General features: G+C 45.4%; 1 protein-coding gene, 1 long non-coding RNA gene and 2 pseudogenes across 4 annotated transcripts; 1 reads left to right on the forward strand and 3 right to left on the reverse strand.

The window, feature by feature from the left end:
• Positions 1-3,136: 3,136 nt before the first annotated feature.
• LOC123067955 (F-box protein FBW2-like) lies at positions 3,137-4,190 on the reverse strand (annotated as a pseudogene).
• Positions 4,191-19,473: 15,283 nt separating this feature from the next.
• LOC123066694 (uncharacterized) lies at positions 19,474-21,694 on the reverse strand. 3 transcript variants are annotated; one of them, XM_044489733.1, is made up of 4 exons: positions 21,533-21,694; positions 21,209-21,434; positions 20,562-20,609; positions 19,474-19,776 (listed from the first exon to the last, which is right to left on the reverse strand). In XM_044489733.1, the coding sequence occupies exons 1-4, from the start codon at positions 21,589-21,591 to the stop codon at positions 19,735-19,737; spliced, it is 375 nt and encodes a 124-aa protein (XP_044345668.1). In that variant the 5' UTR covers positions 21,592-21,694; the 3' UTR covers positions 19,474-19,734. The 3 variants fall into 3 exon arrangements, with proteins under 3 accessions (XP_044345668.1, XP_044345666.1, XP_044345669.1); XM_044489731.1 differs by having other exon boundaries at positions 20,554-20,609; XM_044489734.1 differs by lacking the exon at positions 20,562-20,609 and having other exon boundaries at positions 19,484-19,776; positions 21,533-21,674.
• Positions 21,695-26,443: 4,749 nt separating this feature from the next.
• On the forward strand, positions 26,444-28,415 carry LOC123066695 (uncharacterized). Its single transcript, XR_006431408.1, has 4 exons — positions 26,444-26,755; positions 27,263-27,312; positions 27,443-27,533; positions 27,938-28,415. It is a non-coding gene; the product is annotated as an uncharacterized lncRNA (long non-coding RNA).
• A 39,591-nt stretch (positions 28,416-68,006) lies between these two features.
• Positions 68,007-70,184, reverse strand: LOC123066696 (F-box protein FBW2-like; annotated as a pseudogene).
• Between the last annotated feature and the right edge of the window lie 1,905 nt (positions 70,185-72,089).

The following is a 72,089-nucleotide window of genomic DNA, read 5'->3' on the forward strand; positions in this document are numbered from 1 at the left end:
CCAAAAAATATTATGATCTTGTCCATAAGCCCATTGTGGAAAATCCTACTCTGAATTGGATATGGAAAAGCTGTTGCACTATGTCCATTAAAATGTTTGCATGGTTGGTGATTATGGACAGAGTCAACACCAAGGACATGATTCAGAGAAGACATTGGAGGATTGAGGATGGCCCTAAATGTGTTCTTTGCATAGCTAGCTCCTTAGAGGACAGAAATCATCTATTCTTTCAATGTAACTTCAGTGCTAGAGTTTGGAACTACCTCCAAATTTACTTGTCTTCCAGTTCTGATATGGTGGACATTGCTGTTCAGGCCAGAGAGGAGTTTGCCAAACCTTTCTTTGCTGAAGTGCTCTTCTTAACATGGTGGAATATCTGGATGGTCAGAAATGACAAGATCTTCAGGAAGATAGAACCATCTTTTGGTAGATGGAAGGCTGGGTTCATTCATGATCTCTCTCTCATGGCACACAGGATAAAATCAAGGCACAAGGAGGAACTTCTTCACTGGATTGCTTTCCTGCCTCCTTGATGCTCTTTTTTACCTTTACTTTTCCTTGTTTTAGCCTAGCCTTTTATTCTTGTTCTGCTTCCACTGCTTGTGGATTTGTATTTATGACTTGACTTCTTCTTTTTATTAATAAAATACTGTGGGGCCAAGCCCTGCAGTTTCCATGGTAAAAAAACATTGTATATAGACAACATACATTAAAACGATCAGTGTCAATGCTAATTTCAGCCTTTTATTTTTGGAGTCACAAATAAACATTATTTGAAATGTTAATATGTTTATCTCAAGTGGGAACAATCTTGCTGTACCATTGAAGTTATTTAATAAGGGATGCTTCTTTTCTAATTTAGGGTAAGATTTGCTTCTAGCTTCATGTTCTCAGATAATACTGGCGCATAATGCATTCAGGCTGCATTTATCAGGCTGCACCTTGTTATTGTTCAATTATGAAATTTCTTGATCCTACAAATATAATTGATAACTACACAAACATGCATTGCGCTCTGTAATGACAAGCTAGCGCAGCCTAATACCTTAACTTTCTACTCCACCCAGTTTAAAGTAGTGCATCAACACTTAGGCCTCCAATGGCAGCGCCTCTCCACACTTGTGCTATTTTCTGCTACTTCATGCGCAGGTTATTATAGGTTCTTGAAGCAACTCAACCCTGTCTCCTATAAATTATAGAAAAGCATTACTCCAGTCACATGGTGATGCCTACTGAAGCCACCAACATGTAAACTCCAAAATGCTGACTTATTATTCTCAGTCAGGATGGTGGCCACCTAAGGATGTAGTTTTCGGTGCACCTACTCAGCTACGTAGAGAATGAAGATGCACACAACATTTTGGATATTGTATGAGAACTGATTAGGCATATTAAGAAATACTGAGATAATAATGTTATCTGAGTATCTGCTAATGATCAGAAGTATTAAGAAATACTGATATAATAATGTTTTTATGGCTCTATGTCGTAGGGTGCTACATCAAAGCGTTTTCTTTATTTGTAATACTTTTTAGTGCAATCAAAATATGTGTATGTATGCTAATTCTCACATATGTATGTAATATTAGTCATGACATGCATTTGCACGTGCACATTAACTAGTATAGATAAAGAAACATCTCTATTTCAAAATTCTGAATATTACAAACACCACCACACGCACAAAATCACAGACTTCCCTAATACCGGGATCACTATAAGGCGGAAAGAAAATTATGAAGTATATTTGCATGTGAGTTACAAATAAATGACAACAGGAAGAAAAAACTATAATATAATTTGCATGTACTTTACAAGCAACATACGTAAATAGCTAAATTACAGAATAGATTTTTTTTGTAAAGTCATGCAATTAGATTATACATCACTCTTCCACCAAGATAAGGTGGAATCACTTCCTTGCTCATAATGAACTGTTGTATATGAGCACCTGAAGTAGGCAAAATAACTAGCACAGTATCATAAAGCGAGGCTATGATGAGAGTTATTAAGAGGTTATTATAGGAAAAAGTTGTAAGCAGCAAGTTATGTCAAGTATAAAATAAGGAATTTGTTTGTGCAACATGCCAGAGATAAGATTAAAAGTATTGGTAAAACAGATAAGTGAAGGGAGGGAATGACAGAGAGATAATATTCGTGAAAGATAATTATATACAAATAATAATTTCACATAGCGATTAGTGTTGAGCGGCTTCAAACAGCTTGGAGAGCCTATAAGTCAACGCATTGTACCAGACAAACATAATATACTTACATGATAGAGATGCAAGGAATGAAGGAGGTGTGTGGGGGGGTAATTTTGTTGGAAATTTCTTATAATATATATAAATAATAATTTGGCAAAGCCAATTAGAGTAATATGAGCATGCTTGGAACCATTTGGAGGACAACTCATTGCATCAGCCGAAAATACCATCGATACATGGCCAATAAGAAGACTGTTGGACGAAGAGATCAACTAATCCCAAGTATTAGCTTTTGATGTTTAGTTTTAGACTGAGTGATGTACCTCAAAATTTGTTAATGGCAAGATAGACACTAAATGGCAAGGAAGAAAGAGGAAATTACTAAGATAAGCCCCAAAGTCCATGGGCTATAAAGTAAGCCGAGGATCATAATGATATCAGTCTTTTGTTGATGGTCTTTACCATCAACATAATCAAATACATGGAAACATAAGTCTACCAGAGAAAATTTATTATGTATCTTCGAAAAAAATCTGTATATATCACATCTAGCCGCGTAAATGCACGGGTCACAATGCTAGTTAACGTACATATACCATGATGTTCTTAACATCTTGTGTGCTAGGAACTTGTACTATCTTCTTGGTACCAACTTCTGTGCTATCTTGTTTTTGCCGTAGATGGATATTTCAAATGAAGAACAAGAAGAAGAGAAATTTGAACTGGCCATTGTAGCACCATATATAGGTTTTTACGCCCAGACAAGTTCACTCAACAGCCAGATAATATCTGCAAGGTAATGACCACACAATTTGACAATTAGAAGCACATAACATGGAAGAAGATGCTTCACCGTTGAAACATATAAAGAGGAGTAGGAGCAAGCAGGCACTTCATTTCTCTCAACAACTTATTAATGTAGACTTCCTTCATGGAGATTCTGGCCAGTCCAAACCAGCGAAGCCTTCGCCGAATACACCACCGTAGAATCTAACTTCTAGTCCTTCGAGAGCGTGATCGTCGTCCCATATGGCCTCGTTGTCACTCCCGATGGCGAAGTAGTCATCGTCTGTGAAATCTTCCCATGAATAGATGGAGTCATCATCCGAGCACTCATCCCAGAAGCTGTTCTCATCTGCGTTTTGAATTTCCGCCGAGAAAAACGGATTCCGGCCATCTCGGCCAGGGGCGAAAAATACCTTCTAGCGAAAAAAAAAGGAATTTGGTCAAATTTAAACCAAATTTGGGTCAGTTTTTGGTCAAATTTCAGCCAAATTTTTTGAAAATGGCAGAAATTCGGCCGTCTTGCTCTGGGGCAAAAAATTTCACAAACCCAATAGCAGTTCTCCATGCGGGGGCCGAGGATTTTTAGCCCAGGATACTTCTCTTGCAAAATCTTATCATCAACGTCCCAGCAGCCACGCTGATCTAAGAATTTGAGGCCTTTGCACTGCTTCGTCATTGTGGCACACCTTCCCTGCGACATCCATGGGGTGCATGACTCACGATGTCTACGAGGGATATGCAATTCTTACCAAATGCCTCCAGAGCATGAGCGCCAATCTTGGTGCAGCTGCTTACATCCAAGAATGTAACTTTGCTTAGTCTTTGTGCGACATCTTCCACTATGCAGTCGCTGATCTTGCTCCTTGGAATCTCCAAAGTCTTGAGAGATTGTGCACTTGCAAAAGAAAGCACGACAAGATAACTAAGGTTTAACAAAATATTGTTGATAGGGTCATCGGTAAACAAAGTACTATATATATGATGGATAACCCTTGTTCTAGTAGGGCCGTGAAAAAAACAAAATCAAAATGGACACGGCGTACGCAATTAAGTGCTATTAACCACACCTTTTTTTTAGCAAAGAAGGGTTTCCCCCTCTGATTTCCATTTAGGGAAACCAATAAGCGAGCTACAGGCAGTAGTTCTTGCGACATCTAAAAAACATGCCCAGCTACTACTACTAAACAATTACGACATGACTCGATCGCAACAACAATAAAACAGGCGCAAATCCCGGAGGGAAATTGTCACCCCTAGGTCGAAGCACAAGCAAATAACATCACCGGGAATAATCCCACTACAAAGTTCAGAAGCAAAGCAATAGGAGCACGCCTGTGAACTCAGTCTGTAACATGCATCCTCACAATAAGAAAATAAATGATAGCCAGGAAAGCACTGGAGCATTGTCGGTTGAGGAAATGGTTGGTGATCTCGTACCATGTTCGCAACATTTCTCACTATTAGGCCAAATTCTGTGGTGCGCCGCCAGGATTCAGGCCGAGTGAGCACCAGATCAGAGTAATTAATTCCTAAGCTGAAAAGCCTGAAACGTGATGCGATCATAATAATTCCTTAACATAAAAACGTGATGGTAAGCTTGAACGAAGAAACTACAGATGGAGTAAGCCATGATTTTTTTTCAGAAAGTTGTTGATGTTGATACAAGATTTACATATATATGATGCTACGGTGTGTGGGCTAGCTAGATTTGGTAAACAGATTTCATGGTATATGGCAGATATCGCTTACATTTTTTCTTTTGCGAAAAGATATGGCTTACATTACCGTAATCAAAGTACAGTTTATGTTCTATCGTTTCACCAAAAAAAGAGTTTATGTACTATGGCTTTAGTTATCTTGTAAACGACATTTGGGATATTTTCCCCCATATTTCAACTATTACTTCTGTAACTTCACCGTATCCCCTTTCGCACGTTTTTTTGCTTTGAAAACAATTAAGCCATTCACTCCTGCGGCTGCCAAATAATCCAACGGCCTCTGACTTGGCCCATCATCATTGAAATGTCATTTACGCTCTACATGTGTTGCACCCAATAGATGGTGCATATCCTCACCCATCCACCCACCGGGCAAACAGCAGTGAGAATAACTGCAAAGTGGTTATGCCCAGTTTGAGAAAATTAGGTTCGTACAAAGTCATGAATTAGCTCTTAGCCATGTTTTTATTAGAAACAACAAAGAAAAGTCAAGGCTGCGATCGAAAGGGACAAAAAGATAAGATATTTTCCACGCCTACTATAGTTCTCACACATTAAGCTAATACAAAATAAGTTTGATTGAGCTAAATGAGATTGAATTCTTCTCACATGAAAAATATTAGAAATTTTAATTTCTTACCGACGCCCTACGATCGCCCCCTTCCAATGGTTTTCTGAATTGAAAAGGTTGGGACCTTTCACTCAACTCACGGGCCACAATCCAAATGGACTGGAATTTGGTCCATCGTCTTCCAAACATCGCACCTACTCTAAATGTTGCCATCAATCGGCCGTGCCTTGCGCTCGAAAGATGCCATACCCACCCCCACCCAACTCTCGGTGCACCAATGCCATGAAGAATAAATGACAAAGTTGTGATCTCCATCCTAGACCTAATGTCCAATCATGGTGTGCTGCCATCCAAACCCTTGAACAAACAAGAGAAATGTAGTCTACAAGAAAAAACGAAGAACTCAATGGTGACACTGATGGAGACAAAAACACAAAATATTTACTACCTATGCTTCCTGAAAATTATGACAAAACAAATAAATATGTTTCAAAGATTGTAAAAGATTTTTGGACAAAAATTCCAATTTTCAATCATTACTTCTGTAAGTATATTTGTTTTCGATCATATCCCACTAGTCATGCCTGACTCTAGTACCGCCCTCCTTCCTGTTGTGTTCTGATTTTGAAAACGCTTGGAACCATCACGCCTCAACAATCCAACAGCCTAAAATTTGGCCCATCACCATTCACACATTATGCCTGCTATATGTGCCATTAAGCGGCCACGTCTTTTGCTGAAAAGAGGGCAAATAACTCCCTCCTGCCCACACAGGCATGCACGAAAAAGACTAAATTGAGGAAATAAGGCTACTATCCAATCTGAATCAGCTCTTAGGTGCATTCTGATGCAAATGTTTCGAATAACAATTAAAGAAGTATTTTCTATATTGGAAACAACGGAGCAAAAGTCACATCTGCCACGAAAGGAGGTAAAAATACAACATATTTCCATGGCTACGCTTCTCGCAAATTCACTAAAAAAACTATGGTCTGGAATTTGTAAAGGAATTTTGGGATCATTTTTTCTTCCAAAGTACAACCATTACCCCCTAAGCTTTTATCATTTGGGAAAGAAGAACGATGCCCATCCAAACCCTCCAATGAACAAATAAGATAAACCTTCTTTTGGAAGGCTTAACAGATACTATGCATCATCATTGAAACATCATGTCTGCTCTGGTAGCTTCCCTCGAGCGATAGCACCTTATACTTAAAAATGGCAAAAATTCTTTCCCCCACAAATCTGAGGGTAAATAACTAGAAAATTGTTATTTCAATATTGTACCAAATTAAGGACATTCGGTTCGTATCCTACCAAGAGTTAGCACTTAGGCGTATTATCATTTTGATCTTTGAACATGCAAGGAGAGAAAATGTTTTCTATAGGAAACAACGAGCAATGTCAAGGTTGTGATTGAAGGGGGTGAAAACAAAAGATAGTTTCAAGTTTTTTTGCTTCTGACATATTACGTAACCATAAAGTAAAAATGAATGAGTTAAATGGGATTTATTTTTTCTAACATGAGAAAAATTGGAAATTCTAAATTCTTCCTACTACTCTCTCCTAGGCACCACCTCCCTATTATGGACGTTTTCTCTCTACGACGTATGTATCCACAACCCAATCCCTAACCAATGGACAGGGACCAATCCTTCTCTGGAAAAGAAATTGACTTGCTAGTCATGCAATCCAAATCAGTTCCCACGCTTAGCAGCTTCTAGGATAGGTTGTACAAAAGAAAAACACTAGAGCATCTCCAAACAAAAGATTAAAGTGGCATTCATCTCATGAGAAATCCAAAAAAAATAAAAAATAAAATCCGTCACCTCTAGTCTGAAATGAGCACGTGTTATAATAGTACCTAAGTCAACAAAGCGCAGACCAAAAGTTCTCATACATATTTCCCTCGAGAATTGCCCTGCAAAAGCCATTGCAAAAGTTCAAACACATTAATTACAACCTATTACACCACTACTTGTCCACGGAGACAGAACTAGTTCTGTTTTATGTCACTTCTTTGGTGCACGAGATATGTTATACCACTGCTAGTAAATCAAGGCATCAACCACCTTAATAGAACTTGACCTAAAAATAGAGCCTTCGGATCCAAATGCCTGAATTCCCTTCTCCAAAACCAACACCGTGATGTCTTCGAAGATGGCATGTGTGCATTGATTAGGTACATCCTAACAATGTGCGGACGGAACGACCTTCTGAATGTCTGTCAGGACCCTGGGTCCCTAGTATAAACTAGCGGGTAGTGCGCGGTGGCACGCCCCGCCACATGGATCGATAAGCTATTTAGTTTTTTTTGTAATCTTTGATAAGTCCTTTGAAGACTTGATTCGTGACAAAGTAGATCATACAAGGAATGGGTACATTTAGTTGGTGCCTACATACATAATCTACAACACATAGTGATAGTGAGCACTGGATGCAGAGTTGTGAAGCTCTTGTTCTTTTCTTAGACCTCAGATGTTGATCCTCCAGTTGAGTCTGTCTCTGTGATGTAGTGCTAGAGAAATGAACCTGGTTCTTCTCTCATTCTTGGTGGTTTGTTTCCTGTGTAAACAATGTTAAAGTTGTTGCTGGATGCACGTTCTAGCTCTCGACGGATTGGCAAAATATTTTGAAATTAAAGACAATTTTGTTAAGGGTTGTTGTTTGCCTTGACAACAAGGCTTGCTTTTTACTGTTTCTGTATTTCTAATTCATCTTCCTTGGTCTTACTTCATTCTTGCGGCTGAGCAGCTCTTCTACAAGATGTGAGAGATGATCCCTGGTTGTTTATTAATTATTTATTAATGCAATTTGTACATAATACGAACGTGGATACAAAGAAACTGGGAAGATTAGCTCTACCGATTGAGTTATTCGTCTTTATAACGCGATATTTAGAGCTAAGGTGGAATTGCCTATTGGGTTGTGTTGACAGAGGGCAGAAGTTAGATCTTGCTGGTTTCTCTCGGTGATATAGTCAGAGGGCAGAGACAGCTACTTTGTCTCGGTGATGTAGTGACAGAGGGCAGAGTCTAGCTCTTCCCTACTGGTCTTCGGGGTATTATAATTTTTCATATATATACTTGTTGACAACGGGTCTCCGGGAGTACTATAATTTTGCACATACTGTTGGGGCTGAATCTCTCAACCCCTCTTCTTCCTCTCGGTGTTGCTTCTCACAACACACACATCAATGGAAACACAAGTATTTGGTGCCGAGCTGCCTCACACAGCCGCCGGCCTTTTTTCTCTCTATTCTCTTGTCAAAAAAAAAACATGCTTACAACTCTTAAGTAGTACACACGCACGCACATAACCTGGCCATAACCCTCGGCCACTAACAACACGACCATGCACTAACCCACGCCTAGCTCAACTAACTTCATGCATGCACTGTAACAAACCACTAGCTACTTGCCCGTTCTCCACAACTCACGCAGCTTCCGGCCAGATAACTTGTGCAGCCCGTTGCCTCATGCAGCACCGCTTCGCACGGCACATCGGCCTCTCGCCATATATGATTTTTCTTGGCTGAAACCACCAGCTCGTACGCGTCGCACGTACTTCTGCACACGCTATACTGACACCTATTTCATGCAGAACTAAAAATGTAAATGCAGATACAAAATATCAAGATTAAATCTAACATTCAACCCGAAAATCCGTAGGAGCTCTCGTCCTTGCCTGCTCACGGAATCGGTGGGCGTTCATCGGGGTTGGGAGAACGAGCGCGTGAGGTATTTTGGCACAGTGGTCTACGGATAATTTAATATTAGGAGCAGTGGGAGTGAGATGGCATTTGCATCTAGCGGGGCGACGGCCGTTAGAGGGTAGCGGCGACGTTATGCGCAGTAGTAAGGTGTACAGGAGGCACAGACGGAGGGATGACGTATCGGCGGCGGCTCATTAGCCCGCGCCCGCCGCTTAAGTACGGCACCAGCTACCCCGTCGGAGCAGATCCAAATTTAGAGAGGAAGGCAGAGTAGCGCGAGAGGAGATGGTGGACGCGAATCAAGGGGGTGACCAGGCGCCGCTGCCAATCGTGCCTTGCCCACATATGTAGCTTGTGAAGGAAATATGCCCTAGAGGCAATAATAAAGTTATTATTTATTTCCTTATAATCATGATAAATGTTTATTATTCATGCTAGAATTGTATTTTCCGGAAACATAATACATGTGTGAATACATAGACAAACAGAGTGTCACTAGTATGCCTCTACTTGACTAGCTCGTTAATCAAAGATGGTTATGTTTCCTAACCATGAACAATGAGTTGTTATTTGATTAACGAGGTCACATCATTAGTAGAATGATCTGATTGACATGACCCATTCCATTAGCTTAGCACCTGATCGTTTAGTATGTTGCTATTGCTTTCTTCATGACTTATACATGTTCCTATGACTATGAGATTATGCAACTCCCGTTTACCGGAGGAACACTTTGGGTACTACCAAACGTCACAACGTAAATGGGTGATTATAAAGGAGTACTACAGGTGTCTCCAATGGTCGATGTTGGGTTGGCGTATTTCGAGATTAGGATTTGTCACTCCGATTGTCGGAGAGGTATCTCTGGGCCCTCTCGGTAATACACATCACATAAGCCTTGCAAGCATTACAACTAATATGTTAGTTGTGAGATGATGTATTACGGAACGAGTAAAGAGACTTGCCGGTAACGAGATTGAACTAGGTATTGGATACCGACGATCGAATCTCGGGCAAGTAACATACCGATGACAAAGGGAACAACGTATGTTGTTATGCGGTCTGACCGATAAAGATCTTCGTAGAATATGTAGGAGCCAATATGGGCATCCAGGTCCCGCTATTGGTTATTGACCAGAGACATGTCTCGGTCATGTCTACATTGTTCTCGAACCCGTAGGGTCCGCACGCTTAAGGTTACGATGACAGTTATATTATGAGTTTATGCATTTTGATGTACCGAAGGTTGTTCGGAGTCCCGGATGTGATCACGGACATGACGAGGAGTCTCGAAATGGTCGAGACGTAAATATTGATATATTGGAAGCCTATGTTTGGACATCGGAAGTGTTCCGGGTGAAATCGGGATTTTACCGGGTTACCGGGAGGTTACCGGAACCCCCCGGGAGCCATATGGGCCTTCATGGGCCTTAGTGGAAAGGAGAAAGGGGCAGCCCAAGGTGGCTGCGCCTCTTCCCCCTCCCCTAGTCCTATTAGGACTAGGAGAAGGTGGCCGGCCCCCCTCTCTCCCTTCCCCTCCGAGGAATCCTAGTTGGACTAGGATTGGGGGGAGGAATCCTACTCCCAGAGGGAGTAGGACTCTCCTGCGCCTCCCTCTATGGCCGGCCAGCCTCCCCCCCTCTACTCCTTTATATACGGAGGCAGGGGCACCTCTAAACAAACAGGTTGACACAAGTTGATCCACGTGATCGATTCCTTAGCCGTGTGCGGTGCCCCCTGCCACCATATTCCTCGATAATACTGTAGCAGAGTTTAGGCGAAGCCCTGCTGCTGTAGTTCATCAAGATCGTCACCACGCCGTCGTGCTGACGGAACTCTTCCCCGACACTTTGCTGGATCGGAGTCCGGGGATCGTCATCAAGCTGAACGTGTGCTCGAACTCGGAGGTGCCGTAGTTTCGGTGCTTGATCGGTTGGATCGTGAAGACGTACGACTACTTCCTCTACGTCGTGTCATCGCTTCCGCAGTCGGTCTGCGTTGGGTACGTAGACAACACTCTCCTCTCGTTGCTATGCATCACATGATCCTGTGTGCGCGTAGGAAATTTTTTGAAATTACTACGAAACCCAAAAGTGGCATCCGAGCCTAGGTTAATGATGTTGATGTTATATGCACGAGTAGAACACAAGTAAGTTGTGGACGATACAAGTCATACTGCCTACCAGCATGTCATACTTTGGTTCGGCGGTATTGTTGGACGAGACGACCCGGACCAACCTTACGCGTACGCTTACGCGAGACCGGTTCCCTCGACGTGCTTTGCACAGAGATGGCTTGCGGGCGACTGCCTCTCCAACTTTAGTTGAACCAAGTATGGCTACGCCCGGTCCTTGCGAAGGTTAAAACGGAGTCTATTTGACAAACTATCGTTGTGGTTTTGATGCGTAGGTGAGATTGGTTCTTACTTAAGCCCGTAGCAGCCACGTAAAACATGCAACAACAAAGTAGAGGACGTCTAACTTGTTTTTGCAGGGCATGTTGTGATGTGATATGGTCAAGGCATGATGCTGAATTTTATTGTATGAGATGATCATGTTTTGTAACTGAGTTATCGGCAACTGGCAGGAGCCATATGGTTGTCGCTTTATTGTATGCAATGCAATCGCGATGTAATGCTTTACTTTATTACTAAACGGTAGTGATAGTCGTGGAAGCATAAGATTGGCGAGACGACAACGATGCTACGATGGAGATCAAGGTGTCGCGCCGGTGACGATGGTGATCATGACGGTGCTTCGGAGATGGAGATCACAAGCACAAGATGATGATGGCCATATCATATCACTTATATTGATTGCATGTGATGTTTATCTTTTTATGCATCTTATCTTGCTTTGATTGACGGTAGCATTATAAGATGATCTCTCACTAAATTATCAAGAAGTGTTCTCCCTGAGTATGCACCGTTGCAAAAGTTCTTCGTGCTGAGACACCACGTGATGATCGGGTGTGATAGGCTCTACGTTCAAATACAACGGGTGCAAAACAGTTGCGCACGCAGAATACTCAGGTTAAACTTGACGAGCCTAGCATATGCAGATATGGCCTCGGAACACGGAGACCGAAAGGTCGAGCGTGAATCATATAGTAGATATGATCAACATAACGATGTTCACCATTGAAAACTACTCCATCTCACGTGATGATCGGTTATGGTTTAGTTGATTTGGATCACGTGATCACTTAGAGGATTAGAGGGATGTCTATCTAAGTGGGAGTTCTTTAGTAATATGATTAATTGAACTTAAAATTTATCATGAACTTAGTCCCTGATAGTATCTTGCTTGTTTATGTTGATTGTAGATAGATGGCTCGTGCTGTTGTTCCGTTGAATTTTAATGCGTTCCTTGAGAAAGCAAAGTTGAAAGATGATGGTAGCAATTACACGGACTGGGTCCGTAACTTGAGGATTATCCTCATTGCTGCACAGAAGAATTACGTCCTGGAAGCACCGCTGGGTGCCAGGCCTGCTGCTAGAGCAACGCCAGATGTTATGAACGTCTGGCAGATGACTACTCTATAGTTCAGTGTGCCATGCTTTACGGCTTAGAATCGGGACTTCAACGACGTTTTGAACGTCATGGAGCATATGAGATGTTCCAGGAGTTGAAGTTAATATTTCAAGCAAATACCCGGATTGAGAGATATGAAGTCTCCAATAAGTTCTATAGCTGCAAGATGGAGGAGAACAGTTCTGTCAGTGAGCATATACTCAAAATGTCTGGGTATAATAATCACTTGATTCAATTGGGAGTTAATCTTCCGGATGATTGCGTCATTGACAGAATTCTCCAATCACTGCCACCAAGCTACAAGAGCTTCGTGATGAACTATAATATGCAAGGGATGAACAAGACTATTCCCGAGCTCTTCGCAATGCTGAAAGCTGCGGAGGTAGAAATCAAGAAGGAGCATCAAGTGTTGATGGTTAACAAGACCACTAGTTTCAAGAAAAAGGGCAAAGGGAAGAAAAAGGGGAACTTCAAAAAGAACGGCAAGCAAGTTGCTGCTCAAGAGAAGAAACCCAAGTCTAGACCTAAGCCTGAAACTGAGTGCTTCTACTGCAAGCAGACTGGTCACTGGAAGCGGAACTGCCCCAAGTATTTGGCGGATAAGAAGGATGGCAAGGTGAACAAAGGTATATGTGATATACATGTTATTGATGTGTACCTTACCAATGCTCGCAGTAGCACCTGGGTATTTGATACTGGTTCTGTTGCTAATATTTGCAACTCGAAACAGGGACTACAGAATAAGCGGGCACTGGCAAAGGACGAGGTGACGATGCGCGTGGGAAACGGTTCCAAAGTCGATGTGATCGCGGTCGGCACGCTACCTCTACATCTACCTTCGGGATTAATATTAGACCTAAATAATTGTTATTTGGTGCCAGCGTTGAGCATGAACATTATATCTGGATCTTGTTTAATGCGAGACGGTTATTCATTTAAATCAGAGAATAATGGTTGTTCTATTTATATGAGTAATATCTTTTATGGTCATGCACCCTTGAAGAGTGGTCTATTCTTACTAAATCTCGATAGTAGTAATACACATATTCATAATGTTGAAACCAAAAGATGCAGAGTTGATAATGAAAGTGCAACTTATTTGTGGCACTGTCGTTTAGGTCATATCGGTGTAAAACGCATGAAGAAACTCCATACTAATGGACTTTTGGAACCACTTGATTATGAATCACTTGGTACTTGCGAACCGTGCCTCATGGGCAAGATGACTAAAACACCGTTCTCTGGTACTATGGAGAGAGCAACAGATTTGTTGGAAATCATACATACCGATGTATGTGGCCCGATGAATATTGAGGCTCGTGGCGGATATCGTTATTTTCTCACCTTCACAGATGATTTAAGCAGATATGAGTATATTTACTTAATGAAACATAAGTCTGAAACATTTGAAAAGTTCAAAGAATTTCAGAGTGAAGTTGAAAATCATCGTAACAAGAAAATAAAGTTTCTACGATCTGATCGTGGAGGTGAATATTTGAGTTACGAGTTTGGTGTACATTTGAAAAATTGTGGAATAGTTTCGCAACTCACGCCACCCGGAACACCACAACGTAATGGTGTGTCCGAACGTCGTAATCGTACTTTACTAGATATGGTGCGATCTATGATGTCTCTTACCGATTTACCGCTATCATTTTGGGGTTATGCTTTAGAGACGGCCGCATTCACGTTAAATAGGGCACCATCAAAATCCGTTGAGACGACGCCTTATGAAATGTGGTTTGGCAAGAAACCAAAGTTGTCGTTTCTTAAAGTTTGGGGCTGCGATGCTTATGTAAAAAAACTTCAACCTGATAAGCTCGAACCCAAATCGGAGAAATGTGTCTTCATAGGATACCTAAAGGAAACTGTTGGGTACACCTTCTATCAAAGATCCGAAGGCAAAACATTCGTTGCTAAGAATGGATCATTTCTAGAGAAGGAGTTTCTCTCGAAAGAAGTGAGTGGGAGGAAAGTAGAACTTGACGAGGTAACTGTACCTGCTCCCTTACTGGAAAGTAGTTCATCACAGAAAACTGTTTCAGTGACACCTACACCAGTTAGTGAGGAAGCCAATGATAATGATCATGAAACTTCAGATCAAGATACTACTGAACTTCGTAGATCAACCAGAGTAAGATCCGCACCAGAGTGGTACGGTAATCCTATTCTGGAGGTCATGCTACTAGATCATGATGAACCTACGAACTATGAAGAAGCGATGGTGAGCCCAGATTCCGCAAAGTGGCTAGAAGCCATGAAATCTGAGATGGGATCCATGTATGAGAACAAAGTATGGACTTTGGTTGACTTGCCCGATGATAGGCAAGCGATTGAGAATAAATGGATCTTTAAGAAGAAGACTGACGCTGATGGTAATGTTACTGTCTACAAAGCTCGACTTGTCGCAAAAGGTTTTCGGCAAGTTCAAGGAATTGACTACGATGAGACCTTCTCACCCGTAGCGATGCTTAAAGTCCGTCCGAATCATGTTAGCAATTGCCGCATTTTATGATTATGAAATTTGGCAAATGGATGTCAAAACTGCATTCCTGAATGGATTCCTGGAAGAAGAGTTGTATATGATGCAACCAGAAGGTTTTGTCGATCCAAAGGGAGCTAACAAAGTGTGCAAGCTCCAGCGATCCATTTATGGACTGGTGCAAGCCTCTCGGAGTTGGAATAAACGTTTTGATAGTGTGATCAAAGCATTTGGTTTTATACAGACTTTCGGAGAAGCCTGTATTTACAAGAAAGTGAGTGGGAGCTCTGTAGCATTTCTGATATTATATGTGGATGACATATTACTGATTGGAAATGATATAGAATTTCTGGATAGCATAAAGGGATACTTGAATAAAAGTTTTTCAATGAAAGACCTCGGTGAAGCTGCTTACATATTAGGCATTAAGATCTATAGAGACAGATCAAGACGCTTAAATTGGACTTTCACAAAGCACATACCTTGACAAAATTTTGAAGAAGTTCAAAATGGATCAAGCAAAGAAAGGGTTCTTGCCTGTGTTACAAGGTGTGAAATTGAGTAAGACTCAATGCCCGACCACTGCAGAAGATAGAGAGAATATGAAAGATGTTCCCTATGCATCAGGCATAGGCTCTATCATGTATGCAATGCTGTGTACCAGACCTGATGTGTGCCTTGCTATAAGTTTAGCAGGGAGGTACCAAAGTAATCCAGGAATGGATCACTGGACAGCGGTCAAGAACATCCTGAAATACCTGAAAAGGACTAAGGATATGTTTCTCGTATATGGAAGTGACAAAGAGCTCATCGTAAAAGGTTACGTTGATGCAAGCTTTGACACTGATCTGGACGATTCTAAATCGCAAACCGGATACGTGTTTACATTAAACGGTGGAGCTGTCAGTTGGTGCAGTTCTAAACAAAGCGTCGTAGCGGGATCTACATGTGAAGCGGAATACATAGCTGCTTCGGAAGCAGCAAATGAAGGAGTCTGGATGAAGGAGTTCATATCCGATCTAGGTGTCATACCTAGTGCATCGGGTCCAATGAAAATCTTTTGTGACAATACTGGTGCAATTGCCTTGGCAAAGGAATCCAGATTTCACAAAAGGACCAAACACATCAAGAGACGCTTCAACTCCATCCGGGATCTAGTCCAGGTGGGAGACATAGAGATTTGCAAGATACATACGGATCTGAATGTTGCAGACCCGTTGACTAAGCCTCTTCCACGAGCAAAACATGATCAGCACCAAAGCTCCATGGGTGTTAGATTCATTACAGTGTAATCTAGATTATTGACTCTAGTGCAAGTGGGAGACTGAAGGAAATATGCCCTAGAGGCAATAATAAAGTTATTATTTATTTCCTTATAATCATGATAAATGTTTATTATTCATGCTAGAATTGTATTTTCCGGAAACATAATACATGTGTGAATACATAGACAAACAGAGTGTCACTAGTATGCCTCTACTTGACTAGCTCGTTAATCAAAGATGGTTATGTTTCCTAACCATGAACAATGCGTTGTTATTTGATTAACGAGGTCACATCATTAGTAGAATGATCTGATTGACATGACCCATTCCATTAGCTTAGCACCTGATCGTTTAGTATGTTGCTATTGATTTCTTCATGACTTATACATGTTCCTATGACTATGAGATTATGCAACTCCCGTTTACCGGAGGAACACTTTGGGTACTACCAAACGTCACAACGTAAATGGGTGATTATAAAGGAGTACTACAGGTGTCTCCAATGGTCGATGTTGGGTTGGCGTATTTCGAGATTAGGATTTGTCACTCCGATTGTCGGAGAGGTATCTCTGGGCCCTCTCGGTAATACACATCACATAAGCCTTGCAAGCATTACAACTAATATGTTAGTTGTGAGATGATGTATTACGGAACGAGTAAAGAGACTTGCCGGTAACGAGATTGAACTAGGTATTGGATACCGACGATCGAATCTCGGGCAAGTAACATACCGATGACAAAGGGAACAACGTATGTTGTTATGCGGTCTGACCGATAAAGATCTTCGTAGAATATGTAGGAGCCAATATGGGCATCCAGGTCCCGCTATTGGTTATTGACCAGAGACATGTCTCGGTCATGTCTACATTGTTCTCGAACCCGTAGGGTCCGCACGCTTAAGGTTACGATGACAGTTATATTATGAGTTTATGCATTTTGATGTACCGAAGGTTGTTCGGAGTCCCGGATGTGATCACGGACATGACGAGGAGTCTCGAAATGGTCGAGACGTAAATATTGATATATTGGAAGCCTATGTTTGGACATCGGAAGTGTTCCGGGTGAAATCGGGATTTTACCGGGTTACCGGGAGGTTACCGGAACCCCCCGGGAGCCATATGGGCCTTCATGGGCCTTAGTGGAAAGGAGAAAGGGGCAGCCCAAGGTGGCTGCGCCTCTTCCCCCTCCCCTAGTCCTATTAGGACTAGGAGAAGGTGGCCGGCCCCCCTCTCTCCCTTCCCCTCCGAGGAATCCTAGTTGGACTAGGATTGGGGGGAGGAATCCTACTCCCAGAGGGAGTAGGACTCTCCTGCGCCTCCCTCTATGGCCGGCCAGCCTCCCCCCCTCTACTCCTTTATATACGGAGGCAGGGGCACCTCTAAACAAACAGGTTGACACAAGTTGATCCATGTGATCGATTCCTTAGCCGTGTGCGGTGCCCCCTGCCACCATATTCCTCGATAATACTGTAGCAGAGTTTAGGCGAAGCCCTGCTGCTGTAGTTCATCAAGATCGTCACCACGCCGTCGTGCTGACGAAACTCTTCCCCGACACTTTGCTGGATCGGAGTCCGGGGATCGTCATCAAGCTGAACGTGTGCTCGAACTCGGAGGTGCCGTAGTTTCGGTGCTTGATCGGTTGGATCGTGAAGACGTACGACTACTTCCTCTACGTCGTGTCATCGCTTCCGCAGTCGGTCTGCGTTGGGTACGTAGACAACACTCTCCTCTCGTTGCTATGCATCACATGATCCTGTGTGCGCGTAGGAAAATTTTTGAAATTACTACGAAACCCAACAGCTCGGTGGGGGCGGAACGCCGATGAGCGATTCTACAAGTGCCGGGATCTGCTCTATCTCATCGTTTTTGTTGTCTTCGGAGGTGAAATACAGACGTCACGAGGGGGTTGCGATTTGTACCGGTGGCAGGAAGCGTACGCCGACCATCTGGCCTCGTTTGGCCCTGCAGCGCCACCGTTGGCGCAAATCCAGCCACAGCAGCAGGAAGCAGGATAAGGCATGGGAGTTCAAGACATGCAGCTGCCGCACGGCGCACAGGTGCAGCACAACGGCATGGCGCAGGGCACGCAGTTCGTTGGGCGCCAGGGGACCGCCGGTGTGGACGCTGCATCTATCAATTTGGTGGCGACCCTGATCGTCGGTGTGGCCATACTTGTTTTGCTGTTGACCGATGTGGTCATGCGCGTGCTGGGGTAGGCAGTAGTCCTGATGGATGGAAGCATAGGTTAGTGGGCAAGGTTGTACTGACGTGGACGCAGAATCGTTTGTCTGGTGATGGCATATCTTTTGTAATGATGAAGGTTTAATATATGTGGTGTGCCCTCGTTCATGCAATTAAATTTCTAATGGAAGAATGTGGCATGCTTAGTACGACTGAAAAGATATGGTTAAGTGCGAATGGTTTGGTTCAAAGCGTTGTAACAATACAAAATGATTAGAGTAATTGGTAATTAATCTAACTAGTAATCGTGCACGTGCAACGCACGTGTAACCTTAGAGAAAAAGGTTTGCGTTAAGTTTGTTCCAAACCCTGAACTTCTATGTATAGTATTATCCCAACTTGAACTTCCAATTCCTAAAATCCGAACCCTAAACCCATGTCACATTTTCCAAACGGATGGTCATACTAAACCTGGTCCACAATCGAGTTGCAGAACGCGGCTAACCACTATTGTTCCCGAGCTACCAACAATCTAACCAAAACACGGCTAACCGCTATTGTTCCCGAGCTACCAACAACCTAACCAGCCAAGGCGCGCTTCGTGCCCTTCATTGTGCCGACATGGGGAGACAAGCCAACGATAGGGGCGGTCTTCACTGCAGGAGCCAACAACACAATGTGCAATCCCCTTTCCCTTCAAGTTCCGTAAGGCCCTAATAAACATATCTTCCATGAAGTTTCTTCACACAAAATCGACCGACAATCAACATGTATTACTGAGCAAAGCCAAGAGTATCACCCAAAAAGAAAGAAAGAAAGCAATTGTTGAATTAAGAAGAATGGGTGGTGAAAACAATTCAGAAATGTAAGCATCGATTTTTTTTCTATAAACCTGTGATGCATGCAATGGCCATGTTCGTGTAAAACTATTTGTAAGGTCGTGCCATCAGTTTTTGCTTGGTGGCAAACAAAGAATAAGCCTGGTTTTATGTAAAAAAAGTAAGTATCTGCAAAAAAAAATAAGAAGTAGCACATTACAGAATCTATGGATCCATTCCGGCCAATATTCATGCAACCCTTCACATCTATGGATCCATGCTCAGTTAGAACAGTAACAAAATTACAGAATCTGAAACCTCACACATTATTTGCCATAGAATAAGATCTGAAAATACTACAATACAAGATTGCAATAAGCTGCATTAGCATTAGAGATATATATTTTCCGAAGAAGAGGTAAGATAACTAAAAGCTATCATACATGGTTGGTTTATGATCTACATAAAAGGAACCAATCTGTCGCAATCGTCTCTTTTGACCTGCAGCAAACACAAGCACCAGGATGAGCAGTAACAAAAACAAATCGCGAGACGCAGCAAAATGTTGATGGAGTGGAAATAAAAATCTTTGAGTACATATATTTTTTGTCTGTACATAAGTTTCATACACCAAACACTGCCCCCCCCCTTTTGGTTCTACACCCACCCTTCCGCTCTGCCTCAACCAAATTGAAATCAGTAGCAGGTGTTGAGCTTGAGCTGGAGCAGAGGTCAACCAACATTAACACCTGCAACTAGCATGACCAAAACCTGACCAAGAATATCTGCCTCATATGCCAAAGAAACTTTGCATGCAACATGCACAGAGAGACAATGCAGTACACTACGAATGTTCTTGTCTGCCAGGTTACTCAACATATAGCCTAGAAATACAGTCACAACCACTTTGACACACTTGTCAAGAGGAACTTTCAGAGAACTGAGCATAGCAACGGAAGATCCCGCAAACAGAAATCGAAGAATAATTTAATGACTAAAGTAAATCAGGAAATTGTCGATTCCAGTCCATTGTTTCATTAGGAACATACACGCCATCGACTAATCACCTCTTGTGCACAGTCGGTGAAAAAACGACTTTCTGAGAATATATATATATATATATATATATATATATATATATATATATATATATATAGAGAGAGAGAGAGAGAGAGAGAGAGAGAGAGAGAGAGAGAGAGAGAGAGTACCCCTTAGAAGGCTCAGTTTCTATATAGTACCCCTTTGTACTCAATTAAACACTAATTAGAATGATCTCACCTACGTACTTCTGTGCTCTTTCCATGATGTGCTCTGTGAAGGGTAACGGAGTCCTTCTACACGTGAATAAACTTGATGAATCAGGCTGCCTTCATTTTTTTGGTATGGTTTAGGTGATCCACTCAAATTTTCATCTAAGCACAATAAAATTGAGCCGTGCATAACCCATTTTCCAATGCCTATAGCAATTGTACAGAAAATAGCTCCGCCTGAACCAACAAAAGCATCAACTATCAACGGTGCACGGGAAATCACCTTTTTTCCTTGCAACATGGATGGCGCTTCTCCCATGTATTTTCACATATATTTATATTTTTTTTAGTACAAATCAAATGACAAAGCATGTGCCATGAACGGGCTGCATAGTTCAGGCTCTTTGTTAGCTGTACGGAAGGAAACTTCCGAACGACATTCGAGAAGTGTTGATAATTTTCTGAGGCAGCGGTCTAATTTATGTGCCATGGATGAACCAAGTTTCAGAAATAGCTTCTCAGGTAGATCTGACAATGTAAATCAATTCTGAGGCAGCGGTCTAATTTATGTGCCATGGATGAACCAACTTTCAGAAATAGCTTCTCAAGTATACCTGACAATGTGAATCAAAATTCAAAGGTAGTACATGAACTAATGGAACAGAGCGGGTGACAGGATATACCTCTCTGTCCAGCCAGGTGCCTTGAGGATCGTCTTTCCCTGTTGACGGCTCTGAAGGTGGCGCTGACAGGGGCACATCATCGCAAGTACTGTTCAAATCCGCCTCCATTGTCAGCGCTCTGTCCCCAGCGTCGCCCATACTGGAATCGGACGGGGCGCAGATCAGAGCTTCAATGGCTTCGTTGGAGGGCATGCAGTTGCCGCCGGATAGATCCATCAGCGGAAACCTACAAAAGACCAGGGGAGCGCAATAGTAGGGTGTCCTGCAGGCCAGCGCCGTTGTATACTGTGATGGAGAGGGAAAAGGCACGTGAAGGGAAGATACCTGTCGACCGGATCCGACAGGAACTCGAAGCCATTGCTTTCCGCCTCCGCCATCGCCATGACCGTGAGCTCGGGAGCTTGTGCGGCGGCTCAAAGGATATGTTTTGTGTTATTTTTTCGTCGCAAGCGGCGAGTTAAGGCCGAGGTCCCACTGGTGGGCCAGGGGAAGCTGGGGTTAGATTCCGTCACGACCATATGAGACGACATTTTAGCTGTTTGGTTAAGTACCGTGTTGATATGGGTTATGTACCAATGGAACAGACAGAAGTTACCGTCGGAGTTGCCGGTCGTAAGACGGGGCTGTCTCCATATCTCACTGTTCGCTCGTACGGTGATACAGTGAGCATTACCGCTCGAGCCAACTGTCGTATACGCGTGTCCGTGCCGTATTCGCTAGCGCTACCAGGAGCAGGCGAGCCCGTGTGCTCTATCGCCACACTCACATTCAACCTCCTAATCTTGATATCCATTCTTCACGCAGAAACTTCATAGGAGAGCTGGTACGTCCTGCCATAGCCGGCCAACAGTGCCTTCTCCTCGTTCTCCTTCTTCTTCTCCGGACACTCCCAAGCAAAATGTCTAAAGTCATCACAGTTATAACACTGTACCTCGCTCTTGTCTCTGCGCCCTCCACCACGGTCATGTCCGCGGCCACAGCCACGGCCACCACGGCCGCGTCCTCGCATTGAGTCATGCCCTCTCGCTATGAGGAGCTGCTCTTCTTCACGTGTCGTCTCCCGCCCCTTGACGAGCTCCTCGTGCGCCTTGAGTGAACCAATGGCCTCCTCCATGGCCATCTTGTTGGTGTCGCCCAATGCAATCGATGACGCAACATGGATGAACTTGTTGGAGACGGCTTGGAGAAGCTTCTTCACGACATACTTCTCCTCCATCGCATCACCAAGCTCACGGATGCGGCCCACGAGCGCCGTGAACCTCGCCGCGAAATCATCCACGGACTCCGCATCACCCATCTTGAGGCCATCAAATTCCGAGCGCAAGGATTGAACCCTCGCCTCTCGGACGCGCTCGACGCCCACATGCATGGAGCGTAGCGCCGCCCACACATCGGCTGCGGTCTCCTTCTCCGCAACTCGCAACAGCGTCGAGTCGTCGATGGACTGGGAGATGATCGTCATGGCCATCTCCTCCTTGCCCTTGTCGACCTCCGATGAGGCCTCGCGATCAACGGCACCCCACGCGCCGTTGGCGCGCAAGAGGTACTTCATCCTCATCGCCCACGCCGCGTAGTTCGTCCTCGTGAGCAGCGGGAATGGGAGCTTCCCCGCCGCCGCCGTCGTCGCCGTCGCGGCAGCCGCCATCGCCGCCGAGTCGCTGGCATCAACGCTCCACTCGCTGAAGAGTCACGCGGCATCGTCTTCGTCATCACCTGGCGCTGATACCAAATGTTGGGGCTGAATCTCTCAACCCCTCTTCTTCCTCTCGGTGTTGCTTCTCACAACACACACATCAATGGAAACACAAGTATTTGGTGCCGAGCTGCCTCACACAGCCGCCGGCCTTTTTTCTCTCTATTCTCTTGTCAAAAAAAAAAACATGCTTACAACTCTTAAGTAGTACACACGCACGCACATAACCTGGCCATAACCCTCGGCCACTAACAACACGACCATGCACTAACCCACGCCTAGCTCAACTAACTTCATGCATGCACTGTAACAAACCACTAGCTACTTGCCCGTTCTCCACAACTCACGCAGCTTCCGGCCAGATAACTTGTGCAGCCCGTTGCCTCATGCAGCACCGCTTCGCACGGCACATCGGCCTCTCGCCATATATGATTTTTCTTGGCTGAAACCACCAGCTCGTACGCGTCACACGTACTTCTGCACACGCTATACTGACACCTATTTCATGCAGAACTAAAAATGTAAATGCAGATACAAAATATCAAGATTAAATCTAACACATACAATATACATGTGGATTTGATTCGACATGACATCGGAAGAGATCACACCGTGTATGCTATTCATGCGCAGTCTGGTCGAGTTAAATCCTTCATAGTACTTGTAAAGTAAATTACAAACTGAGGCACGGCGACCAGAATGGCAAATGTTGTCTCTTTGAATTTGAAAGCATGAAGAGACATAGAAATAATAGTGTGTTTATTCTATTCATGCAATCTTCTCAATTTGACTTTCACTGTATTTGTATAAAAAAACTACGAAATAGTAGATCTAAATAGCAAGAACAATTGTCATCTGGACTTGAAGGCATGAACACACAAGTAGAAAAAAAATGCAGAAAATGAAGGCGTACATATATCAATTTCTACGACTGAATATTAATTTACATCTCAAATATTAGTTGGGCAACATTTCACATTCGTTAGAAAATCAGAGAAGAGCAGCGAAAATTGTACAGCATGCATTCATTAATTCTCTAGTGCTGTCCAAAAACAATTAATTAGGTGGGCCTAATCCGACCAACGCGGCGTGACACAATTGCAGACTACTGCCCAATGTCAGTATCACCATCTCCCTCCTATTTTCCGCCCTTTCTCCTGTTAATCTGTTGGAGTATTAATTGGTTCCATCCGCTAATACATGCAGCTGGCCGTGCATGTGCAGCCTGCTTTCGACACAACACATGTAAATTAATACCCGGCAAATACAACACTATGTGTCGGCATTGCACTATCTTTCTTATACCAGGCAAATACAATACTAATTTTATCGAGTACAGAAGGACCACAGTATTTTCGTTCCTGAGGAACACTGCAAAAATATGCTTTGTTGAAGCATCTACAGTTGCATGGCTTCATCAAATTTTGAACTTGCATGGTTCAACAAAATCAAACAGTGAACTCCCATGAATATTATTTCAGAGGGCGATGATGCTCTATCATTGGGATCAGGACCTCACATCTTAATGAAAGGAAGCAGTTAATAATCAAGTCTAAAATTTGAGTGAGACTTAAGCAGTCAAGCCTATTGCAGAACCATGTCTGATAGAAAAACACTAACAGCGATCTAATAACTAACAAAGAGTGACTTGACCCATATATGTCTGCAAATGCAGCTCACATATTACTACACAAGAAAACATATGAGGTTGCTGCTGCTTCTCCACATAAACGATCAGAAATAAGATGAGAAGGCAGACACAGCAAGCAAGAAGGCAAGACCTTCAAGCACTACTGATCTACTTCCGCGGATACTTCAGTTCGAGTGGATGTCGACACGAAACTGCATTGCCATGTCCGCCAACATATTCTTTCATAAAGTATCAATCAAAACTGAAAATTAGTGTAGTGCAATTGCCAATTTCGATGTTCAGGTTCAATTCATCATACAATTATGCAATATTAACTCTGAAATAAAATATGACTGTGCAACACTTCCTTTCCTCTCGGATGTAAATATGAAGACAGAAATCCGGAATTTCCGAGTTAACCTGCACGTGCATTCTCACAGAACCCGAACGACCACTTCTCCTCTCCTCGACATAAACCTTCACACAACACATCAGAAAATAAGAATTAGAACATCTGAATAAAAAGTGCCAAGCAAATAGGCAGAACCAGAAAAATTTACCATGGTGGAGCTCGTCATCTGGTGGCCCGTCATCTCTGACATGCTAGACTTGGCGACGACGCCATGGACAAAACCATCTGCTATTTTCCTCGTGCGGGAAGGGCACGGAGACGTTGACAACAGTGACCGCCCCGGCGGACCATGAAGGGCATAGTCTTCAGTCTTCACGGAGAAGAACTGGGACGTTCAGAGGAGGCGAGGCCGGGGTCTCCCGTTGGTGCACGAGTCACGGGAATGGAACGATGACCGGCCGGAGATGAGCGGAGGATGTAAAGAAGGCAAAATCAGGGAGGAAGAAGGCCAAATCAGGATGGATACACCGCCTCCCGCCCGAGATCACGCAGAACATGAGAAAGGGTAGAGGGCCTCACACGCAGAATCCACCTCACCTCTAATCTGGCCGGTCGTCGATGTCTCTTGCTCGACAGCTGGCCTGCCCACACGAATCTTGTGCCGTTGGTGGCGTGGCTGCTGTGCATTGGAGGTGGCGGTGGCACGCCGCGTTGCTTTGTCCCCTCCGCTGTACGTCTGCCACCAGCTCCACGCGGAGAGAAGATCGGGGTTGGAATCAGCGTAGTGAGGGACGCGAGGCAGTGACCCTCAAGAAGGAGAAGGCCCCTTTATAGGCGTATACAGTGGCCGACCGGTGGCACCACACTCATCTCGAGTCTTCGCAAGAGGACACCGAATAAAATATCTAAAAAACCACCCCTCAAGGTAACGTGGGGCAAACAAAATACTCGAAGCTGACCAGAAAAGCCCAGAACGCTACGTGTTCATTGATGGCATAGGACAGTCAACGATACATCAGGCAAACTTGGCCACATGCATGAACCAGACAGCGTCACGTGGGACAAGACCAGCCCACACACATCTAGAACAGGCACGTGAAATCAAGCATACCTTGCTTAGAGTCAACCCAACTTAAATATAAAGGAAGAACCTTCCCGATGCACACGCGTCAATAGGCAGAAGCAGATAACGTGGCAATGGCAGCGCTTAGAAAAACGTGTGTAAACAACCTGAGCAAGAAAGAAATGAGATCGATCACTTCTAGGAAACCATCATGCACACGTGTCGCTCAAATAACCATGGTAAAAAAAATCCAAAAAAACCAGAAAGATTGAACCCTTACGGGCTAGTCTTCTTAGTATGGGGTACATCCTAACTTAGGGAAACGCTCTCATACAGTAGTCTGATCAGAAGCCAGGCGTCGGACTTGTCGAAAGCCGTCGATCCTAACCGAATCTCACGGTCAACATAATCTAATCCTGTCGCCAATTTTCAAGCAAAAAAATAGAATAAGGAAGTAAATCACGTTGCCCAGACCCCCCGCTAATTTTTCCCTCTAATCACTCCCCGTCGTCTCTTTCCTACAGAGCTCGCCATCCACCCCAATCTCGCCATCCACACCCCCCTCCCCCGTGCCTCCCCACCTCACTCCCAGATCCGTGACGGCGCTGCTCCCTGATCCATCGTCCTCTGCTCCGATGCGTCCCCGGGGCGACATTACAAGTGCTCCATCACGGCCGTAGAGGGTGGTCTGCCCCATCTCCATCTCGATTGGGGCCAGTGCTTCCATCCATCTTCCCCTCCCCCGACGATAGACTAGGATTTCGCTACTGGTTTCCCCCTCTTCGAAGTCCCTCTCCTCGCAATCGAAGGTACTGTACTGCCACATCCAGCCAACCCCTTCCCCAGGCGTGTGATTAGCATCTGTACCTGCTTTTGGCTACAGCCATACTCGATGTTTTGTAATGTCAATTTTTGCATTTAGGTATGTAATGCGTACTCTGCCTAGTACTAATTGGTTCATGTGTTCATTGCATGCCTATCAGTGTTCAGCAAATTCATGTATTAGGTCAGATAATAATTAGAAAATAATAATGTTTATGATAACAAACATTATGTTGCTTCCTACTCCATAGACAAGCCTCCAGATTTGGCGGCAATATTTGTTTTCATTTTATTTTTCAAATTTCCGAGCTTCCAAGTGAGACTACTGATGCACCAAGTTCACATTTTCATGCTTCGACTAGCTTGCATCCACATCATGCTTCCAAGTAATTGTTCTGATGTATGCAGTGCACTTTCTCATGCTTTGTACTAATCGTGCTTCCACATTGTATTCGTTTTGTTTCATTCAGCTAAAATTTTGCTTCTAACTACAGTGCGTCAAGATTCTGCTTCGAAGTAACAGTAGTACAGTACAAATGTACCGGTACAATTTTTTTCATGCTTCCACATTATATTCGTTTTGTTTCATTCTCCTAAAATTTGGCTTCCTATTACCCGGGCTCACCGTCAACTACACTGGCCGCCCCATCGTCTCCGATCTCACCGCACACCAGCTATTGGAGAACCACCCATCGGCCGGCCGAAGAATAAGCAGTTGCCTCGCATTCATTTTCCCTCTTCTATGCCCCTCGTAAAAAACCGAAGGTATCACATTGCATCAATTGCTCCCCATTCCTATCCAGTTTTTTATTATTGTCAATTTGGTAATTGTTAATCTCAACAATGCATTCAGGTTTCTAGTTTTGTGTGTGTCGAGTATTATTGATAGATATGTTCATTGTGTGCTGAGAATTAACCAATCTTTGGTGTGAAATTGCTATATCCAATTTTCATGATTCATTTGTCTTATACATGTGCTTCTCCACGGTGCACAGTTTGCTTCATACGCACCATAATTATGTTCCTCACTGCATACGGTTTGCTTCATGTGCTTCACACTTGTGCTTCTACATTGGGTTCAGTTTTCTTCATGTGCACGCTTCATATTGTTTCTTAGGCGTCTTGTTTGTATCCAAGTCGAACTACTCATGCTTTCTAAATTTATGCAGGGCTAACAAGAGGTCATCAATGGTGGGCATGGCGAATGATGTGAAGATCCAGCATCTCAATGCCCAATGTTTTGTCATTGTTTTGGAAGAAAAATAGCAAGACACACACTCGGTTATCGAAGGGCGTTGACGGTTGACGTGTTGTTTGACGTGTTGTTCCTCGACGGTGCCAGCCTCGCTGCTCCACACTGGACGTTGTGGCTTGCGATGTCTGACAAAGGCAGATTTGTGGGACAAAAGGAAGTCATCGAGTCTAGGTCGCACACAGTGCGTAGAGCATAGCAGGGAGGGACTATGACATGACTGTAGTGGCGGTGCGACATAGTATTGCCGCTAGCATATAAATTTGTTCTACAAACTGGCTAGTGGATGGAAGCAAATTTGTAGCCTGTATGACACATGTTACGAGCATAAGGAAGCATTGTAATGTTTGACATTTGTCGGAAGCATGTTATATATGAACGAACAAGCAAAATTCAGTACCTACCAGAAACATATTTTTTCCAGGTGGAGCAAATATTATTGTGGCACATAGGACAAGTACTTCTAGATGGAAGAACAGATTAGTATGGCACACAGAACAAATATTTCTCAATGGAGACCAATTTTCGTTTGCACTAGAAATAAACTTTGCGATCGACATGAATATTTTGCTGCATATTGTTAGATCAAAGCAGATTTCAATTTACTTGAAGCAAATTCTCAGGTCTTTGTACAGATTTTCTCTGACGACAAAAAGTTGTTATGTTGGACAACCTTTTTATGTGGAAGCAAATTATTATTTTTTACATGGAAGCAACTTAAATTGTAGTAGAAGCAAAAATTTAATAACTCAGCAACGAAAATTACGTTGAATAAGTTATTTTTGGGGTGCAGTTAGTACATGAGGACCCACCTAAGTACTAACCCAGCGTGATTCTTGGACCCCCTTGGTTAGAGGAAGCAAAATACTCGGAAACTACCTACTGGAGACCTCACGTTCCACCACTGATCCAACGAACCAAAGCATCCTAATCCAACGGCATTGCACTGGTCTGATAAAACGCTAGGAATCAGTAGTCCGATTCCTAGTGCTTCCCATCAACTTATCCATCATGTATTCTCTATTGAACTCCTCACACACCCCATGAACCATATCCTACCTTTTTTTAGAGTAATGATACCGTAATTCTCACAAGTGCAAACATCTCATCAGATGCAACATTGTGTTCCCATATTTGGAAGATTTTCAGAGACGCAAGTGGTTTCGTGATTAACTTCTGAAAAACTACCTTGTTTTCATTTAAAGGTCGGTTATTACCATGTATCCCGAATGACCATGTTCCTTGAAATTAGACCTAACTATGTCTAGTTCTCTTTCCAAATGAAATAACCTCATATGCCTTCTAGCCCAGTGATTGATGTGATAAATACATAGAGGAGGGTGGCGTGGGACTCTCTTCTCGGAGTTAAATAGTTTATCTCATTGTTTGATTTTCCTATATAGCCCACCGGCCTATTAGTTCTCTTGTCATGCATCATCCTCCTCCCGTCTTAATGTTCAGAAGAATCTTACATTAATATAATTCCTTTCAAATATTTCTGTAAGTATTTTGTATACGTGGTTGTTCACTCTACATGGTCATTCTAGCTCCTGCTTGCCTACTCCAGTACCATTATCACATATCTCATGTGACCTGTTGCTTGATTTCATGATCACTGACCCACTCCTAACCACAAATCTAACTCGTTCTTCCTCAATGGGACAATGTCACAATCACCATGTCTACATATTCCATGTGTTGTAGCTTTTCACACTGTGCTAACAAGCCTTTGGCATCCTAACACCTAAGCCTCGGGCATGGGTGGGCACCGCATCCTAACTTCGTCGAACCCCTTACCAATATGTTGCGGGCGTAGCAAAGCAAAAGTAAAGTGTCAGTGTACAAAGGTAGGGGCTCTTGTACCCCTTTACTTGTGCACCGGCAGTCAGAGCCGCGCCCACGGCCGCACTTAGCAGGGCAGAAGAGGGAAGCCAATGCCACAAGACAACCAAGGCAACACCAAGACAAGAGACGCGAGGAGCGGAGAGGGCGAGGTGGACTCCCCCGGCAAGATCCTTGCCGGGGCGGCCTCTGCAGCCCCGGCAAGAGCCTTGCCGGGGCAACTTGCCCAACGCCAGCAGAGCGCGCCACCCTTGAGCCCAAGGGTTCCAACGCCGACAACCACATTGGAACCAAGGCTCGGGAGGCACCTTCATGGTGGCATGCAGATCTTCGTGAAGATCATAAACACGCAAGATCAGATAAGGACTAGAAGACGACGATCCTCGACAAGATCCTTGCCAAGGAAACCCACGAGACCTCCGGCAAGATCCTTGCCGGGGACGACCACAGTATGCCGTGGCAAGACCCTTGCTGGGGCCCCGACAAGACCCTTGTCGAGGACATCAGCGGGGCCGCGGCCAGGCCTGCGCCCGCCAAGGCTCCACCACCGTTCCCATGCAACTGCCAGCCTAGCCAGCCAGGCGAGTACCTGCGTGGCGACGTGCGGCCCTGAGACCAACTCAGCAAGCACCTGCGTGGTGGCATGCAGATCTTCGTGAAGACCCTGCCACCGCACCAGCTCAGCAACCTGCCAACCTACATGGCGCCGCATGTCGTGCTGGCCTGGACGCACGTCGAAGCGAGGCGAGGCGGTGGCAGTAAGAAGGGCACGTCGGCAGCGCATTAAATGCGTTTGTCTGACGCTGCTAGAGGATAGACACAACCACCGCATGCACTTTCCACCTCCTGTCTGCCACTGTGGCATCCCCTTTTTCCTATAGAAGGAGGCCCGAGGCGTACTGGAGGGGGATTCGGCTTTTTAGACTACGCACGCACCGTAGCTAGTCCAAGAACACAAGAACACTCAGATATACACCAAAGCATGACTAGGGTATTACGCGATCCTCTCGGCCTGAACCTGGGCAAACGATCCTTGTGATGGCTCCTAGACCCGCTCTTTCCACAACATCGCGCCCGCCGACCGTAGTAGGGATTCCAGTGATGCCATAGGTGTCGTTTCCACCAACATCTTTGGCGTGCCAGGTAGGGGGCACAGTCGTGAGAATCCGGTCTAGCAGCTAGTCTAGCAGTTCTTCGTCGCCATGGCTCCCAAGAGGAAGACGACGATGGCAATCGGTTCATCCGGAGCCGGACTACCCGTACCAGTGCGGGCAAGTAGCGGGGCGGTCGCGGACAGAATCCGGGGCGCGGCCCGCGAACACCCACATCGCTTTGGCAGTCCGGGCCTAGCGAGCAGCGTCGTTCGTGCGCAAGACGACGGGCCACACGCCGCAAATTCCAAAGACGGAGCTGGGCCCCCCACAGGCGGCGCGGGGCCCTCCCAGGGCGTCGCCGGGCCACCTACTGGCGGCGTGACGGCCTCCAAGACGCCTACGCCGTGCTCTTCCCAAGTTGTTTGCGATGAGCAGCGTCACCACACTGGTGACCCTGGGCGCCGCCGTGGGAAGAGTCCTGCGCATCCCACGCGGGACGAAGGAGGCCAGCATGCACGCTGAGGTGCCGACAAAAATAGAGGACAGCCGTAGGGCCGTGATAGAGCTCCTTCTAACGTGGTTAGAAGTCGGAGCGCGTCACGATCCACGCAACTTTCGTCGCAGCCCACACCAGCAGAAGCTTTGGCGTGCGCGCAGCTGCTCCTCGACTTCCCTCCTTGCTGCGGAGAAGCTCGATGAGTGGAGAGCCACCGTCCGGAGCCTCGTCGGCATCGCCAACAAAGATGAGCCGCGACCAGCGGGGCCCGTAGGCCGACGCTCCGTCGAGCCACCGCATGCTAGTGGAGGAAGGGCCGGAGGTGATGCAGCCACGGTGCACTCTCCTCCCCCATGCCAGTTACCGCGGGTGTCGATCTGTCGTGATGACGCTTGTGATAACATTTCCATAGCGTCGTCCGATCCGCGGACCCACCGTGATTAGCCCCAAGTTCTTCGGGAGCGAGCCCTTGAAGACGCTCGAACCACTATCGAGCGCCGGCGTGATGCACGCCACCAGTCAGATAGGCAGGATGGGCCCACTATGGACCACCGACACCTAGAGGCTACAGTGGCCTACCTTACGAGGTGGGTTGCCCAGCCTTTACCCGTGAGCTGCGGCAGTTTCAGTGGCCCTCCCGCCGCATGTTCTAGCCCGACGTTGGCGAGAAGTACAATGGCAAGACTCACACGTCATAGTTCCTCAGCATCTACACCATTGTGATGCAAGCTGCTGGAGCCCGTGACGACAAGGTGCTTGCCAATTACTTCCAGTTGGCACTTAAGCCCAATGTCATGGCATGGTTGATGCACTTGCAGTGGATTCCATTTCTTCTTGGTCGGACCTGTGTCATGAGTTTGTTGGCGCCTTCGCTGGAGTCCATCAAGCTCATTGCCAGGCGAGCGATCTGCATATCATCCCCCAGAAAGAAGGGGAAAACCTATGCAAGTACATCCAGAGGTTCAGTCGGGTGCAGTACAACATCCCGGACGTTCACCCCGCCCCCTTGATCAACGCATTCCATCAGAATGTGCGCAACCGCAAGATGCGTGAAGTGCTGGTGATGAACAAGGTCAAAGATGTGGCCGAACTTTATGTTCTGGCCGTTAGGTGCGCTCGAGCTGAAGAGGGGAGGGAGTACCCCGGCGAAGACGCAGCATGGAAACCGACTCCACAGACGACGATACCGCCGCCCCGACGAAGAAGGGTCGGCGCCGTAACAGAAAGCGCAAAGGCAAGGCTGTGCTTGCCGTCCTGGGATCCAACGACACCGGCGCTGCCAAGAAGGCCACACTACTAGGAAAAGGCCTACTAATGGCGCACTGGTTTTGCCTACTAATGGCGCATTACCAGTGCGCCATTAGTATCACGCCACTAGTATTTTTTAGTAATGGCGCACCACTGGTGCACCATTAGAATCTCGTATTCTAATGGCGCACCACGTAGTGCGCCATAAGTATTGCCCACAGTGCGCCACTGTTATCTGCCATACTTATAGCGCACCACATGGTAGTGCGCCATTAGTAACAATTTTTTAAATTTGTTTTTGTTTTTTCTTAATCTCATGTCACTATTTCACATATGAGATATTCAACACATATATATACAACAAGCATCCATATAACAATCATATCCAACACACAAGTTTCATCATATATACATACATAGCCAACACATAGTTCCGTCGTTACATATTACAAAAGTTTCACATTGTTCATCCAACACCGTTATCCATCAATTCACAAAAGTTTCACATTGATACAAAATAAAAACACAAGTGGAAAAGAAGCACTCCATCCATGCAAGCTTCCGTCAATTAAATCAAATCTGCAAAATGATAAACAAGAAGTTAGAAGAAGAAAAAGAAGAAGACTAGAAGAATACTAGAAGAAGAAGAACACTAGAAGAAGAATAAGAAGAGTTTTGGAAAAGAAGAAGAATAAGAAGAAGACTATAAGCTTATTATGTAAACTTGATCATTTTGTGCTAACATAAGTTATTTTGGAGCTAACCTATAGGAAACTAAGCATATAAGCTCTAAGTTAGTGTATTAGAGTCAACTTAGGTAAAATGAAGCTAACCTATGTCATCTTGGAAAAGAAGAAGAATAAGAAAAAGACTATAAGCTTATTATGTAAACTTGATCATTTTGTGCTAACATAAGTTATTTTGGAGCTAACCTATAGGAAACTAAGCATATAAGCTCTAAGTTAGTATATTAGAGCCAACTTAGGTAAAAATGAAGCTAACCTATAGGAAACTAAGCATATTAGAGATAACATAGGTAACTAAGTATATATATATCATTTTGGATAGCTAACCTATAGGAGATCTGACATACCTGACAAAGTTCAGTTCTCATGCATTGTTCTTCTCCTTCTTCTCCTTCCTCTCCCCGATGCGCCTAGAGCGGCGAGGCGGTGGAGGCAGTGGAGGCAGTGGGATGTAGTCTTCTACCACAATTGGCGTGGTCATGTCGCCCAGCTGTGGGATCGCCGGCGCCACCACCGGTGCGTGGTCATTGTCAGGCACCACCATCATCGCGAGGCCACCTTCAGGCACGACCATCGCTAGGTCATCCTCAGCCACCTCCATCTCTTGCCCATGGTCAGCCACCACCATCTCTTGCCCTTGGTCAGCCACCACCAGCGCAAGGTCATCCTCAGCCTGATGCCCATCGTCATCCTGCAGCTCCTCATCCTCACTCTGCTCCTCTTCTCCTGCACTCCAGTCCGGATCATCCTTCTTGTTGTCTATGCTGCTGGTAGAATCACTGCTGCTTTCGCTACAGCTAGAATCGCTACTGCTTTCGCTACAGCCAGAATCGCTGCTGCTTTCGCTACAGCCATAGTCGCTGCTGCTTTGGCTGTAGCCAGTGTCGCTGCCGCTGTTCCCATTACCTGTCCAAAATGCAACAATGACCGTTAACAATCGATGTGAGACAAAGCCAAATGTAGAGGAATAAGAAGAGGCAGAATGTACCGGCATCATCATCGGCAGCGTAGCGCATGCGACACATAGTCTTGTTGAACACCTTCACGATGAGCATGTTGGCATCGTCGTCGTACCTGAAGAGAAGGAAGTACCCCAGCTGCAGGTCGTAGGCACGGTAGAACTTCTCCCACCCACGAGACAAGTACATGTGGCCCTTCTTGATCACCAACTGCACATCCCACTGCCTACGAAACCCGCTGTCGGCCTGTCGCAGCTTCACATTATTTGGCGGATCTTCACCCATCAGCATGTTCATAAAACTGTCAGGCAGCCTCTGCAGTTTGGGACAATGAGTGATGTAGCAAACAACAGATATCATAATGAGATGGGTGAAGGGGAGATCTCTCGTTTTATATACCTGCGTCATGAATGATACTGAAGCCTCAAGTATGATAGTGAAGAACTCGGAAGCATCCAACTCGTACTGCGGTGTCGCAGATTGGCGGTGGCTTCTTCCCGCCATCTCTGATAAGCAGCAGAAGAGACCAATTAGTACCCATGCATGATAACAGGCATTAGTCGCAAGTACCCCATATGTCCTATTTTTAGCAAAGTAATGCTAAAATTCACGGAAAATTTCGGCATTACCTTTGCTGAAAATAGGACATATGGAGTACCCGAATTTGCCGGAACGGAAGTTAATCGACATTCCGGCAAACTCAAGGGCCTCTCGAGGCACATAACAAAATTCAGTAAATTTCCAGCAACTACTCCTAATGCAAACAAGATTCACCTAGCAAGGTTTATTTGACATGGAGTAGTTTATTTCATAGAGTAAACATTAGCACTATTTGACAGTAAAAGGTTTTAGCTAATTTGAATTAACTGAAAGCAGCAGTACATCATTTTTATTGATAGTAAAATGTTCAAAGAAACAGAAATATCAGTACAATAGCTAGATTACACTATCAGTACACTAGCAGTAAAATGTTCATTTACTTTGAATAAAAATCTCACTTTTAGGAAAGAAGGATCGTCATACACATATATAGCTCACTTCATCTGGGGCAGGGGCTATGACAGAGGATTTCACTCAAAACTGAAGCAGTATATACCTGACTGATGTGAAGCGTTGTCCCAGATGTATTCACAAGAGGCTAGAAGATGTGCTCAACCAACTGTCACAAAAACAAATAAATTATTATTTGCCTAAGTTGGTACAAGGAATGTACAGGTACCAAAATCTCATCACACTAGCTAAAAGACGACAAACATGTCTTGTTAAGAACTTAAGATATGTCAAAAATTGACAGGAGCTTCATCATTTTTATTGCTAGGTTCATAGTAAGACTTAACATTGCTGCCTGTGCAATATTAACTAGATGTATGGTTTACTTGAGTTATAGATGTTTCTACTTACAAGGTTATATCGGAAAATAGAACTAAGTAGACATTTTAAATATATTTCACTCATAATATGACCTTTTCCTGCAACTGTAACTATGAAACCCAAATTTCCTTGGTTCAGTTTCAGTAAATGTCTGAAACAAACACTAGGCTTTGCCTACCGATGTGCAAAACAAAAACAAACTAAATTAGCATGACATTCAGCAGGAACGAAGAATGGATAAAGAACTGAAAGAAACACAACATTCAGAGAAACACACAATAGCTTGCAGTGGCTTCCGTCGCGCGGTCCTTTCAAAAGTTCATAGCAGCGGAGCGCAATGCAGGCCGAAAAAAAGATCATCTACTCCATTCCCCCCACCAGAATGAACACAGGCCGGCAGCTCCTCGATAACCTCATGGAAAACCATCATCATCTTACCCGCAGGATGTTTACTGCTGCTGCTGCGCTGCAAGGGCGGAGGAAGGGGCGCCGCCGGTGGAGAGGGCGAGGCCGAGGACGGCGTGGGGCTTGAGGGCCTGCGGCCTGGTGAGGCCGACGAGGTGATCGTCCCCGACGCTGGCGGAGCTAGGGTTCGGGGAGATGGCGGGCGGCGCTGAGGGGACGGGGCGGTTGAGAGGGGGTAGGGGGGAGGTTGCGGGAGAAGAGAGGAGGAGGCAGGCGGGGGCGCAGCTCCGGGGCTCGGCTCGGGGACGGCGAAGGAGGCGAGGAGGGCGGCGAGGGGGACGGCGAACAAGGGGGGCAGCGAGTGAGATCGATGAGGCAGGGGAGAGATTAGAGAGATTGGGGATTTAATTAGTGTACAACTATTCTAATGGCGCACAACCACCTCGTGCGCCATAAGTACGACTATTCTAATGGCGCACCAGTGCCCGGTGCGCCATTAAAATTTTGTTTTAATCTAGCCCACTAACCCTATCTACAACCTTTTTTGCAAAAAGTGTCATCGGCGGCGGTGGAGCTAGCGGGGGAGGGTGCGGGGGGTGCCCGTTGGCGGCGGTGGAGCGGGGGAGGGTGCGGGGGGCCGGGTGCTCGTCGGCGGCGGTGGAGCGGCGGAGGGTTGCGGTGGGTCATCGACGGCGGTGGAGCTAGCGGGGGAGGGTGCGGGTGGGATCGAGATCGAGATCAAAAAGTGTCCATGAAAATATACACGGTGCGCCATTAGCAGTTTTGCAAAAAAGTAAAAAAATATATATACTAATGGCGCATTGCTTACAAGGTGCGCCATTACTTGGTAGAACTAGTAATGGCGCACTTTGGCACCATGCGCCATTAGAGTGTATGGAAAAATGAAAAAAAATTCAATACTAGTGGCGCACCATGTGACTGGTGCGCCATTAGTGTCTTCCACACTAATGGCGCACCTCCGACCAGTGCGCCATTAGTATATAGTAGTGGCGCACTGCTTACCAGGTGCGCCATTAGTATCAATCCTATCTATAGCCCTTTTCCTAGTAGTGCCAAGGCAAGTGACCCCGACCAGGAAGTTGCCGGGTGTGCTGCTTGCCGGGCCTTGGCAGCTGCCGATAAGACAGGAAGCTCCGACAAGCAGTATTGCACGATCCACCGCACCAAGGGCTACGACCTCCACAAATGCCGACAAGTTGAGCTGCTTGCTGAAAAGCAAAAAACTTAGTATGAGAGGCGGGACAAGGAGAAGGGCCAGGACGGTGCTGAAGGATCCGACAAGAAGCGTTGTGGCCAAGGAGGCCGCCGCGGCAAGGATAACCAGCAAGAGAGGCCCGCCCGGGGCCGCGACAAGAAGCAGGAAGACGATGATCATGATGAGGACGACGAGTCCAGCGACCACGAGTTTCAAAAAGCTACGGAGGCCATGTCCGTCGACGGTGGCGCCTCACTGCACACCTCTCACCGTTAGCTCAAGCAGTGGGCGTGTGAGATCACAACGGTGGAGCCATCATTCGACGCACGAAAGCCACTGAAGTGGTCCAGCATGCCTATCATCTTTGACACCGAGGACCACCCTGATCGCATGACTGCGGTCGGGTGTTTTCTGTTGTTGGTTTCACCAACGATAGGCAACCTCAGGGTGACAAAGATGCTAGTTGATGGCGGGGCCGGTCTGAACTTGATCTCGCATGTTGTGATCAAAAGGCTGCAGATTCCTGATGGAGACCTCGAAGAGACGGGCACGTTTCAAGGGGTCAACCCGGGAAGGAGTCAGCCGAAGGGTAAGGTCATGCTGCCCGTGACGTTTGGAGGAGAGTTGAACTATAGGACGGAGAGGATTATCTTTGATGTAGCCAAGATCCCCTTGCCCTACAACGGGATCCTCGGCCGCTCGCACTAGCCAAGTTCATGGCGGCGTCACACTATGCCTACAACACGCTGAAGATGCCTGGGCCGATGACCATCATCACTGTCCCCTCTGACAAGAAGGATGCGCTGATTTGCGCTAACCAACTCTACTGGGAAGCAGTTGCAGCAACTGCCGCCAAGGCACTTGCTCCTGCCGCTAAAGCCCCGGGAGGGAAGAAGACCGACAAGACCCCTCGCACCCACTCTGGCAAGCGCACCTCTTCGGAGTGCTGTGCTCCCGTCGAGGATGTGTCAGAGAGCTCCACCGGCAAGAGCAAGAAATCCAGAGCTGCACCACTAGAGACCAAGAAGGTGACCGTTAAGGAGGACGACACGGGAAGGGCTTTCACCATAAGCTCCACCCTCGATAGCAAATAGGAAGGCGAGCTCGTCACCTTCCTGTGGGCGAATGTCGATGTGTTTGCATAGCAAACATCCGACATCCCCGGCATTCCCAGGGAGGTGATTGAGCACCATCTTGCTATCTGTCCTCATGCATGGCCCGTCAAGCAGAAGGTCAGGAAGCAAGCTCTGGAAAGGCAAGAGTTCATCACAGAAGTGATCAGAAAGTTAGAAGCGGCAGGCTTGGTGAGAGGAGTACTCCATCCGACGTAGTTGGCCAATCCGGTGGTGGTGCGCAAGGCAAATGGGAAGTGGAGGCTGTGTATTGATTACACAGATATCAATAAGGCCTATCCAAAAGACCCTTTCCCATTGCCGCTCATCGACCAGATTGTAGACTCCACGGCTGGGTGTGATCTGTTATCATTCCTCGGCGCCTACTCAGGATACCATCAGATTTTCATGACGAGAGAAGATGAAGAGAAGACAACATTCATCACCTCATTTGGTACGTATTGCTTTTTACGGATGCCTTTCGGGTTGAAGAGTGCTGGCTCGACTTTTGCAAGAGCAGTCCAAATTGGGTTTGAGCCAAAGTGATGACCCACAAGTGTAGGAGATCTATCGTAGTCCTTTCGATAAGTAAGAGTGTCGAACCCAACGAGGAGCAGAAGGAAATGATAAGCAGTTTTCAGTAAGGTTTTCTCTGCAAGAATTGAAATTATAGGTAATAGATAGTTTTGTGATAAGATAAATAGCAACGAGCAACAAGTAAATAAAGTAAATAAAGTGCAGCAAGGTGGCCCAATACTTTATGTAGCAAAGGATAAGCCTGGACAATTTCTAATAATGAGAAAGAAGCTCCCGAGGACACATGTCGTCAAGCTAGTTTTCATCACATTCATATGATTCGCGTTCGGTACTTTGATAATTTGATATGTGGGTGGACCGGTGCTTGGGTACTGCCCTTACTTGGACGAGCATCCCACTTATGATTAACCCCTATTGCAAGCGTCCGCAACTACAAAAGAAGTATTAAGGTAAACCTAACCACAACATTAAACATATGGATCCAAATCAGCCCCTAACGAAGCAACGCATAAACTAGGGTTTAAGCTTCTGTCACTCTAGAACCCATCATCTACTTATTACTTCCCAATGCCTTCCGCTAGGCCCAAATAATGGTGAAGTGTCATGTAGTCGACCTTCACATAACACCACTAGAGGAAAAGACAACATACATCTCATCAAAATATCGAACGAATACCAAATTCACATGACTACTAATAGCAAGACTTCACCCATGTCCTCAGGAACAAACGTAACTACTCACAAAGCATATTCATGTTCATAATCAGAGGAGTAATAATATGCATTAAGGATCTGAACATATGATCTTCCACCAAGTAAACCAATTAGCATCAACTACAAGGAGTAATCAACACTACTAGCAACCCACAAGTACCAATTTGTGGTTTTGATACAAGATTGGATACAAGAGATGAACTAGGATTTTGAGAGGAGATGGTGCTGGTGAAGATGTTGATGGAGATTGACCCCCTCTCGATGAGAGGATCGTTGGTGATGATTTCCCCCTCCCGGAGGGAAGTATCCCTGGCAGAACAGCTCTGTCGGAGCTCTAGATTGGTTCCGCCAAGGTTCCGCCTCGTGGTTGCAGATTTTTGTCCCGTAAACTTGCCCACGATTTTTTCCAGGATAAAAGCCCTCATATAGCAAAAGATGGACACCGGGGGGCCACCAGGGGGCCTAGGAGACAGGGGGGCACGCACAATAGGGGAGGGGGGGCTCCCCCACCCTCCTGGATAGGGTGTGGGCCCCCTGGTGTATTTCTTCCGCTCAATAATTCTTATTAATTGCAAAAATAAGTTTTGTGTATTTTCAGATTTTGGAGCAGTGCAGAATAGGTTTTCAATGGTTGCTCCTTTTCCAGCTAGAATTCCAGCTGCCGGCATTCCCCCTCTTCATGGTAAACCTTGTAAAATAGGAGAGTATAGCCATAAGTATTGAGATATAATGTGTAATAATAGACCATAATGCGATAAATATTGATATAAAAGCATGATGCAAAATTGACGTATCAACTCCCCCAAGCTTAGACCTCGCTTGTCCTCAAGCGGAAGCCGATATCGAAAAATATGTCCACATGTTTAGAGATAGAGGTGTCGATAAAAATAAAATACGGACATGAGGGCATCATGATCATTCTTATAACAGCAACATATATAGATTTTATCATACGATTTCTTATGGTCAAGTAACAATCAAGTCACAATGTCAAGTATGGTTCAAAAACTTCATTGAGAACTAACAAACTATAATCTCAGTCATTGAAGCAATTGCAATTTATCGTAACATCAGAAAGAGTCAACAATAGAGCTTTTCAGCAAATTCACGTACTCAACTATCTTGTAGTCTTCTATAATTGCTAACACTCACGCAATACTTGTGGTTATGGAGTTTCAGCTGGACACTGAGAAAGATAGGGGCTTATTGTATAGCCTCCTAACGTATTCACCTTTAGGTGATCTCAACAATAATAGCCCATGCTAACTTACATCCAATTGGATATATATATATATATATATATATATATATATATATATATATATATATATATATATATATATATATATATATATATATATATATATATATCATGATCTTTCAAACACGAGCAGCTTGCCAAAGGATAAAATGAAAAAGGGAAAGGTGAGGATCACCTTGACTCAAGCATAAAGTAAAAACATAAAGTAAAAGATAGGCCCTTCGCAGAGGGAAGCGGAGGTTGTCATGTGCGTTTAGGGTTGGATGCGCAAAATCTTAATGCAAAAGAACGTCACTTTATATTGCCCCTTGTATGTGGACCTTTATTATGTAATCCGTCGCTTTTATTACTTCCACAACAAGATCGTACAAAGCTTATTTTCTCCGCACTAATAAGTCATACATATTTAGGTAGCAATTTTTATTGCTTGCAACATGACAAGTTACTTGAAGGATCTTACTCAATCCATAGGTAGGCATGGTGGACTTTCATGGCAAAACTGGGTTTAAGGATATTTGGAAGCACAAGTAGTATCTCTACTTGGTGCAAGAAATTTGGCTAGCATGAGGGGGAAAGGCAAGCTCAGCATGTTTGGAAGGTCAATGACAATATACTTTAACTGAGATTTGAGAGAACATAAACCATTACGTTGTCTTCCTTGTCCAACGTCAACTCTTTTAGCATGTCATACTTAATGAGTGCTCCCAATCATAAAAAGTGTCCAAGATAATAAATTTATATGTGAACCCCTCTTTCCTTATCACTTCCTATTAATTGCAACGATGACCAAAACCACGTTTATTAACTCTTAACAACTTTTATGCCTCATACTTTCTATATGTGAAGTCATCACTAATCATAAGATGAATATGAACTCTTTTATTCTTTTTACTTTCTCAAGATCATAGCAACATATCAAAGCCCTTGACTCAACACTAACTCGATTACATAAAGAGATCACAAAGCAAAACTCAAAACTACTTGATAACAAAACTTCAATCTACTAGAACAAGATACTACTAAAAGGATCGAACTAAATAAAACGGTAAAGATAGGAGTGTGATGGTGATACGATACTGGGGCACCTCCCCCAAGCTTGGCAGTTGCCAAGGGGAGTGCCCAACCCCATGTGATTATGTCCTCGGAGGTGATGGAGGTGGTGATGATGATGGTGGATAATCGCACATCGAGCGTAAAAGCTCCTCCAACTTGCGGATAATGCCCTTGAGTCCAGCGATATGATCCTTCAACAAAATGTTCTCCTGTGTGAGATACTTGTTCTGTATGCGAGCTAACTCAATCATCTTGAAAGCTTCAATCTCTGTTGAAGTAAAGAGGTTAGGTAAAGGTTGAGGGATGTCTTCTTCTTTCACCGCCGGAGCTTGGTCCTCCATAGCCTTCTTGATCCCTTCATCCTTGTTGATCTCCTCCGGTTCTTCTCTTTTCAGCTCTATCTTCAATAGCCAAGCATCCTTGTCTTTGTTGTTGGAGGAGGGTGACATCATAGTGCTCTAGATCTGCAACAGAAACAGCTCGAAACGAAAACAGAGGATATTTGCATGATACGGTGGTCAAAACCTTCGTGAGTATATATAATGAAATTTTACCGACCAAAATACGTAATGTGCAAGAAAACGGAGACCGGGAGGCACACGAGGTGCCCACGAGACAGGGGGGCACGCCCAGTAAGGCTGGGCGCCCCTCCACTCTCGTGGGGGCCTCGTGTCCCTTTCGGACTACTTCTTTCTTCCTAAAATTCTTAAATATTCCAAAACTGATAAAAATTGCCATTGGAGTTGTTTTGGAGTCGGTTTACTTACCGTACCACATACCTATTCCTTTTTGGAGTCTGGAACGTTCTGGAAAGTGTCCTTTATGTATTCCTCCGGGGTTACAGTTTCAATATTATTAGTTTCAACATTGATAGGATTACCTGAAATATAATGTTTAATTCTTTGACCATTTACCACCCTCGGACTTGTGCCTTCGAAGTTGTTGATTTTTATGGCACCAGAACGATAGACCTCCTTGATAACGTAAGAAACTTCCCATTTAGAGAGAAGTTTTCCTGCAAAAAATCTTAAACGAGAGTTGAATAATAACACATAATCTCCTACGTTAAATTCACGCTTTTGTATCCTTTTATCATGCCAGCATTTGACTTTTTCTTTGAATAACTTAGCATTCTCATAGGCCTGGGTTCTCTATTCATCAAGTGAGCTAATATCAAACAACCTCTTCTCACCGGCAAGTTTGAAGTCATAATTGAGCTCTTTAATAGCCCAATATGCTTTATGTTCAAGTTTAAGAGGTAAATGACACGCTTTTCCATAAACCATCTTATATGGAGACATACCCATAGGATTTTTGTACGCAGTTCTATAGGCCCATAATGCATCATCAAGTTTTTGGACCAATTCTTTCTAGTTCTATTCATAGTCTTTTGCAAAATTAATTTGAGCTCTCTATTGCTCAACTCTACTTGACCACTAGACTGCGGATGATAAGGAGATGCGATTCTATGATTAACATCATACTTAGCAAGTATCTTACGGAAAGCACCATGAATAAAATGTGAACCACCATCAGTCATAAGATATCTAGGGACTCCAAACCTCGGAAAAATAACTTCTTTAAGCATTTTAATAGAAGTGTTATGATCAGCACTACTTGTTGGAATAGCTTCTACCCACTTAGTAACATAATCAACAACAACTAAAATATGTGTATAACCATTAGAGGCAGGAAAAGGTCCAATATAATCAAAGCCCCAAACATCAAACGGTTCAATAACAAGAGAATAATTCATAGGCATTTCTTGACGTCTGCTAATGTTACCTACTCTTTGACATTCATCAAAAGATAAGACAAACTTACGAGCATCTTTGAAGAGAGTAGGCCAATAAAAATCAGATTGTAGTACCTTGTGTGCAGCTCTATCTCTAGCGTGGTGTCCTCCATAGGATTCAGAGTGACACTTGCGTAGGATCTGTTCCTGTTCATGCTCAGGCACACAACATCTAATAACACCAACTACTCCTTCTTTATAAAGGTTTGGGTCATCCCAAAAGTAATGTCTTAAATCATAAAAGAACTTTTTCTTTTGCTGGCATGTGAAACTAGGCGGTATAAATTTAGAAACAATGTAATTAGCATAATCAGCATACCAAGGAGCAGTACGATAAGCATTAATGACCGCTAATTGTTCATCAGGAAAGCTATCATCAATAGGCAGTGGGTCATCAAGAACATTCTCTAACCTAGACAAGTTGTCTGCAACGGGGTTCTCAGCTCCCTTTCTATCAATAATATGCAAATCAAATTCTTGGAGCAGGAGAACCCATCTAATGAGCCTAGGCTTAGCATCTTTCTTTTCCATAAGATATTTAATAGCAGCATGATCAGTGTGAATAGTAACTTTGGAATCAACAATATAAGGTCTAAACTTATCACATGCAAACACAACTGCTAAGAACTCTTTTTCAGTAGTAGTATAATTTCTTTGGGCAGTATCAAGAGTCTTACTAGCATACTGGATAACATTCAATTTCTTATCAACTCTTTGCCCTAGAACAACACCTACAGCATAATCACTAGCATCACACATAATTTCAAAAGGTAAATTCCAATCAGGTGGCTGAACAATAGGTGCAGTGATCAAAGCTTTCTTAAGTATTTCAAATGCTTCTACACAATCATCATCAAAGACAAAAGGAATATCTTTTTGCAATAAATTAGTCAAAGGCCTAGAGATTTTAGAAAAGTCCTTAATGAACCTCCTATAAAACCCGGCATGACCAAGGAAACTTCTTATACCTTTTATGTCCTTGGGACATGGCATCTTTTCAATAGCATCAACTTTAGCTTTATCAACTTCAATACCTCTCTCGGAAATCTTGTGACCCAAGACAATGCCTTCATTAACTATAAAGTGACAGTTTTCCCAATTCAGGACGAGACTAGTGTCTTCGCATCTCTGCAAAACTCGATCAAGGTTGCTCAAACAATCATCAAAAGAGGATCCATAAACGGAGAAGTCATCCATGAATACCTCACAAATCTTTTCACAAAAATCAGAGAATATAGCCATCATGCATCTTTGAAAGGTAGCAGATGCATTACATAAACCAAAAGGCATATGTCTATAATCAGAAGTACCGAAAGGGCAAGTAAAAGTAGTTTTTGATTGATCCCCCGCTGACACAGGTATTTGAGAGAACCCAGAATAACCATCTAGAAAGAAGAAATGAGTTTGTTTGGATAGTTTTTCTAGCATTTGATCAATAAAAGGTAAAGGGTATTGATCTTTCTCAGTAGCTTTATTTAATTTACGGAAATCAATTACCATCATATAACCTGTAATAATTCTTTGTGGGGTCAATTCATCTTTATCATTAGGGACAACGGTAATACCTCCCTTTTTAGGAACACAATGGACAGGGCTTACCCAATCACTATCAACAACGGGATAAATTTAACATGCCTCAAGGAGCTTTAGTATCTCCTTTCTTACCACTTCTTTCATCTTGGGATTCAGTCGTCGTTGAGGATCTCTATCTGGTTTGGCATCGTGTCCTCCAATTTAATTTTGTGTTGGCATAATGTGGGACTAACGCCCTTAAGATCATCCAAAGTATATCCAATAGTAGCTCGGTGCTTCTTCAGAGTTTTCAATAATCTTTCTTCTTCTTGCTCTGAAAGGTTATCACTAATAATAATAGGATATATTTTCTTTTTATCAAGATAAGCATACATAAGATTATCAGGTAATGGTTTGAGTTGAAACACGGGATCACCCTTGGGTGGAGGGGGATCCCCAAGAATTTCAACGGGAAGGTTATGTTTCAACACAGGTTCCTGTTTAAGGAACACTTCATCTATTTCCCTTCTTTCCATCAAAAACATATCATTTTCATGGTCTAGCAAATATTGTTCTAACGGATCAGTAGGAGGTACAACAATGGAAGCAAGACCAATAATTTAATCCTTACTAGGTGGTTCCCTATCACGAGGTTGTCTACAAAACTTAGCAAAATTAAACTCACGAGACATACCATCTAAGCCAACGGTGACAGTATCTTTTTCACAATCAATCTTAGCACTAGTTGTATTCAAGAAGGGTCTACCAAAAATAATGGGACAAAAATCATCTTGTGGGGAGCCAAGAACAAGAAAATCAGTAGGGTATTTAACCTTCCCACAGAAGACTTCAACATCTCTAACAATCCCAACTGGTTTAATGGTATCCCTATTAGCAAGCTTAATGGTAACATCAATGTTTTCTAATTCAATGGGTGAAATGTCGTGCATAATTTCTTTATATAAATCATAAGGTATCGCACTAGCACTAGCACCCATATCACATAAACCATGATAATAATGATCTCCTATTTTAACAGAAATAACAGGCATGCCTACGACAGGTCTATGTATCTTAGTATCTGGTCTAGCAATATTAGCAGATTCATCACAGAAATAAATAACATGTCCATCTAAATCATCATCCAAGAGATCTTTAACTATAGCAATACTAGGTTCAACATTGATTTGCTCAGGAGTTGTATAAGTCCTAATATTACTCTTACGAACAACAGTCGAAGTTTTAGCATGATCCTTTATCCTAACAGGAAAAGGAGGTTTCTCAATATAAGTAGTAGGAACAATAGGATCACTATAGGTGATAGTCTTTTCTTCAACTGTAATAGGTGCAGCTACTTTCACTTCAACAGGAGGATTATATTTAAACCACTTCTCCTTAGGGAGATCGACGTGAGTAGCAAAAGATTCACAAAAAGAAGCTACTATCTCAGAGTCAAGTCCATACTTAGCGCTAAATCCACGAAAAGCATCGGTATCCATAAAAGATTTAACACAATCGAACTTAGGTGTCATAACTGACTCCTTACCATCGTCGGAACCCCAATCTTCAGAGTTGCATTTAATTCTTTGCAATAAGTCCCATTTGAAATCAATAGTCTTCAGCATATAAGAACCGGCACACGAAGTATCGAGCAGGTTGCGATCATTAAGAGAAAGCCAAGCATAATTTTTTTGAATAATCATTTCTCGGGAGAGCTCATGATTGGGGCATGAATATAACATTGACTTAAGACTCCCCCAAGCTTGAGCGATGCTTTCTCCTTCGCGAGGCCAGAAATTATATATGTAATTACGATAACGATGAACAAGATGCATAGGATAGAACTTCTGGTGAAATTCCAACTTCAATCATTTATAATTCCAAGATCTCGTATCATCACATAGCCTATACCATGTCAATGCATCTCCCTTCAAAGATAAAGGGAAGACCTTCCTTTTGACAACATCATCGGGAATACCTGCAAGCTTAAATAATCCACAAACTTCATCGACAAAGAGAAGGTGTAAATCAGGATGCAATGTTCCGTCTCCTGCAAATGGATTAGCTAGCAGTTTCTCTATCATACCCGAAGGAATATCAAAGTAAATATTTTCATAAAGTTCAGTAGGTTGAGGAGAAACTCTTTGCTCTTCTGTTCGGGGTGAAGATACCCCGAACAAGCCCCTCAAAGGATTAGTTTCCATAGTGACAAGTAAGAGAAAATTTCAGCACACTATATAAATGTTTCCTTACCATGTTCCACTCACCAAAAGCGCTACACTCCCCGGCAACGGCGCCAGAAAAGAGTCTTGATGACCCACAAGTGTAGGGGATCTATCGTAGTCCTTTTGATAAGTAAGAGTGTCGAACCCAATGAGGAGCGGAAGGAAATGATAAGCGGCTTTCAGTAAGGTTTTCTCTGCAAGCACTGAAATTATAGGTAATAGATAGTTTTGTAATAAGATAAATAGTAACGAGCAACAAGTAAATAAAGTAAATAAAGTGCAGCAAGGTGGCCCAATCCTTTATGTAGCAAAGGATAAGCCTGGACAATTTCTAATAATGAGAAAGAAGCTCCCGAGGACACATGGGAATTATCGTCAAGCTAGTTTTCATCACATTCATATGATTCGCGTTCGGTACTTTGATAATTTGATATGTGGGTGGACCGGTGCTTGGGCACTGCCCTTACTTGGACAGGCATCCCACTTATGATTAACCCCTATTGCAAGCATCCGCAACTACAAAAGAAGTATTAAGGTAAACCTAACCACAACATTAAACGTATGGATCCAAATCAGCCCCTAACGAAGCAACGCATAAACTAGGGTTTAAGCTTCTGTCACTCTAGCAACCCATCATCTACTTATTACTTCCCAATGCCTTCCTCTAGGACCAAATAATGGTGAAGTGTCATGTAGTCGACGTTCACATAACACCACTAGAGGAAAAGACAACATGCATCTCATCAAAATATCGAACGAATACCAAATTCACATGACTACTAATAGCAAGACTTCACGCATGTCCTGAGAAACAAACGTAACTACTCACAAAGCATATTCATGTTCATAATCAGAGGAGTAATAATATGCATTAAGGATCTGAACATATGATCTTCCACCAAGTAAACCAATTAGCATCAACTACAAGGAGTAATCAACACTACTAGCAACCCACAGGTACCAATTTGTGGTTTTGATACAAGATTGGATACAAGAGATGAACTAGGGTTTTTAGAGGAGATGGTGCTGGTGAAGATGTTGATGGAGATTGACCCCCTCCCGATGAGAGGATCGTTGGTGATGACGTTGGTGATGATTTCCCCCTCCGGGAGGGAAGTATCCCCGGCAGAACAGCTCTGCCGGAGCTCCAGATTGGTTCCGCCTCGTGGCGGCAGAGTTTTGTCCCGTAAGCATGCCCATGAATTTTTCCAGGATAAAAGCCCTCATATAGCAGAAGATGGACATCGGGGGCCACCAGGGGGCCCAAGAGATAGGGGGCGCGCCCAGTAGGGGGGGGGAGGGCGCCACCACCCTCCTGGACAGGGTGTGGGCCCCCTGGTGTATTTCTTACGCTCAATAATTATTATTAATTCCAAAAATAAGTTTCGTGGAGTTTCAGGATTTTTGGAGCAGTGTAGAATAGGTTTCCAATGTTTGCCCCTTTTCCAGCCAGAATTCCAGCTGCCGGCATTCCCCCTCTTCATGGTAAACCTTGTAAAATAGGAGAGAATAGCCATAAGTATTGAGATATAATGTGTAATAACAGCCCATAATGCAATAAATATTGATATAAAAGCATGATGCAAAATGGACGTATCACCCAGCTACATAGAAATATGGAAGCTTATATGGATGACACAGTGGTCAAAACCAAGGACAAGGCAACACTTGTGCAAGATTTGGAAGAGACGTTTGCAAATCTGCGCAAGATCAACCTCAAGCTGAACCCTGAGAAGTTTGTCTTCGACGTTCCGTCCGGAAAGCTTCTCGGGTTCTTTGTGTCGCAGCGTGGGATTGAAGCAAATCCAGACAAGATCAAGGCCATTGAGCAGATTGAGGCACCTAGGTGGATCAAGGATGTGCGTCGGCTCACCGGCTGCGTTGCCGCCATGAGAATATTCATCTACAAGTTTGCCGAGCGTGCCCTCCCCTTTTTCAAGATCTTGAAAAAGAAGGGCCGAATGGAATGGACCCTAGAGGCCGAAGCGGTGCTGCAGGATTTCAAGAAATACCTCTCCTATATGCCAATACTGGTTGCGCCTAAACCACAAGAGCCACTGCTGCTGTATCTAGCGGCAACGAATCAAGTGGTCAGCGCCACGCTAGTGGTACAGAGGGAGGTTGGCGAAGAGGCAGTGGCGATGGCAGGACTGGCGGATGGTGAGCCAGGGATCCCCCCGGCAGGGCCCGGTCCCGGCAAGGCGAGGCCCCCGGCAAGGCCTGACGCCGGTGAGATAGGGCATATGCAACCAAGTGAAGTGGTGCAGAAGAAGAAGATGATGCAGCACCCGGTTTACTTTGTCAGCTCCCCCTTGCAGGGGGCTAGGTCATGGTACTTCGGCATGCAGAAATTGCTCTTCGGCCTCCTTATGGCCTCAAGGAAGCCGTGTCATTACTTCCAAGCCCATGAGATCACCGTCGTCACCCACCTCCCGTTGCAACGAATACTGCATAACCCAAACGCAACCGGGAGGATCATGGAATGGGCCTTGGAGCTGTCGAGCTTTGGTTTGAAGTTCGAAAGGACTTCAATGATCCAGAGCCGAGTCTTGGCAGAGTTCATCGCAGAGTGGACCTCGACGCCCGACGAAGAGATCCAAGAGACCACTCTTCCCGGCAAGGAAACAAGTCGCAACTGGATTATGTACTTTGACAGGGCTTTCTCGCTGCAAGGCGCCGGTGCTGGTGTGCTGCTCGTCGCACCCACCGGAGAGCACCTCAAGTACGTGATCCAGATGCACTTTCCCAGGGAAATGTCGACGAACAACACTGCTGAATACGAGGGATTGCTTGCCAGTCTGAGGATCACAACAGACCTCGGGGTCAAGAAGCTCATCGTCAGAGGTGGTTCACAGCTTGTCGTCAGACAAATCAACAAAGATTATCAGAGCCCGTTGATGGAGGCCTACGTCGATGAGGTGAGGAAGCTGGACGAGCACTTTGACGGTATACATGCGGAGCATGTTCCCCGAGCGGAGAACGACATCGCTGACTACCTGTCAAAGCGCGCTGCCCTCAAACTACCTGTGGAACTAGGTACTTTTGTGCTTCGATTACCTCAACCATCCGTTGAACCATCAACAGAGCAGAACAAGCGGAGGAAGTCAGGCCCCGGCAAGTACTTTCCCACCGAGCCTCCTGGAGCTGCCAGCGAAGATGTTGCCGTGGACACTGAGCCTGCCGTGGGGCAGCCGACTCCGATAGGGCGTCAAGCCCTGGCCGTAGAGATAGTCGCTCCCATGGCAGAGGAGATGCCTTTAGTCATTGCCGTCAAGCCCCAGGCTCCGGCATGGGCACATAATACCGTTCGATTCCTCCAAATAGGAGAGCTTCCCGAGGAGCAGGAAGGAGCGAAGAAAGTAGCCCGTCGGTCTGCCCTGTATCAGCTCGTTGACAACGTTCTATACAGAAAAAGACTGAACAGTGTGAATTGAAGTGCATTCCCTGGGAGGAAGGACTGGAGCTGCTGGCAGAGATACATGGACGCATATGTGGCTCCCACATAGGGTCGAGGGCCCTTGCCAGCAAGGCTTTCCGGCAAGGTTTCTTCTGGCCCACTGCCCTCCAGGATGGAACGGCACTAGTAACCAAGTGTGAAGCGTGTCAGTTCCATTCAAAGAAGCTGCATCAGTCAGCTCAAGCCCTTCAAACAATCCCTCTCTCCTGGACATTTTTGGTCTGGGGGCTGGACATACTGGGCCCTTTCCCCCGCACTGTCGGGGGCTTTGAGTACTTGTACATTGCAATCAACAAGCTCACAAAGTGGCCGGAGGTGGAAGTAGTAAGGAAGGTGACAGTGCAGTCAGCTGTCAAATTCTTCAAGGGGCTAGTCTGCTATTTTGGTCTCCCAAACAGGGTCATCACCGACAACGACACGCAGTTCACAAGCCACACCTTCATCCAATACATCGAAGACCTCGGCAGCAAGGTCTGTTTCGCTTTCGTGGCACACCCATGGAGCAACGGCCAGGCGGAGAGGGCAAATGCTGAAGTACTACGAGGCCTAAGGACAAAGACTTTTGACAGGCTGCATAAGAGCGGAAGGCGCTGGATTGATGTGTTGCCAGCGGTTCTTTGGTCGATCAGGACAACGCCAAATCGAGCCACCAGCCTGTCGCCCTTTGCCCTAGTATACGGGGCAGAAGCAGTTCGCCCCACGGAACTCATATACGGGTCGCCTCGAGTGCTTGCTTATGACGAGCTTGAGCAAGAGCGTTTGCGACAAGATAACGCAATGTTCCTCGAGGAAGATCGTCTTCGGGCGGCTGTGAGAGCAGCACGCTACTAGCAAGCCTTGTGCCGCTACCATAGCCGCAAGGTTCATAACCGAAGCTTTGAGGAAGGCGACCTTGTTCTTCGGCGCGTTCAGTCGACCAAGAATTCCAACAAGTTAACGCCAAAGTGGGAAGGCCGTTATCGGGTAATATGAGTCACCAGGCCCGACGCAGTCCGCCTGGAGACCTAAGATGCCATTCCAGTGAGCAACTCCTGGAACATCGAGCATCTTCACAAGTTTTACCCATAAGGCGCGGTGCCCCCCCCCTAGAAAACCACCTTTTGTACAAGCCTTGCTGGCAAGGCATGTAACCCTTTGTACAAAGCCAGGCGCAGACCCTGAGCATAAATAAGCGAAGCGCTGGCGCCCTAAGTTATAGCATGCATGCTAGGTTAAGTCTCTCCCTCAGTTAAGGTTGATAGTGCTTAGCGGCGACTAACCCCTAGCATAGAGGTTGAGTGTGCGTCTCTCTGTTCCTTTCCATCCTCTTTGGTTCGCAGGGTACGTGGGCATTTCTGCTGAGCCATTTGGAAGAAAGAGAACGAGTCGGTGCTCCGGTCCCGGCAAGCCAAGGTTGCCGGGGGCTGAAGACACAAGGGTCCAACCCCGGCAAGCCAAGGTTGCTGGGAGGCTGCAGATTCAGATAAGTCTTTTATCCCCTATTTTGCATTTCTGTATTGAATTGGGACGTATGAAACCTCGTTTTATTCCTAGGATACCGTGCTCCCCTTTACCTGTACCCAAGAACTTTTTCCTTGGGTCGGAATTTGGTTGTAGCCGCGGTGAAAAGGAAGCAAGCGTAGGGCCTAAGCCTACCTCACCCCTGCCTCCGCCCAGAGCGTGAGTATGGTCGAATGAAGTTAGGGGACAACAAGGCCTGTTGCCGGACGATAATGTTTATTTTAAAAATAACAAGGATTCATTCCTTGGTATGAGCTTTGCTCACACACACAGAACCCGGCAAGCACCTTTTTTCCATTAATACATCCCATATATGTACAGTTCGTACAGAATGTAAACATGAGTAAGGGGATTACAACTGTTCAATTTAACTAACGCCCGTGGGCTTACAAACTAAAAAGAGATAAGATGCCCATAATCCCTTTCTTGTCCCTCTCCTCAGGAAACGGAACAAGATAGCAGGAGGGCAAAAGGAGCGCCTAGGCAAGGTACGAGCAGCAGAAAGTGCCAAGAGAACATATCAGCGGCCGCCCAGGAGTGGGGGGCTGGTGATGATGGTGCCGGGAGAAGAGCTGGAAGATGAGGTAGCGGGTCGCCAATACGCTATGTGTTGGTGAACGTTGCAGAAAACAAAAAATTTCCTACGGTTTCACCAAGATCCATCTATGAGTTCATCTAGCAACGAGTGATTAGATGCATCTACATACCTTGTAGATCGTGAGCGGAACGTTCAAAGAACGGGGATGATGTAGTCGAACACGACGTGATCCAGATCACCGGAGATCCTAGCACCGAACGGATGGCACCTCCGCGTTCAACACACGTACGGAACAGCCATGTCTCCTCCTTCTTGATCCAGCAAGGGGGGAGGAGAGGTTGAGGGAGATGGCACCAGCAGCAGCACGACGGCGTGGTGTTGATGGAGCTGCAATACTCCGGCAGGGCTACGCCAAGCACTATGGAGGAGGAGGAGGTGTTGGAGAGGGAGAAGGAGGCAACCAAAGGCCAAGGTATGAAGTCCCTCCTTTCCCCCACTATATATAGGAGGGCCAAGGGGGGGTGGCCGGCCCTAGGAGATCCAATCTCCTAGGGGGGCGGCGGCCAAGGGGGGTTTCCCTCCCCCCCAAGGCACCTAGGAGGTGCCTTCCCCTCCTAGGACTCTTCCCCCCTCAAACCCTAGGCGCATGGGCCTATGTGGGGCTGGTGCCCTTGGCCCATGTAGGCCAAGGCGCACCCCCTACAGCCCATGTGGCCCCCCGGGACAGGTGGACCCACCCGGTGGACCCCCGGGACCCTTCCGGTGGTCCCGGTACAATACCGATAACCCCGAAACTTGTCCCGATGCCCGAAACAGGACTTCCCATATATAAATCTTTACCTCCGGACCATTCCGGAACTCCTCGTGACGTCCGGGATCTCATCCGGGACTCCGAACAACATTCGGGTTACTGCATATACATATCCCTACAACCCTAGCGTCACTGAACCTTAAGTGTGTAGACCCTACGGGTTCGGGAGACATGTAGACATGACCGAGATCGCTCTCCGGTCAATAACCAACAGCGGGATCTGGATACCCATGTTGGCTCCCACATGCTCCACGATGATCTCATCGGATGAACCACGATGTCGAGGATTTAATCAACCCCGTATGCAATTCCCTTTGTCAATCGATATGTTACTTGCCCGAGATCCGATCGTCGGTATCCCAATACCTCGTTCAATCTCGTTACCGGCAAGTCACTTTACTCGTACCGTAATGCATGATCCCGTGACCAGACACTTGGTCACTTTGAGCTCATTATGATGATGCATTACCGAGTGGGCCCAGTGATATCTCTCCGTCATACGGAGTGACAAATCCCAGTCTCGATCCGTGTCAACCCAACAGACACTTTCGGAGATACCTGTAATGCACCTTTATAGTCACCCAGTTACGTTGTGACGTTTGATACACCCAAAGCACTCCTACGGTATCCGGGAGTTACACGATCTCATGGTCAAAGGAAAAGATACTTGACATTAGAAAAGCTCTAGCAAACGAACTACACGATCTCACGCTATGCTTAGGATTGGGTCTTGTCCATCACATCATTATCCTAATGATGTGATCCCGTTATCAATGACATCCAATGTCCATAGCCAGGAAACCATGACTATCTATTGATCAACGAGCTAGTCAACTAGAGGCTTACTAGGGACATGTTGGTGTCTGTTATTCACACATGTATTACGATTTCCGGATAATACAATTATAGCATGAATAAAGACAATTATCATGAACAAAGAAATATAATAATAATGCTTTTATTATTGCCTCTAGGGCATATTTCCAACAGTCTCCCACTTGCACTAGAGTCAATAATCTAGTTACATTGTGATGAATCGAACACCCATGGAATTCTGGTGTTGATCATGTTTTGCTCTAGGGAGAGGTTTAGTCAACGGATCCGCTACATTCAGGTCCGTATGTACTTTACAAATCTCTATGTCTCCATCTTGAACATTTTCACGAATGGAGTTGAAGCGACGCTTGATGTGCCTTGTCTTCTTGTGAAACCTGGGCTCCTTGGCAAGTGCAATAGCTCCAGTGTTGTCACAGAAGAGCTTGATCGGCCCCGACGCATTGGGTATGACTCCTAGGTCGGTGATGAACTCCTTCATCCAAATTGCTTCATGTGCTGCCTCCGAGGCTGCCATGTACTCCGCTTCACATGTAGATCCCGCCACGACGCTCTGCTTGCAACTGCACCAGCTTACTGCCCCACCATTCAAAATATACACGTATCCGGTTTGTGACTTAGAGTCATCCAGATCTGTGTCGAAGCTAGCGTCGACGTAACCCTTTACGACGAGCTCTTCGTCACCTCCATAAACGAGAAACATTTCCTTAGTCCTTTTCAGGTACTTCAGGATATTCTTGACCGCTGTCCAGTGTTCCTTGCCGGGATTACTTTGGTACCTTCCTACCAAACTTACGGCAAGGTTTACATCAGGTCTGGTACACAGCATGGCATACATAATAGAACCTATGGCTGAGGCATAGGGGATGACACTCATCTCTTCTATATCTTCTGCCGTGGTCGGACATTGAGCTGAGCTCAATTTCACACCTTGCAAAACAGGCAAGAACCCTTTCTTGGACTGATCCATTTTGAACTTCTTCAAAATCTTATCAAGATATGTGCTTTGTGAAAGACCTATGAGGCGTCTCGATCTATCCCTATAGATCTTGATGCCTAATATATAAGCAGCTTCTCCAAGGTCCTTCATTGAAAAACTCTTATTCAAGTAGGCCTTAATGCTGTCCAAAAGTTCTATATCATTTCCCATCAAAAGTATGTCATCTACATATAGTATGAGAAATGCTATAGAGCTCCCACTCACTTTCTTGTAAACACAGGCTTCTCCATAAGTCTGTGTAAACCCAAACGCTTTGATCATCTCATCAAAACGAATGTTCCAACTCCGAGATGCTTGCACCAGCCCATAAATCGAGCGTTGGAGCCTGCACACCTTGTCAGCATTTTTAGGATCGACAAAACCTTCCGGCTGCATCATATACAATTCTTCCTTAAGGAAACCATTAAGGAATGCCGTTTTGACGTCCATTTGCCAAATTTCATAATCATAAAATGCGGCAATTGCTAACATGATTCGGACGGACTTCAGCTTCGCTACCGGTGAGAAAGTCTCATCGTAGTCAACCCCTTGAACTTGTCGATAACCCTTAGCGACAAGCCGAGCTTTATAGATGGTCACATTACCATCCGCGTCTGTCTTCTTCTTAAAGATCCATTTATTTTCTATGGCTCGCCGTTCTACGGGCAAGTCAGTCAAAGTCCATACTTCGTTTTCATACATGGATCCTATCTCGGATTTCATGGCTTCTAGCCATTTGTCGGAATCCGGGCCCGCCATCGCTTCTTCATAGTTCGAAGGTTCACTGTTGTCTAACAACATGATTTCCAAGACAGGGTTGCCGTACCACTCTGGTGTGGAACGTGTCCTTGTGGACCTTCGAATTTCAGTAGGAGCTTGATCAGAAGTATCTTGATCATTATCATTAACTTCCTCTCTAGCCGGTGCAGGCACCTCAGGAACATTTTCTTGAGTTGCGCCATTTTCCGGTTCAGGAGGTAATACTTCATCAAGCTCTACTTTCCTCCCACTTACTTCTTTCGAGAGAAACTCTTTCTCCAGAAAGGACCCATTCTTGGCAACAAAGATCTTGCCTTCGGATCTGAGGTAGAAGATATACCCAACAGTTTCTTTAGGGTATCCTATGAAGACGCATTTTTCCGATTTGGGTTCGAGCTTTTCAGGTTGAAGTTTCCTGACATAAGCATCGCATCCCCAAACTTTTAGAAACGACAGCTTAGGTTTCTTCCCAAACCACAATTCATACGGTGTCGTCTCAACGGATTTCGACGGTGCCCTATTTAAAGTGAATGCGGCAGTCTCTAAAGCATAGCCCCAAAAAGATAGTGGTAAATCGGCAAGAGACATCATAGATCGTACCATATCTAATAGAGTGCGATTACGACGTTCGGACACACCATTACGCTGAGGTGTTCCAGGCGGCGTGAGTTGTGAAACTATTCCACATTTTCTTAAGTGTGTACCAAACTCGTGACTCAAGTATTCTCCTCCACGATCTGATCGTAGAAACTTGATTTTCCTGTCACGTTGATTCTCAACTTCACTCTGAAATTCCTTGAACTTTTCAAAGGTCTCAGACTTGTGTTTCATTAAGTAGACATACCCATATCTACTCAAGTCATCAGTGAGGGTGAGAACATAACGATAGCCACCGCGAGCCTCAACACTCATTGGACCGCACACATCAGTATGTATGATTTCCAATAAGTTGGTTGCTCGCTCCATTGTTCCTGAGAATGGAGTCTTGGTCATTTTACCCATGAGGCATGGTTCGCACGTGTCAAATGATTCGTAATCAAGAGACTCTAAAAGTCCATCAGCATGGAGCTTCTTCATGCGTTTGACACCTATGTGACCAAGGCGGCAGTGCCACAAGTATGTGGGACTATCACTATCAATCTTACATCTTTTGGTACTTACACTATGAATATGTGTAGCATTACGCTCGAGATTCATAAAGAATAAACCATTCACCATCGGAGCATGACCATAAAACATATCTCTCATATAAATAGAACAACCATTATTCTCGGATTTAAATGAGTAGCCATCTCGAATTAAACGAGATCCTGATACAATGTTCATGCTCAAACTTGGCACAAAATAACAATTATTGAGGTTCAAAACTAATCCCGTAGGTAAATGTAGAGGTAGCGTGCCGACGGCGATCACATCGACCTTGGAACCATTCCCGACGCGCATCGTCACCTCGTCCTTCGCCAGTCTCCGTTTATTCCGCAGCTCCTGCTGTGTGTTACAAATATGAGCAACGGCACCGGTATCAAATACCCAGGAGTCACTACGATTACTGGTAAGGTACACATCAATTACATGTATATCAAATATACCTTTGGTTTTGCCGGCCTTCTTGTCCGCTAAGTATTTGGGGCAGTTCCGCTTCCAGTGACCACTTTCCTTGCAATAAAAGCACTCAGTCTCGGGCTTGGGTCCATTCTTTGGCTTCTTCCCGGCAGCTTGCTTGCTGGGCGCGGCAACTACCTTGCCGTCCTTCTTGAAGTTCTTTTTACCCTTGCCCTTCTTGAACTTAGTGGTTTTATTGACCATCAACACTTGATGTTCCTTCTTGACTTCTACCTCTGCTGATTTCAGCATAGCAAATACTTCAGGAATGGTCTTTTCCATCCCCTGCATATTGAAGTTCATCACAAAGCTCTTGTAGCTTGGTGGAAGCGACTGGAGGATTCTGTCAATGACCGCATCATCCGGGAGATTAACTCCCAGCTGAGTCAAGCGGTTATGTAACCCAGACATAGTGAGTATGTGCTCACTGACAGAACTATTTTCCTCCATCTTACAGCTGAAGAATTTGTCGGAGACTTCATATCTCTCGACCCGGGCATGAGCTTGGAAAACCATTTTCAGCTCTTCGAACATCTCATATGCTCCATGTCTCTCAAAACGCTTTTGGAGCCCCGGCTCTAAGCTGTAAAGCATGCCGCACTGAACGAGGGAGTAGTCATCGGAACGTGCCTGCCAAGCGTTCATAACGTCTTGTTCTGCAGGGAGGACAGGTGCGTCACCCAGCGGTGCTTGTAGGACATAATCTTTCTTGGCAGCTATGAGGATGATCCTTAGGTTCCGGACCCAGTCCGTATAGTTGCTGCCATCGTCTTTCAGCTTGGTTTTCTCTAGGAACGCGTTGAAGTTGAGGACTACGTTGGCCATTTGATCTACAAGACATATTGTAAAATATTTAGACTAAGTTCATGATAATTAAGTTCATCTAATCAAATTATAATGAACTCCCACTCAGATTTGACATCCCTTTGGTCATCTAAGTGTTACACGATCCGAGTCGACTAGGCCGTGTCCGATCATCACGTGAGACGGACTAGTCATCGTCGGTGAACATTCTCATGTTGATCGTATCTTCCATACGACTCGTGTTCGACCTTTCGGTCTCCGTGTTCCGAGGCCATGTCTGTACATGCTAGGCTCGTCAAGTTAACCCTAAGTGTTTTCGCTGTGTAAAACTGTCTTACACCCGTTGTATGTGAACGTAAGGATCTATCACACCCGATCATCACGTGGTGCTTCGAAACGACGAACTTTAGCAACGGTGCACAGTTAGGGGAGAACACTTCTTGAAATTGTTGTAAGGGATCATCTTATTTACTACCGTCGTCCTAAGTAAACAAGATGCATAAAACATAATAAACATCACATGCAATTATATAAAGTAGTGACATGATATGGCCAATATCATATAGCTCCTTTGATCTTCATCTTCGGGGCTCCATGATCATCTTGTCACCGGCATGACACCATGATCTCCATCATCATGATCTCCATCATCGTGTCTTCATGAAGTTGTCACGCCAACGACTACTTCTACTTCTATGACTAACGCGTTTAGTAATAAAGTAAAGTAGTTTACATGGCGTTCTTCAATGACACGCAGGTCATACAAAAAATAAAGACAACTCCTATGGCTCCTGCCGGTTGTCATACTCATCGACATGCAAGTCGTGATTCCTATTACAATAGCATGAACATCTCATACATGACATATAGATCATTCATCATTCATCACAACTTTGGCCATATCATATCACAAAGCACTTGCTGCAAAAACAAGTTAGACGTTCTCTAATTGTTGTTGCAAGTTTTACGTGGCTGAAGTAGGGTTCTAGCAAGAACGTTTTCTTACCTACGTGAAAGCCACAACGTGATTTGTCAACTTCTATTTACCCTTCATAAGGACCCTTTTCATCGAATCCGCTTCAACTAAAGTAGGAGAGACAGACACCCGCCAGCCACCTTATGCAACTAGTGCATGTTAGTCGGTGGAACCGGTCTCACGTAAGCGTACGTGTAAGGTTGGTCCAGGCCGCTTCATCCCACAATACCGCTGAAGCAAGATAAGACTAGTAGCGGCAAGAAAGTTGACAAATCTACGCCCACAACAAATTGTGTTCTACTCGTGCAAGAAGAACTACGCATAGACCTAGCTCATGATGCCACTGTTGGGGAACGTTGCAGAAAACAAAAATTTTCCTACGGTTTCACCAAGATCCATCTATGAGTTCATCTAGCAACGAGTGATTAGATGCATCTACATACCTTGTAGATCGCGAGCGGAAGCGTTCAAAGAACGGGGATGATGTAGTCGAACACGACGTGATCCAAATCACCGGAGATCCTAGCACCGAACGGACGGCACCTCCGCGTTCAACACACGTACGGAACAGCCACGTCTCCTCCTTCTTGATCCAGCAAGGGGGGAGGAGAGGTTGAGGGAGATGGCACCAGCAGCAGCACGACGGCGTGGTGTTGATGGAGCTGCAGTACTCCGGCAGGGCTACGCCAAGCACTATGGAGGAGGAGGAGGTGTTGGAGAGGGAGAAGGAGGCAACCAAAGGCCAAGGTATGAAGTCCCTCCTTTCCCCCACTATATATAGGAGGGCCAAGGGGGGTGGCCGGCCCTAGGAGATCCAATCTCCTAGGGGGGCGGCGGCCAAGGGGGGTTTCCCTCCCCCCCAAGGCACCTAGGAGGTGCCTTCCCCTCCTAGGACTCTTCCCCCCTCAAACCCTAGGCGCATGGGCCTATGTGGGGCTGGTGCCCTTGGCCCATGTAGGCCAAGGCGCACCCCCTACAGCCCATGTGGCCCCCCGGGACAGGTGGACCCACCCGGTGGACCCCCGGGACCCTTCCGGTGGTCCCGGTACAATACCGATAACCCCGAAACTTGTCCCGATGCCCGAAACAGGACTTCCCATATATAAATCTTTACCTCCGGACCATTCCGGAACTCCTCGTGACGTCCGGGATCTCATCCGGGACTCCGAACAACATTCGGGTTACTGCATATACATATCCCTACAACCCTAGCGTCACTGAACCTTAAGTGTGTAGACCCTACGGGTTCGGGAGACATGTAGACATGACCGAGATCGCTCTCCGGTCAATAACCAACAGCGGGATCTGGATACCCATGTTGGCTCCCACATGCTCCACGATGATCTCATCGGATGAACCACGATGTCGAGGATTTAATCAACCCCGTATGCAATTCCCTTTGTCAATCGATATGTTACTTGCCCGAGATCCGATCGTCGGTATCCCAATACCTCGTTCAATCTCGTTACCGGCAAGTCACTTTACTCGTACCGTAATGCATGATCCCGTGACCAGACACTTGGTCACTTTGAGCTCATTATGATGATGCATTACCGAGTGGGCCCAGTGATATCTCTCCGTCATACGGAGTGACAAATCCCAGTCTCGATCCGTGTCAACCCAACAGACACTTTCGGAGATACCTGTAATGCACCTTTATAGTCACCCAGTTACGTTGTGACGTTTGATACACCCAAAGCACTCCTACGGTATCCGGGAGTTACACGATCTCATGGTCAAAGGAAAAGATACTTGACATTAGAAAAGCTCTAGCAAACGAACTACACGATCTCACGCTATGCTTAGGATTGGGTCTTGTCCATCACATCATTATCCTAATGATGTGATCCCGTTATCAATGACATCCAATGTCCATAGCCAGGAAACCATGACTATCTATTGATCAACGAGCTAGTCAACTAGAGGCTTACTAGGGACATGTTGGTGTCTGTTATTCACACATGTATTACGATTTCCGGATAATACAATTATAGCATGATAAAGACAATTATCATGAACAAAGAAATATAATAATAATGCTTTTATTATTGCCTCTAGGGCATATTTCCAACACTATGAAGGTGTCGGTGCCATCGTACTCTGACTTGACGGCCCGCCACCTACCTTCTTCGCCTTCTCCGGCCTTCCCACGCCAGCCGCCCAAGGAGGCGACCCCAAGAAGTTCAAGGAGCTGGCCTCACCGGGAGAAGGGGCCAGGTGCAGATGTTGCTGCAGCCGGCGCCGCCCAGGGACGGCGGGTTCGACGCCTAGTCGGACCCGTCATCCCCCCGGCCGCTACCCTCGTCATCGCTGCCGCTGTCCTCCTCATCACTCTCACCCGAGGAGGAGCTTTCGCTGTTGGTTGAGCTCTCCGCACAGCACCCTAGCCTGTGTCCCGAGCGCCCAAAAACCTTGACGGATAGCAGATCACTCTCTGCTAGCTTGAAGCAGAGGACGTGCCCATCCATCAAGCAATGGGCGCATGCAAAGGTTTTCCAACCTCGGCGAAGGAGCATCACTTGAGGGGCGGGGAACCTCGTGTTCACCCACATGTCGCCGTGGCAACACCCCTTCATGTGAAGCCTCAACCGCGGTGGCTGGTCGACCTCCAGAATGCTCGCGAACACCCGGGGAAGACGAAGGCTGCGGCGCGGTGCCCCGCGCTGCTGAAAGATGAACTTGAGCGCCGGGTCCCCGACATGACCACTCGGCGAAGCGGGAGGAGATGGCGACGGAGACGGCGCATGCATTCCCCTTCCACGACCACCTCTGCATCGACCGCCTCGCCAACCATGGCCCCATCCATCGGCCCCGCCTCGAGCGTGGCCTTCACCCTGGGCATCGAGCTATTCCTTGACCACCACAACTGTCTGGCGGGAGGAGGACCTGGTTGGCCTCAACCCCGCCCTCTTGCCATGGCAATGGATGGAGAATGGAGGACGAAGGAGAGACGCGAGGAGATGCTTTTCCTCCTGCCCCCGAGTCCCCTTTTTATAGTGGGAAGGGGAGGCCGAAGGATTGGCTCCGCACCCCCAAAGAGCCTGCTCGAATCCGGCTCATTAAAGTGGCAGCGGGCGAGGCCATCGTCCGCCTTCCTCGACCAATTGAAGGCGCGTGGGTATCGGCCCGCGCGCGCCTTCCCATATTCCATGCATCTGTCATCTACCCCATGCCGTGCATGCGACGTACGTGGTGCAAGGGGCGGGCTTAGTGGGAAACGTGGAACGACGATTCCAAGGCGGGGAGAGTAAATGAGCAGCGGCTCTGCAGTCTTAACGGGACACGCAAGCCGCCTCTTTACTCTTCGCTGCAGGATGACGCAAGCATGCTTCAGTCACCCCACGCACGATCCCCACGTCACGCATTCAACGCAGGTCGTGGGGAAGCGCGGCGGAGGAAAGAGTTTCCACAGTAAAAAAAACCCGCCCCGCTTGCCCGCGCACCATTCTGGGCCTAGCCCAACAACGCGTCGCACTTATGTGTGGTCCAGGCCCGGGGGCTCCTGTCGATGAACAAAGGTAGGGGCTCTTGTACCCCTTCACTTGTGCACGTGCAGTTAGAGCCGTGCCCACGGCCGCACTTAGCAGGGCAGAAGAGGAAAGGCAATGCCACAAGACAAGCAAGGCAACACCAAGACCAGAGACACGAGGAGCGGAGAGGCACCTCCATGATGGCATGCAGATCTTCGTGAAGATCATAAACATGCAAGATCAGATAAGGACCAGAAGACGACGATTCTCGACAAGATCCTTGCCAAGGAAACCCACAAGACCTCCGGCAAGATCCTTGCCAGGGACGACCACAATGTCGCGGCAAGACCCTTGCCGGGGCCTCGACAAGACCCTGGCCGAGGACATCAATGGGGCCGTGGCCGGGCCTGCGCCCGCCAAGGCTCCACCGCCGTTCTCATGCAGCTGCCAGCCCAGCCAGCCAGGCGAGCACTTGCGTGGCGACGTGCGGTTCCGAGACCAACTCAGCAAGCACCTGCGTGGTGGCATGCAGATCTTTGTGAAGACCATAACACCGCACCAGTTCAGCAGCCTGCCAGCCTACATGGCGCCGCACGCCGCGCTGGCCTGGACGCGCGTCAAAGCGAGGCGAGGCGGTGACAGCAAGAAGGGCACATCGGCAGCGCATTAAATGCGTTTGTCTGACGCTGCCAGAGGATAGACACAGGCACCACATGCACTTTCCTCCTCATGTTTGCCACTGTGGCATCCCCTTTTTCCTATAGAAGGAGGGCCGAGGCATACTGGAGGGGGATTCAGCTTTTTGGACTACAGACGCACCGAAGCTAGTTCAAGAACACAAGAACATTCAGATATACACCAAAGTAGGACTAGGGTAAACGATCCTTGTGCTGGCTCCTAGACCCGCTCTTTCCACAACCTCGCGCCCGCCAACCATAGTAGGGATTTCAGTGATCCCATAGGTGCCGTTTCCGCACCACAAATTGGAAGAAAGAAAATGACATAGAGGTTTATAAATTATATTAGGTACTTCACTTTCTAGACCAAACATTGGATGCGTTCATTTTGTATTGTGACAATGATATTCACTCTAGATCGATCTTTACTGTTGGGTTGCTGGCCATCTGTCACCTGAGACAAATAATGAAAGAAACAGTAAGTAAGGAAATATAAAATTTAATAAATGGTATTTATTATATAATAGTCACATCATAAAAATTAAGGAAATGCATACTACAGTATTTATGTATGATGATAAAGAAGGAAATAAGAAAGATAATGAGTACTAGTATAATAGGCACCTCATACAAATAAGGAAGGCATTAATATGCAATTAATGAATCAAGGTAAATTTGGAAATAAAAGGGTAATTTATGAATTCTATTATATAATATTGTTCTCCTTCCAATCAAACTCGCCATCACCTCGCATGGATGACCTGTCTGACGGCACAATCCCTCGTAGTACTGTCCTGGCTTCTCGCGACGGACAACACTGCATGATCAAAGTTATTGCCTAGAGGTGGGAGTGACTATGACTACTTAAATAACTAGATGACCCATTGTGCCATTGGTGTAGAGACCAACTGCATTCCAGAAGTTAAGAAACTATTTGAGACATAAAATGGAAGTTAGGTGAACTATTTGAAAAGACATGTATGCAACCAGACACCCTCTAGTGGTATCACGCGGTACGGCTTTAGTTCGGCAAACTATCATATAGGTTAACGTTGTGTTCAGAGCAGACCCGACCGTACCATTACTCTGCTTCGTGGTTGTAGTTGGTCTTTACGCCAATGTGAATAAGGGTGCATTATTTAAATGTGGATGCACACTGGCACATGATAAACACGCACTGATTTCTAGAATGCAGAATAACAAGTTTTTCAGTTGACGTGACACCATCATCATGCCTTGCGATCTTGTCACTGCCTCTATACTAAAATACCGGGTCAGATCCATCAACCGTAAGCAGCTAAGCCTTCCGTGGGGGTACCAAAATGGCAAACCTTTGGTTATAATGTAGTTTGGTAGGCAACTATAGGAAGGGATGGAGAAATGACATGCCAGTTCAGGCTAAGTCAAGGCTCGCTTGATTCGGTGCTTATCGAGGCATTCTCTCCCATGGAACAAAACAACGATGAATAAACCATGCATGGTTGAATGCTCTGAAGCACAACAGCCATGCACGGATGCATCCATGAGCCGGACTCACAATGTAGTTAGTCCGACCGATCTTGCAAGCGTTCCACGAGAACTGGAAAAGGAACATGTATCGAATTGAGTTGCAGGACAAACGAATACGAACCAAAACTAAAGGCAGTGTCACACCAAGTCATGGAGCAGCACGAACCGGTGGTCCTGGCGCCAGTTTTGGATCATGTCAAGGATCAATATGAGCACCCTCGCCCGAGGACGGCCATGGCCATGATGTCAGGTGAAAACTTGAGACTGAAGTCGGATCTAACCTTGGGGCCGCTTCGCCTGGCCCTGACTTTGGATCCTACGCAGGAGGTTGGCACAAAATCTGTTCCAAGGTAGATGTTAGATCCGATCTTGAACCCACTCTCCCTATTTCCGATGTCACACTAGGATTAGGCAGAACATGAAAAGCTCGTTCTGGACTACCTATTAGATCGGTTCCAGAAGCTTGCGACATTGGAGAACCCGATCTCGGTGTATGATTGGACCTGGGAGTCCCAAGGAAAAGTTGATTTTTTTACCCACCCACCCCCATCTTGTTGCAAACATCGAAGACCTAACCGACATCTTCTAAGGCACCATGGATGAGACCAATGACATGGATGAGGAGGTCGGCAAGTCTACGAACATCCGCCAACAGCCACCGCTCCCTTGGACAATTGGATGGTGACCTCGACCTATGGAGTCTACATGGTTGACACACCACGTGCCAACGACAACGGTGGAACCAACAATAGCGACAATACTGTATGATGGCTCCAACGGCAACGACAACACCATGAATAGTGGCGGCGACAACCTTGACGGTCCTCCAAGCGGCGAGGTAGACGACTGTGAAAGCAACCTCTGCCCCAAAGACGAGCATATATTAAATGAGTCACTTAGTAGCCCGCGCCACGACGTGTTAAGGTGAAGGCTAGTCACGGAGGTGCTCATGTGGGTAGGGTGTGAGTGTGTGCATTCATAGCGGTGGGTGGATGTGCATATGTATGAGCAATAGTGTGTATGAGTGTCTGTGTCTGTACTACATTAACACCCCCCTTCTTAAGTCACTAATTTCTTCTTCATCCATAAGTGAACCAGAAAGCCCTTCTGCGCATAATTAAAATAAATTAGGAGACAATGGATCCCCTTGTTTCGAACCCCTAGTAGGTTGGAAGTTATCTGTCTCCTGAGAATTATAGATGATACTCCCTCTGTTCTTAAATATAAGTCTTTGTAGAGATTCCAATGCAGACTACATACGGAGCAAAATGAGTGAATCTACACTCTAAAAAATGTCTATATACGTCCATATGTAGTCCTTATTAAAATTTGTAAAAAAAATTATATTTAGGAACGGAGGGAGTAGTATATTGTACCGACGAGATACAAGTCATCATAAAAAAATCAAGTCTCCTGGAATCCCAACCTTAACATAATATTCCTCAAGAAAACATACTCAACTCTGTCGTATGCCTTGCACATATCCAGCTTGTCCACACATAAATCTTTCTTCCCATTTCTCTTATTTTTTATCCCGTGGATGCACTCGTAGGCAATAAGCACATTGTTTGTTATAAGTCTCTAGGGATAAAGGCACATTCGGTTGGTGAAATAATCTCTAGTAAAATTATATTTAGATTTTTGGCAAGCTTCTTTGGAATTAAGACTAACGTGGTGTCATTCCACCCTTCCGTTATCTGTCTCGAGTTTATCGCCTCCGGGACTTCCTAGTATTTTTTTTGTAGAAAATTGCATGCAAACCGTTGGGGCCATGGGCACTGATATCACCGATACTGAATATAGAGTGCTTCACTTCATCCTCCACAAAGGAAGCAGTTGTTCATTTATTTATTTAGAAACTCTCGGCATAATGTTTCAAGAAAGCCAAGCTCTGTATTATTAACTTCGGAAGAGAAAGGGTGAGAATTTTTTTTTCGATCATCGGGTTTAACATGTTCGTACCTACCTGCCACTCCCCTTGGTCATCCTTAAGTCATTTCATCAGGTTACATTCTTTCCGGCCATGGCAAAGTGTTGGATTTTTTTTTAATTGCCGTCGTCATTACATAACCAGTCCACCCTAGCTCGTTGGAGCCAATGCAGTTCCAGCAGGTGTTCAGTCAAGTCTGCTAGCTTGTTCCTTTCTTTTCATGTCACATTCATCATTAGTCATAGGCCCTTTCGTCACACGTGCAATCTCTTTCTCTGCCTGTTTAAGCTTCTTTTTCTGGGTTTTAACTACCCGTCAATCCTAGTTATGAAAGCTCTAATGCATCATACGAAGCTTCCCCAGTATGGCATTCCCCTGCACATTCAAAAACGATTCATCCCATGCTTGCATGACCACTAGTTGCACTACCGAATTTTCCCAAGATAATTTTCACCAGTAGCTAATCTAGAACTTCGGAAACAAAACAGAAAACTACATGTAACACTACTCTCAACAGTCATATATTGATTTGTTGCTTTATGTTTAAGCACCATACATAGGTTTTTACACCCAGACAAGTTTACTCAACAACGAGATAATATCTGCATGGTAATGACCACACAATTTGACAATTTGAACCACATAACATGGAAGAAGATGCTTCAAAGTTGAAAGATATAAAGAGGAGCAGGAGCAAGCAGGCACTTCATTTCTCTCAACAGCTTATTAATGCAGACTACCTTCATGGAGATTCTGGCCAGTCAAAACCAGCGAAGCCTTCACCGAATACACCACCATAGAACCTAACTTCTAGTCACTCAAGAGCGTGATCGTCGTCCCATATGGCCTCGTCATCACCCCCGAGGGCGAAGTACTCATTGTCCACGAACTCTTCCCATGAGTCGATGGAGTCATCATCCGAGCACTCATCCCAGAAGTTGTTCTCATAGAAGTCGTCCACGTGGGGGCCGAGGATTTTCAGCCCAGGATACTTCTCTTGCAAAATCTTATCACCAACATCCCAACAGCCACGCAGATCTAAGAATTTGAGGTCTTCGCACCGGGAGGTGATCTCGAGGACAGCCGTTGTCTCGATAAGCATGTACCCTATCTCGAGGTGGCAGAGCTTTGGCATGTTGTAGGCAATAGCACGGGCCTCGTCATTATGGCACCCCTTCCCTGCGACATCCATTGGGTGCATGACTCGGCGAAGTCTGATGAGGGATTTGCAATTCTTACCGAATGCCTCCAGAGCACGAGCGCCAATCTTAGTGCAGCTGCTTACATCCAGGAATGTAACTTTAGTCAGTCTTTGTGCAGCAGCTTCCACTATAGAGTCGCTAATTTCGCTCCTTGGAATCTCCAAAGTCTTGAGAGATTGCGCACTTGCAAAACAAAACAAGGTTGGATAAGTAAGGTTTAATAAAATATTATGGATACGGTCATCAGTAAACAAAGTACTAGGGTTATATATATGGTTATGACAAAAACAAAATCACTGGAACATTGTCGGTTGAGGAAATAGTTGGTAATACCATTTTGAACATGTTCTTCTACACAGATGTGCGGGGTCTGGTACCATGTTCGCAACATTTCTCACTATCAGGAAACGGATTAAGCCAGAGGAGCATGATTGTGCTAGTAACTTTAATAGACCATCTATAACTTTGTATTTATAGATTAACACACTGTAATGATACTACCCCATTTTTATTTATGCAATTGAATGAATAATTTACAAGCATTAACAAAAATAATTGCCACAATATATGCACAATTGTTTATAAATGATTGGATTCAGTGATAATAGAGGATTCAGTGTAAAGACAAATACAACCGCAAGGCAAGTAATTCTGGAATCAATTATGTTACACATAACGTACTTGTTTTTGTTCATCAGCACATGTCTTTCTAATCAATAGACGTATTAACATTCGTGTCCAGTGTTTCTCACATATTTGGATCCTGGAGTGTCAGATCGTGTTCCCTAGCCCATCTCCGCCGTCCAATATCTTACTTTTGGCGCTAAAACCCTACTCCCCCTTGCGCCGTTTCATCTACCGTGGCCGCCACCTTCTTTGTTCTCGCCCCTCCTCGCCGTCGCCCTCACCCCCCTCATCCCTAACCGCCTCAGTGATCCAGCTCCTATATAATGAAATTACACATCCATCATATTTCCCCTGCCACAGCCACTACACCTGTGGCAATCTAAACCATTTTTTTTCCAATGAAAGTCTGTATGCATTTTGCGAGGATGGTACACAATCGGAAGAACTACTCCAGCAACGTGCACAACTAATGGTTCACCACTAACAATAATAATAATAAAAACACACAATGTTCCCATCTAGGTTATCAAATTCAAATCTCATGAGGAAAGGATCATCAAAATAAAAAAGATTTTGACTAAAGAAGACTACTTACTGGTCCGCGATGAAGGCGAACAATGAGTCGTTGGGAAGCCTGGACACACTAAGGCGGTGGCACGAGCCAGCGCTGCGAGAGAGGAGCATATGAACCATCCTGATGATCTTGTCAGGCTCTTTCTGCTGGCTCCACTCCTGAATGTCGATGTCCTGCCAGCAGTCGGCCCCTGAAACCACCCGGCTCCAGGGTTTGCAAACACCCGGAACTACAGAGAGGATCTCCTGAAGGGACAGTTTGCAAAAGATGATGCCTAGGGCATCTCATGCTTGGTCCTCCCAACATCTGTCCTCACTGCACTCTTCCATCCCTGATCCTTCCGATCCAGGACCGACCATGCAAGTTGTATGTCCACCTGTTTCAGGAACCATGATAAATTACCCTGGGTGGTAAAATTATTTGCTTAATCCACACAGTTGAAGGCTTGAAATAGCATATTCAAAATTTCATGGCGACTTATATTAATAGTATGAAAGTGCTTTCCTACACTGAAAAAAATCCAGTTAATCAACATTTATTTCGAGATAATAAATTGCCAATATATATGGCAAGATCACCATAAAGGAGTATCTGTATCAAAGGTATGGAAATATAAACCCAGCGACCACGATAAAATTTGAAGGAAAGAAATTACACCGAGATGAACACATGTGCAAGATTTCCCTGACCTGACAAGAAAGAACTTGCAGTTCAAACGAAACTAGAGGAAGAAATGAGATCTGAGCGAGATTGCTCGGAGAAGAGGTGGGAACATGAACTGAGATATGGCGGACTGCCTAGATCACCGAACCCAGATATTAAAAATAGCACGATCTTGGATCAAAGCAAGCTGGTTACGGGGAGTGAAAACCCAAATCAGGAAGCCTACTCAAGAACCAAACGAGAGCACCAAGATGCGAGGACCAACCAAAAGCCATCAGGGCCGAACCAGCGAGTACGAGGAAGGAGGACGCCGCAGATCTGAAACAGCCCCTCCGCCAGAGACAAAAAATTCGAGACAACCCGTCCTGGCGGGACAGTATCGTTAACGAGGAGAGGACTGCGCGGACGTGGTGTTCTTCACGACGGCGAGATGCTTCGGAGGGTGAGCTTACCAGGTCACGGAGGAGGAGGAGAGGTGGTGGTGGTGGCGAATCTGTGGGAGCGTGGGGCGTCTCGGCGATGGGGCGAGGAGGAGGAGCGAGACTGCGAGAGGGATACAGTTGAGTGTAACGGCGAGAGGACCTTTCTCCTTTTGTTGCTCGCGCGTGCCTTTTTTTCTGGTTTGCAGGGGGATTCCGGGGTGCGCCGCCAGGATTCAGGCCGAGTGAGCGCCACATCGGAGTAATTAATTCCTAAGTTGAAAAGCCTGAAACGTGGTGCGATCATAATAATTCCTTGACATAAAAACGTGATGGTAAGCTTGAACGAAGAAACTACAGATGGAGTAGGCCATGTTTTTTTTCAGAAAGCTGTTGATGTTGATACAAGATTTACATACATATGATGCTACAGTGTGTGTGCTAGCTAGATTTGGTAAACAGATTTCATCGTATATGGCAGATATCGCTTACTCTCTTTTTTTTTGCGAAAAGATATGGCTTACATTAATGTACTCAATGTAAATTTTATGTTCTATGTTTTTGCAAAAAAAAAAGAGTTTATGTACTATGGCTTTAGTGATCATGTAAACGACATTTGGGATATTTTTCCCCATATTTCAACTATTGCTTCTCTAACTTCACCGTTTCCCCTTTCGCGCGCTTTTTTGCTTTGAAAACACTCGAGCCATTCACTCGTGCGGCGGCCGAATAATCCAACGGCCTCTGACTTCGCCCATCATCATTCAAATGTCGTCTCTGCTCTACATGACTTGCACCCAATGGATGATGCGCGTCCTCACCCACCCACCTCCCGGGCAAACAGCAGTGAGAATAACCACAAAGTGGTTATGTCCAATTTGAGGAAATTAGGTTCCTACCAAATCATGAATTAGCTCTTAGCCTTGTTATTATCGGAAACAACGAAGAAAAGTCAACGCTGCCACCGGAAGGGACCAAAGGGCAAGATATTTTTCCATGCCTACTATTGTTCTCGCAGATTAAGCTAATATATAATAAGTTTGATTTAGCTAAATGGGACTGAATTCTTCCCACATGAAAAAAATTAGGAATATTAATTTCTTACCGACACCCTACGACAGCCCTTTCTCGTGGTTTTTGGATTTGAAAAGT

This window comes from Triticum aestivum, chromosome 3B (assembly GCF_018294505.1).
Source record: "Triticum aestivum cultivar Chinese Spring chromosome 3B, IWGSC CS RefSeq v2.1, whole genome shotgun sequence".
Taxonomy (NCBI): Eukaryota; Viridiplantae; Streptophyta; class Magnoliopsida; order Poales; family Poaceae; genus Triticum; species Triticum aestivum.

Excerpts from the sequence above, each read along its gene's own strand:
- LOC123066694 (XM_044489731.1), bottom strand. The coding sequence starts at position 21,591 with ATGGCGATGGCGGAGGCGGAAAGCAATGGCTTCGAGTTCCTGTCGGAT. Across the intron at positions 20,610-21,208 it reads GCACCTGGCTGGACAGAGAG|AAGGACTCCGTTACCCTTCA; the intron begins GTATATCCTGTC and ends ATTCACGTGTAG. Across the intron at positions 19,777-20,553 it reads AAGAGCACAGAAGTACGTAG|GTCAAAAGAGACGATTGCGA; the intron begins GTGAGATCATTC and ends TGTTTGCTGCAG.